This window comes from Haliotis cracherodii, unplaced genomic scaffold (assembly GCF_022045235.1).
Source record: "Haliotis cracherodii isolate W230 unplaced genomic scaffold, xgHalCrac1.p SCAF_11, whole genome shotgun sequence".
Lineage (NCBI taxonomy): Eukaryota > Metazoa > Mollusca > Gastropoda > Lepetellida > Haliotidae > Haliotis > Haliotis cracherodii.
In genome coordinates this window covers 16,044,396-16,116,484 of record NW_027266266.1, presented here as the reverse complement: position 1 = coordinate 16,116,484, position 72,089 = coordinate 16,044,396, and the positions used below count along the sequence as shown (strand labels likewise).

Below are 72,089 nucleotides of genomic sequence, written 5' to 3'. Positions count from 1 at the left end.
TTACAAAAGAGCCATCTACATGTCTGTCTGACACTTTTATGTCATGTTTCGCCACTGATCTCTTTAATATGCACCCATGACATCTTTTAGACCCCAAAATAACAGCACCGGTCTTTACATTATTGATAATTGTCAATAAAAACTTCCTGTAGTTTATCGGGTGAATCGGATCAAGGGACCAGATCATTACCGAACAGTAGTGGAGATATAATGTGTAAAATCTGTTCATCAGGTAATGATTATTTTGTTTCATTTTATAAATCTTTATAAATGTTTACAATGACAGGTTCAACAGCACATATATCATACCGGCTACAACTTACTTCCATCAATTTACTATTTCAGCTATTGTTCCTGATGTAGTCAGCCAGTAACCGTATAATCTTCACAAAATCGTTTCATCACGTTTCTGTTATTAATAGACAACATACACAAAACACCCTTTTCAAAAACAGCTTTGAGGAGCCCCGTGGGGTTATAATTGCTTTAAAGCTTTGCCGGGAGTAAGAGGCGACCAAATGGATCAGGTGGTCAGGTTTGGTTACTTAGTACCCCGATAACGCAGATCGTTGCATACACTATCAATTACTAGACTGTCTGGTCCAGACTCGATTATGTAAAGGCCACCTTCAAATAGGTCGAATATTGCGCAGCATTAAACAAAAATGTACAAAAAGCAAAACAAAACAAAAATAAATCTTTTAAGGATAAATGTAATTGTGACCCTACATTTTTCTTCAGTTACAGTCAGTTGAATTTCACAGCGGTCTAATTTGGATAAAAACATACTGTAGTTTCATATCTGTTACCTGTAGGTTTGCTAACAGGTAATTGAATTCGGAACCAAGTGCACAAGGTGAGGCTTAAATGTTAAATGAAGCTCCGTCAACAAAACGGGCAGCATAGCTCTGCACTGAAAATACAGTATGTTTGTCTCCTAATTCTACCATGACAAAATTAAACACTAATCTCTCGGTAACTTATAAAGCGTAGATTACTAAGTGTAACCAAACATAAAAAAAAATTATTCTTAATTCTACATCAAATCATAATTAACACATGCATGTTGAAGCAATAAAACAAGATGTCACACTTCACATATTGAGAATGTCTTTCCCCAAACCTTTGTAATACACTTTAAATTGTTTTATAGTGTTTCATGTACAAATATATATTGGTGTAACTTACAATGCTGTATCGTGATCATTCAAGATCTAAAAGATGGACACATAAGTTGCGTTTCATCTAAGACTGTACGGTGTAACTGTGGTTTTACTGCGTGTATCGATTGCACTATTGGACTTCAAGAAGGATGTGTATTAAGCGCAGTTCTATTTTCACCATTTTTTAATAGGTTGGCTGGTGATGATGTTGATACATATCGCAGGGATATAATTATTCCCTATGTTACATGAATTGTTCTAATAATGATTCCTGATGGTGTTGTATTTCTGATAGAGTAAGTAGGTTACAAGAGAAACAAAATATTCCAGATGATAATTGTTCGGCATGTAAGTCAAGTGTCAACCTATCAAATGCTAAAATAATTGTTTTGCGAAAAGGTAGAATTGTTGAAAATGTGAGAAATGATACCATCGTCTTGAAATTATGGAAGTTGTATCCCATTGTAATTACTTTGGACTATTGATGACCTAACCTCTTCATTTTACAAAGAGCAGTGTCATGTTAGTATTAAAGTTTTAATATTGGGTAGGATATAGTTTTGAAAAAATCCCACTTGGAACATATTTTATAATTTTTGATTCAATAACTGAAACCCATTCGTCTTTATGGGTGCGCCAGAAATATGGGGACGATACCCAACAGTTCATTAAAATGTATTAAATACTGACTAAGACTACTCCATATGCCAACTATTAGACTTGCCAAGAAGGCATACGAAATGTTATTTAATCATGATTCAGTAGGTAGACAGAATTGGCCAAGTAATGTTAGACATAATCTATATGTTTCACGTTTTCGTTATGCCTGGCTTTACCAAGATGTTGGGTGTAAAAAGAATCTATGCCAGGTTGAAATATATGAACAGCTTAGCAATTATGTAGTATACACCCTTTAAGATAGGCCCAGAAGCAGAGAGATATTTAACCAATTCGACATTGTGTACACTACTACCGATGTTGTACCGGGAGACACCACAAAATTCCAAAATTTGATATCGAAAATCTGATTCATTTAACCTTTATATCACCTTTAGAAAACATTCTAAAGCAATACATACCAAATAAATATGCAATTCAATGTTCAGTACAACAAGTGTCTCGCCTTATGGCAACAACAAACTTTTATGTCATATACACAAAGAAAAAGTTAAGCCCACCCCTATTTCTGAACCATGACAAATGGCAAAAATCATGGCATGGGGTGACTGACCACAGGAGCTGGGCGATGCCAATGTCATCGGATAGAACAAACATTTGACAACTAATAAAGAAGATATTGATGAGTTGTGATTGACATTTACTGACAAAAACATCATGGTAACACAGGTAATGTTTTTGACGTAAGACAATACCTCAAAAAAGTATGGAGCTGCAGGATTAAGTAAACGAGTTACGTTTGATGTTTCATGTGAAAATGTTCCGTAAAGTCTTGACATGACACGTGAAACAGATCAGTAGCGGGTATAACCGCCACGTGCCCGGATTACGCTTTCCACCCTACGTCTCATGTCTCCAGTCAGACGTTGGATCTGTTGATTGGTCAACAACAATCACTCCTGATGCAATGCTGCTTCCAATTGGCGTAAACTTTTTACAGGAGGATTTTGTGCCTGTATGCGCCGCCCCACAATATCCCAAACATGTTCAAGGGGTTCAAATCTGGGTTCATTGCTGCCCAGGGTAGAGTTATTGCATTGGCCCTCATGTAATCCACGACTGCATGCGAACGATGAGGCCTGGCATTGTCCTCCATGTACTGAGGTCGAGTAGCAAGAGGGTGGTTGTCAAAATGAGGAACGAAGACCGGCCTCAAAACGTCCCGGATGTACTGAGCCCCTGTTTAGTTGCCCCTTATGGTGACAAAATCCAACCTGCAATCATGAGAGATACACCCCCAAACCATTACCGAGACCCCGCCGTATGCAATAGTAGGTTTAATGTTCAGGGGGTGTAGGCCGTGTTCCGGTGCCTCCAAACTCTCGTTCTTCCATCTGTAACGTTGAGCAGAGAGAGACTTTCGTCTGACCAATGGATCCGTCTCCAAGTTCTCAGATACCAGTTTTGTCGCGCAATACACCATTCTAAACGAGCAGCTTTGTCCTGCTTAGCCCTCAGTTCTGCTGCTTTCAGCCGGTTTCCTGACGGTTCTGGTACTGAAACGACGATTGGGCAGCCACAGCTGTTTCAGACGAGTACTTGTTAAAAAGTGTTCTCGACGTATGAGACGAAGAAGGTCCCTGTCTTCGCGATGTGTCGTCACAGGAGGTCTTCCGGATCTTCCGGTCTTGTACATCACCGGTCTGAGCATGTTTCTCGACTAAACGGCTTACGACAGTGTGATGATACCCCATATTCCGACCAATGGCATTACAAGACATTCCTGCGTTATACATGCCGATTATTTGCCATCTTGTAGCGTTTGATAATCGCCTTCGTGCCATGGTCTCACAATGTCATGGAATAACTGTTTATGACCGTGCTTAAGAAAGCAATTTTAACGTTTGGATATACTGCTTTCAGAGATACTCGAGTAAACATAATTCCTTACGTAATTATATCTTTCATGACTGTTACAAATATTGGTGTGCTTAACTTTTTCTTTGTGTATATTTCAAATATGCCAGAAGAGCAGAAATGTACTTAAATAAAACATGTGAATCATTTTGTAAAATGATCCTGCATTGTGTATGATGTATCTGGGCAAATTGCCCTTCTTTTCAAAGAGCGTCATACAACAGTTATTCTTGCTCAGAAGTTGTTTGATCAAGGTTTAACCTCGGTAAAGTTTTCAAAAGTTTTATTGTAGACATGTGGAGGACATTTCCAAATTTCACGCTTCAGTGACAAAAATGATGTCCAATGCAATTCCCTATTATGACTTGTACCATGTGTTCCCGTGTTTTGTCAGGTGAACAATTGACTTGTCTTTGCATGTGTTGGTGATGGGTGCTACCAGGGCAGGATACGCTCAACTGTTCGCGAACACCTGGTATCATTACTATTTGATTCATAAACACCTGCTCTTGATACAGTCGGAATCGTAAAATCGACTCTTAAAGATTTCTTTTGGATATGGAAAGGTTTTGTTATTTTAATAAACATATGAATTTGAAGTCCGATCCACCGCCAGTTAGTAAATTCCAAGCATTTGAAATACTGTAACTCGTTGCCTGATTTCAGACAGCAGACGTACACCCGCCAGTACCTTGTTGATAGGAAAACGATAACAACCCATCCACCAGCAGTCCAAACCAAAGTTTAAGCCAAAGCGCCAAGAAAATATCCCTGGGCGCACTTGCACAAAACGACCCTGGCGCTGGGACTATCGTAGACCTTTTGCTGATAAGTCAACAATGGCAGTTCGACCCATCGTCAAGTAGTCGCAGTCGAGCTAAGAAAATGGTTTAAACAAAGCCCGGACGGATTAACATCGGCCCAACTGACTAACAGTTTGTTAAAAAGACGATAAGCAATATGTAGACTGTACAAGAAATAATGGTTCATTCCAAGACTCTGCCTTAACAAAGCCGCCGGGCAGAAGGAACCTCTTCTTGCTATCTGTTGTCCTGAATTACAAGAAAATGACACACCGCCTAAACAGAAGAGTAAATCATACGACGTAATAGATGAAATCACAAGATTCCAGAAAATCATAGAAATAAATAATTTGTTCTCAGGTTTTACAAAAACTAATTAAATAGTCCACTAGACACTTTGTATATTCTGAAATAATAACTGCTTGGCTCCTCGTTTCAGAGAAAAGACGTGTCTGAAAGATATTCGGTCTTCAATAATCATCAAGTATTAATTGCCATACATTTTAACTTATTATTTATTATCTTAATCATTTAACCACTGGGTTATCTGGTGAATGAATTCAAATAGTATATTAGTTTAGTTTTAAAGATTCATTTAGTCTTGGCTTTATTTCCGAAAGATAATATACTAGTTTGTGTTTTAAAATGACCGTTCTTTTAAGGTAAAACAATTTTGATATAATATGGGAAATGATTGAGAAATGAAAAGAACAATGTATTAATCGAGATTCCCTAAGTTAGACCAAGCTTACCATCACATCCCTTCCTAGATCTGTCTGTTGGGTGTCTGGCAAATGGGGTAGAACCGTATCGTCGGTACTTTGCCCGACGTCCCGGGTCCCTCAAATAAATCTAGAGGTATCCATACGTCAAAGAAGTTATGGGAACATATGTTAATCCAGTATCCTCACATTTCAGGAAAATACACAGTTCTTCAGTTCTTCACTGACATAGCATCACACTTTTAATTACATGTACACATGATTTCTCCAAATGTGGTAAGTACCTTTTTAGCTCTCAAACAGATTCTTTCTTATGCAGTGGTTGGGTTTGGCTGATCTCTCAATGTCGTTAGTCAATGGAAGCTTGTCATCAAGGTATTACTGTGGGACATACAATCGATTAGTTATTGTTTTCGTGATCGATATATACTGCTTATTCGTGCGTGGTGTATTCAACATAGTGCACACTATCCTACTGCTATTCAACGCAGCCTAGGTAACAAGGTAACAAAACCCTGCTAAGGCTGTGACGTTTACCTTATTTTCCTGCATATCTATTGATCATTTTATTTACACGGAAAATGCTTTGGTGGATTCTTTGTCATACAGTTAACAATTGTGGTTGTTTGTTTAAAATCGCATTAACAATCTATTTCTATCTACCGTGTATAGAGTAACTCCTCTGGGTTGTGACGGTACTCGTTTCATTGTCTGGCGCTCGGCATGAGTCAGGACCAGTGACAGCAGACACATACACACGCACACATGTACAAACGCTTCCCCTGTAAGTGCAATAATCGCCATGTTAAACCCCATTCACCTCACCTTCTATCTAAGTTATTATCGTATGATTCATATTGTAATATATCATTATCGTTATCAGTTTTTATGTATGTGAGTGAGTGAGTTGGGGTTAACGCCGCTTTTTAACAGTATTCCAGTTATATCGCGGCGTGTCAGCTTAATGTGGGAGGAAAGCCCGAAGTGATGCAGGTCTCAGACTTTTATGTATGTTTTGAAGACGGAAAACATTAGTAGATAAGAATGTGATAACAAAATATCCATCAGAGATAAACAATGTACTATGAATGTAAATGTATCACGAATAACTGGAAAACGTTTCCACAATTCAATTGGGTGAATTATATCTGTTTTCAAGCGAACGTCTTCCATTTATACTACCTATGAACATTATAAGAATGGTTCATTGAAAATCAGTGATGACACCAGTCTCGATTATGTGCTCCACAACAGATGATCATTCACCATATTCCATAAGGCATAAAAAGAAACACAGTGTTGAAAAATAGGAATGGATCACTGTAATTCAGGGATGACACCAGTCTCGATTATATGCTGTTTCCACAATAGTTTATAATGTAACGTATTCCATAAGGCATAAAAAAGCAAAATAGTGTTGAAAAATTGGAATGGATCTCTGTAATTCAGGGATGACACCAGTCTTGATAATATGCTGTTTCCACAACAGATGATCATTTAATAGATTCCATAAGGCATAAAAGGTAAAATTTAATGAATGTAACAGGCAATCCAGTGATTGATATCATACACGTCTTTGAGTACAAGGTGGTACGGGTGGCCCAGTCGTCTAAGGCGTCGCGATTCGCTGTGCAGAGTTGCGTCCCTTGGGCACGCCAGAAACCTACGATTGTGGGTTAGAATCCCGGTTCGCCCCGATTTTGTTTCTAGGTTTGTCAGCACCGTGCTCGTGGGTTTCACCGAAGTGGTAAACGTCTGAGACCTGCATCACTTCGGGCTTTCCTTCCACATTAAGCTGACACGCCGCGATATAACTGGAATACTGTTAAAAGCGGCGTTAAACCCAACTCACTCACTCACTTTGAGTACAACGATGCGCTGTCAACCGAATCTGAGCACCCGGTCCATTTAAAAAAGTGTTAGTCAGTGAGGCAACATGGGCGTCAATGGTTTCGAGGGATATAGTCGGGCTTTCTTACATTGTTTTGTGCTTAAGGAAATATATTCAAATATATAAGCTGCCTTATTAGCGCACGTTTTATAAGATCACTGGACTTTGGCCAGGCAAGATGTTTGTTTGTTTGTTTGTTTGTTTGTTTGTTGTTTAACGTCCCACTCAGCAACATTCCAGCTATATGACGGCGGTCTGTAAATAATCGATTCTGGTCCAGACAATCCAGTGACTGACATCATGAGCATGGATCCACGCAGTTGGGATAGGATGACATGCATCAACCAAGTCAGCGAGCCCGACCACCCGATCCCGTCTTACGACAAGCATAGTCGCCTTTTCCGGCAAGCATGGACTGCTGAAGACCTATTCTAGTCCGGATCTTCACGGATGTACAATGTAGTTTAAAATGTAAGATTGCTTTGTGAATCTGATCAAATGTTCGTGTTTGCATTGGACAATTTATTTGGTCATGAATGATCCGATGATACACTATAGTATGAGTGTCTCTCCTATCACTGATCGTTGGTAACCATTGGTGATTCATAAACACATACATATCCTATAGTTAAAAATAGTACAATCGACATTAAATAAAGTGCTTATGATTATTGAACAGGTTTTATCGCTTGTTTGATAGGCATTACTTAGAAGTGGACGGGTGACAAGGTAGACACAATTTTATGGATAACAACTACTTTAATACTTTAAAAAGCGACGTTTCGGTATAGATCCTTATACCGTTGTCAAGCAGGTTTTGTCGCTTTTAGTTACAAAAAGCACATACGTGGGTTCGCAACATATATGTACATTGATTAAATAATCAAACTAATTGTAGATAGTGATTATTTAATGTTTATTTCGAAGCACTGAATATTGGGATCAAGGGTTAGCATTAATCCCAAGCAACGTCAGCTGGGGGCCACTATCGCTCGTCAGGCTCGTCACATGGTTTACTTAGGGACATTGGTGACAATATCTACAACTTGTTTGTCTTATCTGTACTTGATTATTTACAGGCCGCAGTTTAAGAACTGGAGCATTGCTTATTTCTGCCCTTAAGCACCATTTTAAAAAACAAAGAAAAACAAGCAACAATGGATGCTCGTATTCCTTGCTATACATATTCATGTCTCAAATCCAATTCTTTAAAACTTTAATTAATGAATCAGGAAGATGCACATTTGGATGCAGGTAAGTTTGCCCATCCACGTGCAGACTTCTACGCGTGTGAGTATCTTGAATTGTCATCTTGCTGAGTGCAGCGTTAAACAACAAACAAAACAGTTTCTATAACCATACAACATACCACATGTACGGGAATGACAGTAGTGTTTACGTCATGATCATTCTCAAATGCGGGAAATTCCGAGTTCTTGTGGTAGGATCTAATATAATCACGGGTTAGTCTTCATGTTCCGGTGTTTAATCAGCTGATACAGCGTAAAACAACAAACCAACCAACTGCATTTACTAATACACGCATTCCAAGATGCAAATACTCGATAAAATCTCGGAAATAGGCACATATATAGTATTTATCGATATTGTAAACCTATTGTTTTAATTTAGAAAAAAACATGCGCACTCTTTAACACCTCGTACTTACTCGGTTGTGAGGCGTCAACATCGAACGTTCTGTTGTTGCTATGGTGATTGTGATTTTGGTATTTATTTCATTATAAGTTTTTTTAAATGAAAATTTAAAATCCCAATAATTCCCATGAATAGAGAAAATCAAAATATTTGTTATGAATGTTAATTCATGTTAATAAGAATGCAAAAAAAGCTGAGTAATTATGTATTCCTACTCAGTGATTTGGTCGCTTGCTTCAGGGAATGCAAATCATATTTTCACCCTTTGACATTTGGGCATGTGACCCAAATCAGCCAATCACAACACAGAACACACTTTCTATAGGTTTACAATATTGTAATACTGAACGCGACGTTAAACCCCATTTCACCTTACCTACCTCTGAACATTGTGAAGAGTGTCTTATGTAGAATTGTATTATTTTGTGTAAAAGTTAATGTGGGATGTTTTAGTGTTAGTAAATAAATTAAATTTGAAAAGTGTTGTAATAAATGATATACCAGTAGTGTTTCTTTGATATTTGTTTAGTTATCTGCTATAGGCTCCAGCTGGTACCCCTTTGTGTGACCTTCAACTACGGCTGACTGACCTTGTGTACCTCAGAACGATCACTGAGGGCACAGCTGGGTGACTACAGTGAAACATTGGCATTGTGTATTTGTGATAACATATTGTAATTAACTGATCTTAACAAGATATAATATATTCAAGGCTGTATTCTAGTTGTTACTTATTCTGTGGTTTAATCGTTTTGTGTGTATAAACAATGTCATTGATTTAATAGTATGCGATATTTGTATTAACATTTGAGTCTAGGAAGCATTCTGAGGCTGAGCTCTGCTTGTGTTACGTATGTTATTATGATGATAATGTACACCCTAACTGCAATGTGTAACAAAGTAATCAAAAACACTTTAAAAACACAAACCTAGACACCTTCCCTCTCCTATAATTTTGACGTGTTTAGGGTCTAAGTGAGTGAATATGGTTTTACGCCGCTTTAAGCAATATTCCAGCTATATCACGGCGGGGGACACCAGAAATGGGCTTCACACATCGTACCCATGTCGGGAATCCCATCCGGGTCTTCGGCGTGAGGAGCGAACGCTTTAACCACTAGGCTACCCGACCGCCCCCGTGTAGGGTACAAATGTGTTTAAGGTCTGTATGTAGGAAAAGCAAGTATTTCGCCGAAATACATTGTATGGAGTTTTAAAGAGGGGCGCTTTCTATATGTTCGGGTTTTTTTTGTTTCAGAGCTAGGGGGTAAGTTTAGGGTCTATCGTAGTAATCAGATATACTTTCGTTGTCAGCCTCTGTTTCCTGTATGAAAGATATACTATTAGTCATGCAGTAACAACTCATTTATGACTTCGTTGAGAGGAATTTAGAAGCTGAAGTACTAAGTAGGAATATGATATATGGATGAACAACTTCCTTGTTACAATTAGGAGAGACGACGTACAGAGTATGGATGAATAGCATAATTATATACAAGTATGAGGTTGTGTTTATACAAATCTTAGTAAGGCATTTAGAAGTGATACTTCTTTATTATGAGGAACATAACGTTTCGGAGTACATACTTACTCCTTCATCGGATGAATAAATGATATAAAGCTAAGAACATAAACATATGTATAAATGTATGTAGCTGTAAGAACAACAGAATTAATAAAACAACACACTTCTTCAATTCACTTTATTCTCCAGAGATCCACGCATGGTGGTATTAGAGTAAATCTTACATGTCAATCATTATATACAAGCAGTCAAAATGGCGGCGGACTAAAACAAAATATTGTAGGTAAACAGTTGTAGATATAATAATCATGTCTATTATCTAAGTTTTGATATCACAGAGAAGATAACATTTATAAACTTTGCTAAGGTTCTTTAAACAGTGAAATCTGATGATGTAAACAACCGTCTATAAGATGCCATATTTGAAAATTTGGTTAGTTTTGTTGAAATAAATCTTTTTCTATTTTCATCACAAGCAGGACAACGAAATATATAATGAAACTCGTCTGCAATTGTCGGAGAGTCACAATTTACAAGTTCTAAATTCCCTTGGAGTATTATACCAACGCCCTGTCTCAATAGGTAAACAATGATTGGATGTTCTAAATTTTAATATTGGGTAGTAAATATATTTGGGCAATAAGGGTCTTAATGTGTTTATAATATTGTCCCTTAGGACTTACTTCTATTGCATTCCTCCACACTTGGTAAAAGTGATCTTTTAGTGTAGTTTCTACTTTATTAAGCAGCCATGTTCTGTTAAAATTACCTGGGAACATATAAACATTACTTAGCCCACATGAGTTAAGGATATTTTCAACAAACTTAAAGGGCAAGTTCACACGAAAATAAACCTATTTTTCTTGTACTGTTTCATCATGAAAAGTTTTTACCTAGTAGTTTCGGAGGCAAAACAATTAAAATATCACACGTATCTAATTTATTTTATTCATAAAATCGGTTCATATTTTTCACATTTACAGAGAGTTCTATTTCCATAATAAACACACCATGGCTTAAGCCCATTGCAATATGACGTCATTTGTTACTATTATTAGTTACATGTGGTCCTGTGCTAAAACTGATCGGAAGCGGGTGGTATACGATCCTTATATGGAAACGGGCTGAAGGGACAGCACGTACTCTCATCAAGACCCTGACAGGGATGTTTTTGTAATCAAACGCCGTAAAGCTGAAGTAACTCGATCAGGTAAGTGTGCTGTTTTAGTTTATTCTAACCACAGTAGTATTTAAGAAATGTATTTTAGCAGGGGTAGGGTAATACTTGTACATAGTTTCACTTGATAATTATGAATATCCGCGATGTTGTCTCGTTCACATGTTCACTTCCTGCATGGTTATATCGATACTCCTGATCAGCTGATCGTTGGGCAACAATGCAGTTTACCGGGCGCAGCCCAGCCTCTACCAGTTTCAGTTGCAGTTTATTATTCTCCAAACCACCGTCGGTGGTACAAACGAGTACAAAAGAACAAGCATGTAAACAAAGTATTAATATGTGACAAGATGACAGTATGTCATGCATGAATATGTTATATCTTTTCTGTTTTGTGTTTTCTTACTGCTTTAAATATTTCATCAATAAATCTCGATAGGTTCTTAAGATACCTCGTGTTTTGATTGGATAATAACCTTTGAATGTATATAGATTAGACCAATTATTTTGGTAAGCAGTTGGTAAGTATACACATCTATGTTTTGACAGAGCCTGGCATCCAAACAGATAATGGAATTCGTCAGCAACTGAAGGAGAGTTGCACAGTTCACATACACGATCCTCTTTCTTTACATTATTCCAACGGCCGGTTTCAATAGGTAAATTATGGTTACATGTTCTGAATTTTAAGATTGGAATATACATATTTTTTGTCATTAGTAGGTATCTTTCAAATTTTGGTTTGTCTGTCAGATACTGATAACAGTAGCCTTTACTGCTCAATGCCATATTGCATCTCCATTCTTGTAGGAATTGATCCTGTAGTATCTGGCCTACCTTTGCAACCAGCCATGTGGTATTACAAGTTTAGGGTTATAGAATATGTGAGTTAGTCCACAGTTATTTAATATAGTTTTAATCCTTTCTAGCCAGGGATTGCTTACATCATGATTGCTTTCAACAATGTGATAAATCATTTGTGAAAGTTTCTTATCACATATAGGTGTTGCGATGTTATGCCATAATTTAATTACACGTTTTGAGATAGTTATGCGTAGAGGTCCCCTGCCTAATTCGCCATAAACCATAAAGTTTGGAGTTGATGCTCATTAGAGGCAATAGATTTGATTGCGCTTATCAACCTTCGATTTTATGGAATGTTATGCCAAGGTAAACATAGCTATCTACTATCTCGAGGTGTTTTCCACCAAACATGACCTGGAGTTTACTTCGTTTAGCAGGACCACTGCCAAATATAATATTTTTTGTTTTTGAAATGTTAACATCTAGTTTCCATTTAGTGCAGTATAATTTAAACGAGTCAAGGGTTTTCTGTAAATCGGCGGGGAATCGACTAAATAAGACTGCATCATCAGCAAACAGTAAATTTAAAAAATTTAATAATACCCCTTGGGGGTCCTTAAGGAAACTTACACGTCTTTAGGGTCAAACACCCCTTGTCGATCCTTAGGGTTAGGGTTTAAGGTTAGGGTTAGCCACCAATTCTTACCTTCAAGCGTTAATCCGTTTCATCTTTTAATCCGATTAGAGTAATCCCTTTAGACACGTTTCGTCCCACCAGGACTCATCAGTGCAGCTTGGTTTCCCGGAGGAAAACTGCAGACGTGTTTCGGTTGGGTGTCTGTTTGTTAGGGAACTGTCGCTTTGGGCCGAAACACGTCAAGACGTCACTTAGGCAGTGGCGCTTTCGGTTGGCGCAACTACGTTCTCGATGGAACGGGGAGCTTTCCGTTCCTCGATACGAGCTGCGAAAACGTGGGCGTGCAGACGCGCTTCACTGCATCCAGGAAGGCCAGGAACCTATCAGGGGCGCCGCTCAGGTACTTCTTGCGAAAAATGTACTCCACAAAGTATGAATCATAGAGTGATTTCTGAGTCCCGGAACTTGGAATGGCACAATTCTTCACTGCACGCCAGGTTGACTCTATGGTGTTCGTGGGTGCCCCGGTCTATGGGTCTTGAAAGTTTACAGAGTGGTTGACGGTCTGATGAGTGTAGCCAATCTTTCCCAGGGAACTGTAGACTTTCCAACAGTTGGTTATGATGGTAGTCCCTTTCAATACATGTTTCTCGATAGCCGGGATGAGGGTGGCCGCACTCCTGTCTGTCAAAGTCGTCAGGGAAACTTGACGACTCTCAGGCTCAATTCCGCCTAGCACCCAGACTCCTTCGACCCTTTTCCCACGGTGGTACTTGTGTTTCCCAAACTTTGACTCGTCAATCTCCACCGTGGTTCCAGGGCCGCCGATCTTTTCACTGTCCGCTTCAATTACGGTCATGCAAACTTCTCTGCAGAACATGTTCCAATCCACTAAAGTGTGATTGGAACCAACTCGAAGCTCCCGCTGTATGACATGACCGGGAGTCTTGTACACCCAGTAGTAATGGGTCTTCAAGAGCTGGGACGAACGGTCCCATGGTTGTCAGTTGTCAGTGAGGAACCAATAAACCTTGCAGGAATGACAAATAATCGATCATATTATTCCGTAACTGTAGAGTGAGTGAGTATGGTTTTACGCCGCTTTGAGCAATATTCCAGCAATATCACGGCGAGGGACACCAGAAATGGGCTTCACACATCGTACCCATGTCGGGAATCGAACCTGGGTCTTCGGCGTGACGTGCACACGCTTTAACCACTAGGCTACCCGATCGCCCCTATTCTGAAAGAAAGAAATAAAAAGTGTGTTACACCTCGTCAGCAATAAAATTGTTATAACATTGCAGACTGTGATTGATATCATGGGAAAGATTAACTGTGATGAACAGTTGTGGGTTTTTTAAATAATATTTCTGGTTGTGAGGCTCAAACGATCCAAGTAAAAAAAATTGCCAGAAGTCCAAAACATTAAAACATTCAACTTATCACTCAGTGAACACTGATGAACACAATTTGGTACAACATTGACTTAATAGATAGAAACAATTGTATTTTTCATATATTTTTGTGTGCCAAATTAAACAAATAGGGTGACTGACATTTCACATTTTCCAGTTACTATATGGACCAATCTGTTTAAAGATTACTGGTCAAGAATGTAACCGGGGTTGTGATGGCAATAAGAAGGTCCAACACAGGCTACGGGTGTGAGTCTTTATTGCCTTAGTAATATAATGACACCCTGTAATGTACAAAACAATATGATTATAAAAACAGTAGTACACAGGTTTGATACACACACATATTAATACAATACAAAAGCGACCTTTCATTTAATATAAGCATAGTCAACATTCATTACATGAATATGAACTTAATAATCAAGGATATATAAAATCATTATCTTACCCTGAAGTAAACAAACGATTTATCAAGGGCGATAACTCGATCCCGACATTACTGTTAAGATTACAATATATAGATGGTCCATGGTTCTAAAATACAATGAACATTACAATTACAATTACCACTTTGTTGAAACTACTATATTAATTCATTAACTGGTCATACATTTGGTATGATACACTATTTACACGTAAATTTTCCGTACCCTGTGGGTGACACTGGGGTGTTTGTCCTCACCAGGCAGCCGCCTTACGTTGTAGCTATATAGCTTTCAGCACACTCTTAATCATAGAATCAACTTTGATTAAATGTAACATAGAGAATACAATTGAGGAAATATAACTCACTACAAACTATCATACAATGAGTGACATTGCATACAAATTCAGTATTTACACAATGATAAAAATCGACGCATTCACTCAAACATTTACACACAGAAAGAAGAAGGAAGAAAAGCATATATAGTGTTTACTTAGCCTTATTTAATTATTAACTTAGCAATATGGTGACACAATCACCATACCAAAGATAAGCATGTTAATAATACTGAAATAACATTCCACATAACTTAGATAACATAAGTTATATTATTATACAAATACATACATGGATATTAGCTAGCAATTTTATAGATTACTAACCTTAATAATCAAATTATTTATCCCAGATCTGTCCAAGTCCAAATTGTTGACTGACTTCTGAATTGGTGTATTGTCAAGTGCAAGATGGATGAAAAGTGCACAGTTTGAACAAGCCAATGAAAACAAGGCTTGGGTTAGAACAAAGAGAAGAAACAATGACACAAACATGGACCAACCCAACCACCCTCTACATTATAAGTAAACTAATCCAGAAGCCCATAATAGATATTGAATTAAGAACCTACATTCCTAACAACTTAAAATAATATTACAAACCTAAAGGACCTCAAATAGATAAAACATATGTACAACAAAACTGTATGTTAACACTTGTGTCTGCCACAAGAATAATGTGTATTGGCTATTGTCCAATGAATCAGTGTATTTGCATGCTGAACCCTTATACAGTCGATGCAAAATCAAGACATGTTGATATTTCAACAAAGAATTAATTTCCTAAAGCAACAACTGCTAATCCATTGGTTATGTTTAATTTTCATTGGTGAGCATCTCTTGTATTTTCTTGGAAGATTTTGACCCATAAACTGAAAAACTATTATCATACATTGCTTTGTTATGATATTATATTCAATATCAATTCAGTATCATGGCTGATACCATAAATATTAATGACATTGTATGGCATATCCACACATTTTATTACCAGGTCATGATTACTCTGAAAATATTAAACATTCTTGGCAAATATTCCGAAAAGCCAGGCCTGAACAAATTACTGTGCCAGTGTGAATTAGAATATTTTCAACAGCATGCACTGTCACTAGTGTCAGTATCTAGAATCACACTGGACTTTATATGAGAGTCCCAGAATGTTCTGCAACACCATGTTGATGACAAGAAGGTCCTATTCCAGCAAGTGTCCAGTGTACAAGGTGTATTATGATGGTCACAGAAATCATTTACAGAACCAGTACTTCAGATAGCACTTTAATATGTTTACAACTGTATACACAACAAGAGTTGTTCTTTCATAGGCAATGTATTGCTTGACCACAAAATATTCAAAGAAATCTGAAGATCTGTTACAGTCCGAGTTGCTTTCTCCCCTCAAACGTGGAAAGCTGGTCTAACTGCTAAAGATAGATAACTCTTATGAGAACATATAACATATACTTCTAAAATACCAACAATTTCTTACAATGCCTTCATCACCGTTTGTCACCGGAAGTACTAAACAACGTAATGTCTCGGACAGTCCCGTGACCTACTTACACCCCCATAATCTAAACTCAAACCATCTTCCCGAGGCGAGAGTGCTAACTGACTATTGAAGTCCAGTTTCCACCCTTGCCGAACTTGGCTGGTATTATGGAGTTACGTTTTGGCTAGACTAACGAATCTATACACAGTCCAATCAAAATCGCGCACCGAAATCGAAATCCGGTTCGTAAACTGTCGTGCAGATTTCTGTTGGTTGCAGGATTTGCAAAACATGTGCACCGCCAACTCGTTGTCAGCAGATATTTTCCAAAACTTTTCCTGTTTTTAATCAAGGTATTCACGTGATTTGATGCATTTCGCGATGTGAGACGCGTTTTATCACAATATAGATCTTGATTATCGACCAGATCGTCCTTACTGGGTGCCACCATTTTGTGTGAAGCAAACGCAAGTGATACAAGAGGTGGAATCTGATTGGTCCATAAGAGAGGCTTAGAAGGGACATAACTGGTAATAGTCACTGGTGGCGCTACGATCGAGCCCAGTTATTCCAGCCTAGTTCGGCAAGGGTGGAAACTGGACTTTTAAAGTCAGTTAACTCTCTTGCCTCGGAAAGATGAATCCAATCCAACCAACAGCAACAGCCATCGGGGGCTCATTGTCATGTAGAATTATCTCCCCTTCCATGTATAGTTTCACAATTTTGTAAAGGTAAAGCATTCTGTAACATGCTTAAATTCTAAACAAGAAAATTTGCATTTTGTGGCAAACATGTATGAATAAATTTAAACACATTCCTAAATATATTTAGATCTATACATGTATTTATGAGCTTACATTCTAAATATTTTTTACAGTGTAATTTTCTTCTTTGTCTCCTTCTAAATAAATAAATTGGAGTATTTGGCTAAACCAGCTCTTGTTTGAACAACTTGAATTACAATTGCTGGGACTGGCAATTTACACAGCCTTTATAGTGACCGCCTCCGTGGTCTAGTGGTAGAACGTCCGCCAAGAAGGTCTGGCGTTCGATCCCCGGCCGCGTCATACCAAAAAGACGTTTAAAAAGGTGGTACTTATTGTTACCCTTCCTGCTAAAAGGACTGGTCGGCTCGGAGTCAGTATACTGTGTCTGAGTTTTAAACTGCGGCTTGGTATCTCAGTGGGCTAGCACATCGGCATCAGTCCGGACTAGTACAAGCAGACACACACACGTGCATGCACGTCGCTATATCAGTGCAATAATCTTGGACGCGAAGTAAGGCCCACGTCACCTCACCTCGCATCATGCTGTCAAGGAAGGAAAAAGGAAAAACAACATGGGTGAGTGAGTGAGTGAGTCGGGTTTTACGCCGCTTTTAGCAATATTCCAGCAATATCACGGCGGGGGACACCAGAAATGGGCTTCACACATTGTACCCATGTCGGGAATCGAACCCGGGTCATTCCGGGATTTAATTCATCGTCAGCAACCTATGCTGGTCGTATGAAGTGATTAAATGGATCGAGTAGTCGGGCTCACCTCATATCACCTCAGAAACAAATGTTTAACCCGTGTTGTTTTTTTGCCCACTTCCAGTTCATTTTTTTACTTTAAAAATGAGTTTTTGAAATTGATATTGGGGTTGATCTAGACATTTACTGCTCTGACTTGCTATGACTGCCAATTGATCATAGCCTATCCTCATTGAAAAGGCTGCTGCTGTTTATTTCGTCTTGAGCATGAAAACAAAACGAATTTAAAACAAGCCATTAGAATATATACGAGAGCATCCATCCATGGAAGTTCGGTTTACGGAGGATGACGATCTATGTCGAGAATAGCCGAATGTTGTCACGTGACAAACAATTGACATTTCATTGGTCAGCTCTTCAGCCACGCTCATTATCATAACTTCAGACTTGTGGCTGAGAAACACAACTGAACCTAACAATGGGAGACGCTCGTGAGTATTTTCTTAACATTTTGTATATAGTAAGTATGTATAGCAGTTTGATAATAACAGAGATGGATCAAGAGAATATCTTTGTATTAAGGCAAAAGTGCATGCTTCTCATTCTGAGCAAACCACGCTGTCGCCATTTTGGCAATGGCTTCCGCTAGCACACAACAAAAGCAAAATAGCATGACCAGTATATGCGAGCCATGAGATAGGATACAGTCATGTTATCTACTCCGATATTATGCTAGAATAACAATTCTTTGCACAACCACTAAATGCGTGGCGCTAAATGCAGAAATCCTAGCCCTAAAACGATTTCTTCACACGTAGTCAAATCATGGCTTCCTCGTGGCACAGAGCATGTGCAGTCGTCGGACTAGGCTAAAGCTATGTACATATTTACATTAAAAATGTAGAACGTACACATATCCATATCGGATCGCGATAGGTGTCCCAGATGTTTTTAAAGAATGTCCGCCCTGTTTAAGGAAGGCCTTCTCGAACTTGTTGTTTTTTTGCATTATGACGCATATTGAAACGTTACACATTCCAGTGGTAATTTAATGACTAGGCCTTCTTGGAAATTCCGTACTACGTATTTGGTACTAATTATTTTACCTGAAGACACAAACTTTGCTAATATTCCAAATTGTGGTATTTCTACTTATCTGATGTTTTATCAGTAGGAAACCAGGAATGATTCTGCATTAGCGAGGAAATCATAGTTCTTTTTTGTTCTGGTTAGATATCCAACATGAACTGGTCACTAATACGTAGTTACAATTCCATTTATGAGTAACTTTCTTATTGTCTGTTACAAGTCTTTTTAGGATGTTACTGCATTATCCGGAATTTAGTAAATTGGGATGTCTAATTGCCAACCAACATACCTCGACCTGAAGGTGATTTGTGTTGCAAATCCAATATACTGGCATTAACATTTTCATGAATTATGTAGCTCGAAGACAATGGTATAGTTAATCCATAACCTACCTCACAACTAACCCTAAGGATCGGTAAGAGGTGCTTGATCGGAAAGGGGTAACTAACCCTATTTATTGTTAACTGGTGCTTGATCGGAAACCCCAACACAACTAACCCTAAGGATCTTATCCATGATAAGAATACATTTTTAAAGTGAATCAGAAGATGACCCGTATAAACAATTAACATTCAGACATGCACTTTCGGTAAGCAATAATGCAAAAGTCAACATCACTTCAAAATGAAATAAATATGTTTACACATTATAGTTTTATACATCACTTTTCATCTCACACATTATAATTCTGTAGTGTATTTGCAAATTCTGCTCTAGTTAAGCACAAAATGTTATTTACTACAAGATACAATGTAGATACATTTCAGTTCTGCTCTGAGTGAACATTTCTGTGAAAATATTCTGTTCAATACAGCAGGGATTGAACTGTTGATGAAAGTATTGTTGGATGGTGCTGGAGAATGTGTGATGAGGCTTGCAGAGAAAACAGTGTTCAGAATAGTGCCACATGTTTTTCCTTATATGCTGGGAACAATCTTTCAAGTTATACAGTTATTTACATATTACTTTGGAAGATAAGTTGCTGTTTATCAATGACCAATAGACGTTGGATAGTAAAATGCAGAGAAGTACATCATGGTTCATCAGATGGTTTTACAGCTTATCCTGCACATGGCTTCATTTTATGTTGTCACTGGTTTGCCTTGTGCAAACAAAGCCATGTTCACTGATTTGTATTTTTTTACATTGACCCATGTCAAACCATGGTTCTCCTTCAGCAGTTTGTTAAATTTCACTGCTCACTGTTGAAATGTTTGTGTTCCAGCATACAGTTACGCTCCGCCTCAGGCTGCAGCACAAACAGGGTAAGTGATGTTTAACAAGTTACTGCTCAGCACATATATTCTGAATAAATGTAGCCAACATATTTTCAATATTGATCCCAGTAGGGGTAGAATTATTGATGTATCATATCATGCTGTGAAGTCGTTGATCAATATGGTAGAGTGCATTTTCCTTTCGTGTGTATATAAAGAAGAAATCATGATTCGGTATAAATGTCTTGATTCACTTAGGTGACGTGACTAGAGCATGTACATGTGTTTTTATTTGGCCTGTGCGGTTTACTTCCAATTGGAAGATGGCTAGTACTATACAAGCTTAACATAATCCATGTTGTCTTGATGTGACATGTCACCAGTTTACATGTCAATCACTGGATTTCTAGCCCGGACTCAATCATGTCAATTATTCAGACTGACGTCATGTAACTGGAATATTGCTGAGTGCATTCAGACATGCATTTCATCTGACATATATTAAAGTATTTCTAAAGGTTGGTATCTTATTAATGTGACTTTAATTTGCCAAGCTTACACTTCTATTACTTTGTAGATATGCAGCCTACGGCAGCTCAACAGAAACAAGCGCCTATGGGCAGCAGGTATGTATGCCTAATCCTACAAGACTTGTCACTTCCCAAGGTGGAAATCTGAAATATTCAAGTGTTCAACTTCAAGATTATTCTGTTGTACTTGATGGATGTTGAATCGTCTACACACAGTAGGTTAGAAATTCATCTAAAACCGAGTTTTCTGATGTGTGATTTGTTGTATTTATTACCAACCGCTAATCTTGAAAGTTACCTAATGCCATTGTCTGAAGCAAAACCACTTGCTACTTTTCTTACTTTATGGTTGGATTTCAGGCTAGCTATGGCCAGCAGAGTTACAGTGGGTATGACCAGTCATACTCCCAGTCAGCAGCACCTGCCCAGACCACCACCCCACAGACTGGATACGCACAGCAGACACAAGCCGGATATGGGCAGGCTGGATACGGACAGAGTGCATACGCACAACCAACAGGTATTTGTCAAACTCATAACAATGGATGTTATTGTGCTGCTGTTTGTTCCACATGCAATGGTTTGGTTTAATAGAAAATGTTATTGGAAAATGTTAGTACGCGTTTTCCGATACGTTATTGATGTTATCATGATTGTTTTTCGCAGCCCAGCCCACCAGTCCAAGTAGCGCTTATGGTCAGTACGGTCAGAGCAGCTATGGTCAGTCATCAGAAAGCAGTGGGTATGGCCAACAATCGTCTCAGGCACCATCATCCTATTCTCAGTCGGGTAAGAGTTACTTCTCAGTTGCCCTCTTAGATGTCTTAAGAGTTTCATTACTTCGATGTTACCCTTGAAGTTCGTGGTTGGACTAGGCCTTCAGCAATCCATGCTTGCCATAACAGGTGACTAATGGGGATATAGCATTGGATTGATATTTTAGTTGTTGCATGTCATCGTATCCCATTGCGTAGATCAATGCTCATGTCAATCTGGTTCAGACTTGATTATTTACAAACCGCCAAAATTGAAGTGGAATATCGATGAGTGTGACGTTAAACAAACAAAACAAAAACTTTGATGTCCCTACCAACTTCAGCTAATATGTTATGGTATTCCCGTTACACTGTTCAAAGCGATGTATGACCCAGCTCACTTGGGTTAGCCCTGTTGGTGCAGCCATGTAAAAGATTTTAACTAGCCCAACAGACACCTTTGACATTATCTAGTAACTATTGTTACTGTTGCTAAATCTTGATGCATATGGTTGTGTGACCCCAAACTTGTGGTACGAAGCGACTCTGGGAATCTTTCATTTAAAGCTCTGTATGTTCCATAACCAACATTTGTGCTTTCAGGCTATAGCCAGGGTGGTCAGTCTGCTTCATCAAGCTACCAGCCGTCCAGTGGTGGCTATGGTAGTGGACAGCAGAGCTATAGCACCCAATCATCAGGAGGGGGATACGGAAGCCAGTCATCCAGTAGTGGCGGCAGTGGCGGCTATGGAAGCCAATCTGGGGGATACGGCGACCAGTCATCTGGGGGATACGGAGGTCAGCCGTCATCCGGGGGCTACGGGGGTGGTCCTTCATCAGGGGGTTATGGGGGCCAACAATCGGGGGGTTACGGGGGCCAGTCAGCCGGGGGTTACGGGGGCCAACCTGGAGGTGGTTATGGCAACGAGTCTGGGTACCAGCAACAAGGAGGTTATGGATCCGGAAGAGGGGGCCGAGAGGGAGGTGGTTACCAAGGTAATTTAATAGTGGTGATAACTGTAGTAGACTTGTTTGTTGATGGGAAGGTCAGTTGTGGGAGGGGAGGGTGTAACATGGGACTACAACTGCTATAAATGTAGTGTGTAGTGTTCAACTACAGGACTGTCAGAAAATAACAAATGGTTGTGCATTAATCACTCTACTTTCTATTGATATTTGAATGATATTAAAACAACCATGCCATGGTTGTCTTTTTGCACCTTTCCGGTCATTTGAGATGATATGGATGTCATGTTGTGTTTATGTAAATATTATTTGAAGGCAAAGGTTTTAATATAAAGTGCACATTTGATAAAACCTAAGCCTTCCTTCATTTCAATGAAAAATGTTCAGTATTTTCCCCTTCAAAATTTGCTGGTTTTGTGTCATTTAACTTGTTTGTTTTGACATCTACCAGCCTGCTACGGTCTGGTGTTCGGACAGTCCTGTATGTGATAGTCATTTTGTGGGTCATGTTAACTGGACAGGGAGAATACATTTGTTTTGCATGCTGTTATCCATTGAGATTTTATTCACCATTCTGTTCTATTTTATAGTTGTTTGTTGAACTCTGAAAAGTTACTGTCATCCATTCAATTTTAAATTATCATGCTGTTTAATAAGACATTAAATCTAAGTTATGCGAACATATTTTTTTTATCACCAAATGACGATTCCAAATTGAACCATGACGACTGTTTTGAATAGTATACTATGGTAAATGACTAGTTAAGAGCTCATCTGAAATATACCTTGGCAGTTGAGAAATATGTTCTACAAGACAACACAACAAACTCATTGGATGTGCCTGTTCATAAGATGAATGGCAGCACCAGCCAGCTATAAAATGCTCGTCTGTTTGTGCTTCAGGTTCTGGTGGAAGAGACGGTGGCAGCAGAGGAGGGGGAGGATATGGGTAAGAATCTTTGTCCTCTTTGTAATATGATTCGTAGGATTTGCAGGATTGCTTAAACCCTTTTTAATCCTGGCGACAATGCTGCTATTTTGAACAAGTGAATTATCTTTAGGTAACTTTTAGCTGTGAACACTGATACATTTTAGTCCCTGGTTTCTATGGTGTATCGAAAAAATGTACAAACGTAAAAAAATTAACTAACCCTAGGATCACCATTAAGAATTATGGGACTACATAACTAGTAGCAGTGTCTAATTTCTGGAAAATATTTTTTTTGGTTCAATTTTTTAATTTTTTATGAAAGAAATACAAATAGTTTCAGATTGATTCTTATTATAGGACATTGACTAATGATTATACAACATGTCTCATATATTACAAGATAAGTTATTTGGAATATTCAAGAAATGTTGAAATCATGAAAGTCCTATATGATCAGATTCATGTCTCGACAAAATCACCATTTTATCTTGATGTTGGTTATTTCATCAGTTAATGGACATGTTTGATGGCATTAGTTGGTTAATGTCTGATCTTAGAATCAGTTACAGAAGTAATTAATATTCCAAGCAGTCCTGCAAGTCCTTGTTTTCTCCATTAATACACCATCACCATGTATGGAGATGGCATTGCTATGTATAGAAGTGTAAAGGGCAACTGCAATTGCAGAAAAGCAAGATTGTAACTACTGACAAAGATTGTATGTACCTATCAACAAGTATCAAGTTAAAGTAAAATTTTGAAAAGTGGTTTGTTGGCATGTATTTAATTGTAAAGGTTCACATCCAATGAAACGCATGACTTGAATGTTATCTGGTTATGACTTGATTCTGTGTTTCTCTTAATGTTTCTAGCAGGATTGTTAACATCAAAGTGTTAATCATTGGGTGAAAATCACTGGTGTACTTTTGATGGTGCTCACTGGACAGACAGTAATAAACACATAAAAACTAATACAAAAACTTTCACTGCCATGTGGCGGCTGAAGAGATAGTAAGGAATTAATAAAACAACAACTTAATGGTTCAACTAAAATATGCATGTGTGCTATTTGTGGAGACTGGTTGTTAAATCTGTGGGTTTCATGTTCTGAACACATGAGCAGCTGCCAAGGTGGTATGCCTAAAAGATCAAATGTTTTATTGAGCAGTATTCACAACAATGTGTGGTAATCATAGGTAACATAAACATGTTAAATTATGTTGCGTGACAATTCAGACATGAGTGGTTCAATTTTGTTCGTGAACAGTATTGATTCACATTAAATGAATTTGAGTCACAACAACCATGTTTTTCCAACATTTATATTTCGTTATTTTGATGCAGATATCCTGTTCTTCATAACCCCATTTGTCAGAAAGGGGAAACCAAAAGACTGGGTTCGATCCCTGTTCTGATGTTTCTAGGTTTGTCAGCACCATGCCCATGCACATGTTTGACCAACATGGTAAATGTTTTGGACCTGCTCCACTCTGCGATTTCCTCCCACATCTATCTGACAATCCTTGAAATACTGGTCAATGTTAAACCAAATTCAGTATTTGGCAGATGAATATACATGACTGCAAGTAACGTGGTCTGTTAGCTAGGGAGATCATAATAGAACTGCCAGAGGTTTGCAGAACCACTATGTGCTTAGCAGAAGTTCTGGTTCTAAAAATGCATGTGAATAATCTAAACATGAAATGAACCAGTTTGAAGTATGTATTGATGACCAACTGAAGTTGACTACCTGGAGTTTGAATGATGAAGATGCACAGATAAAACTTTTTATAAATTCGTTTTTATTGCTAATAAGGACTAAAATTATAAGCCAGGAGCCTGCTTCAACCAATACCTTAAGTATTTCAGTCCACAAATATATTTCTATAAAACAAAATGATATGTTTCACAAGATACAGGTCCCCCCATGAAGATCTGGTTAGTATTGTTTTTCCCCAGCCCATGCTTGTCGTAAAAGGGAACTAACAGAGAAAAGGCGATCAGGCTTGTCATTGTATCACAATCACTGGATTGTCTGGTCCATAGTCAATTCTTTAGTGACTGCCATCACAGCTTGAACATTGCTGAGGTCACTGTTACAGACAAAATAAAAGTTATAGGGTATTAAATCATTGCATGTATTGTTGGACACTTAGTCATTTGTCCGACAAAATCAAGCTGAATTTCTTCTGTAGTGTAAGAATAATACTAAAATCTCCTTTGCAAGTAGGGGCATTATTTTTTTCAGTTTTTCAGTTCATGGTCAAAGCAACATTTATGAAGTGTTGCAAATCTAGGGTGCAAATGAAATTCTGTCAATAACTAGTGGATAAAAGCCTGAGAATGAAGAAATTTGTATTGTCCAGATAAATGTCATGTTTGTTTACTATATACATAACAGGAAAAGGTTGAACAATTTAAATTAATGGTATATAAGAGTTGAACGGAGTGCATTGCACGTTTGTGGGAATTGTCACTGTTTGGTCTAGGTTCACGTAAGTGTGGTGAATTTTCAACATTTGGACCAAACAATGTAAACAATTGTAACCAGGTGACACTTGACAATCCTGAATAATGAATAATATATAGTGACATTGTCATAGGACAGTGTCATGCAGGTATACATTTAAACATATGGGGTAAATTGCTTTGGGCAGGTGCAAGGGATTTTTCCCTGAGTTGATACCAATTTGTCTATAGTGTATGGTCTATTTTCATGTTTAGAAATGAAGTGCTTTTAAGTATTTATAGGAATACTAAGAATGCTATTCCTAAAGCATTTATGAAAAAAGTGTTGATCCAAGTGATAACTGGTGTGTTGAAGAAAGATTGCAAAACATTTATGGAAATGATTTTCCAAAGGGAAAATTGGTGTGAACACGGTGTCAAAAATAAACCAATAAACCATAAACTAAAACTTTACCTGTCCAGTGAGTTATCTTTAAAAGTTCAAAGGGTTGAATATACCAACAAAAACTGAAATAAACAACTAAAAAAGCTGTTATACTGTGGCTCTGATTGTCTTGTACAGGTTGTGTTTAAGGGTTCTACTAGAGATCACCCAAGTGTTGTGTGATAGAAAGACATGTTCATATGGTGGTCATGACAAAGTTAATGCAAAGAGTTGACATGGTGTGATTTTTTCGAAGCAGCCGATGGAATTGTTCACAAAGGCAAATCCCAGTACCTCTCCTTGCCCTTAACATGACATGAATATTTTCTGCAACATTACAGATCCTTCAACTGATGTTTATGTATATGGAGTAGTTTTGATGGAACAGTTTGACATTAATCGTTCATAAATATAACATATTTGTTCCAAAATATTCTTTTCCTTCTTGCAAATACTTCAAATTGAGAAAAGGTAAAATTGAGCACACAAAAAACACAGGAAACATCTCAACTTTCGTAGTTTGTGGTTCCATGAGTTATTCCCCTTTTCTTCAGATTTAAGTCACATTCTTCAAGTTTGATACAACAAGGGAGTTCTCACTATATCATCTTACACACTGTCTCAAGACAATATGGGATGTTAGAATATGGAAGATGATGTCTTTCATATTGATATTTTCAAACCAGTTGAGCTCAGTCACTAAGGCATTTAAAGATATGAGAAGGCTTGCTGTAGGGATTATGTCCACCTACCTCATCGGTTGTTCAAGGTTTAAACTGAATGTTGTGGTCACAATGTGAGGCTGATCCTGAAAGACTGAATGTCATTGTTTGTAACAATCTCCTGATCTGTTAAGATACGGGGTAGAAAAGGTATTCAGCAACCTATGTTTGTCGTAAAAGGCGACTATGTTTGTAAGAGGTGACTAACAGGATCTGGTGGTCAGACTCGCCGACTTGGTTGAGGCATGTCATCAATCCCATTTGTGTGATCGATGCTCATGATATCAATCATTGTATTGTCTGGTCCAGACAGACTGCAGACTGGTGTCATATAGCTGGAATATTGCTGAGTGTGGCGTAAAACAACAAACCAAGCCAAATACAACAATCCTCTACTTTGTGAGTTTGAATAGGACCCCAACAACCTCAGCTTGTCATAAGAGGCGACTAACAGGCGGATTGGGTTTTGCTCAGTGACTTGGTTTATTGCATGTCATTGAAATAATGTCAATCACTGGTTTGTCTGGTCCAGATTTGATAATTCACATGCCTCAAGTAACTAGAAGACTGTAGCTGATTGATGTTACACAAAAAAACCGAAAGAACTGCAGTCAGGTTGACTAGATGTGTCCCCTGTACCATGGATGGCTAGATTGATGTTCACTCTGTTGTCCAGGCAGAGTCGTGATCAGCTACATATTAGCATAAAATATGCCAGCTGAATCACTCTTACCCAATTAATTTTTTAGTTACTTGCATACAAATATGCATAGGTATTCAATAACCCAATAGTATGTAAGGGTAAGATTTATGGAAGAACAACTTCTTTATTGCAATTAGGAGCAACGTTTCAGTGTAGATACTAAAACTGTTATCAATCAAGTGAAGAAGTTACCCAGTGGTATAGATAACTCTGTGCATAATTACCCAATGTTGCATTTTAAGCTTGCGTTCACATGTCTTCGCAGATTATTTCTTGTTGACTGAATGCAGACATTGTGTATACATGAACTCTACTGCTGTGGTTAATGCACAAGTGTACACCATCTCGTCTATTGAAACTTTGACAGCTTAGAAAAAGCCTACTCATCGGTTAATAAAACCAAATAGACTGGACTAATGAGTAAAAATATGTTGAATACCCAATGACAACTATATTGTTTGAATCGCTGATCCACGTTTGTCATCCATGCAGACTTTGTAAGACCCTATAATGGTCCATCTACACATTAGGTGTAGACATCATTAGTTCCAAAACCAGGTCACATTCTGTTATAGAATGGAGATTTGGGGAGAAATCAGCTACTGTTAACTGGTAACCATCTGTCATGGAACATGTTAAGTCGGTTTTAATTTTTTAATTTTTTTTAGATTAGGTAAAATTGGCTGCAAGTAGGTTTTAAGCAAATACAAGGGTACTAATACTTAATGACTCATTGATTTCAGAATACAAAGAATTATTGCAAAATCTTGTAATGTCATGGTGAGCACAGAACTATTCCAGCCTTTTGAGTTCTCGTGATTACATGAAATACTTCTAACAATGATGTAGAAAGTCTCCAAAATGATGGTATTCAATGGAGACAGGTTCTTGGTGTGTTCCAGCTGTTAATACAAATTTAGGTAGGAAATGGTTCAAAGAATATTTAATTAAGAAAAAAATAGGTTTCATGTTGCTCCACAATTGTGTGTGGTGGTTTGTACAGTGACATATCAGAGCCACAGCTAGGTAGGGGGTTAAACAATGCTTAAAAACTACAAACTGCTTTAGAGCAATGGTATTTGTGGCAATTGTCCACTGGGTGTTACAAAAATGCGAAAAAAAATCTGAAGGTTATACCCTACTTTGATGGTTGCTTACTGTCGATGCTGCATCGATACGCTGCCGAAGGTGCCGTCTAACAATGTCTGACCTATGAATGTTCACAGCGGCGGCAGTCGAGGAGGGTTCAACAAAGGTGGTTATAGTAGTGGTAAGTCAAGGACCGGGCTGTCTCAGCTTTGGGCACACAACTTTCTATTGTCTAGTAATCTGTAGTGGGAAGAGACACCTTGCGTTACACTCAACCACCTTGCCTTTGTATGTTTTTGTGTTTCTTGTTTCGTGTATTCTGAGTGATCAAATTTGAGAAGTGTGTACTGCTATGATCTAACCTAAACCTGTTCAAACATGGAGGGAAATATTCTGAATGTTGACGCGAAATATGGAAGAGGAGTGGAGGAACAAAAGGCCAAGGTCATAGGAGGAGAATGCAGTTGCAGGAAGTGTGGGATGAACAGACTGAGTGGAACTGACTTGGATGAATTGGGTGTTGCTGAAAAGATGTGTAAACACCATGTGTTCATTTAGGTTTGTCCACAATTTGGACACAGGGTTTTATGTAGCAGATTTCTTAACTTGACTTCATCTTGGAAGAAGACTAGTTGCCATGTGGGATATGTTCACAAAACCCATGGGTCTAAACAATAGACTCGATGCAGATTGTACAGCCAGGAACTTCAGCATCCATGTGGACACCTTGGCTCTATTCCTGTTGTAATAGAGACCACATGATCATTAGAGAAGTCTGCTGTGTGATGTATGGCCATCTTTCCAAGACAACTATTGTAGATTGGATTATGACAAGAACCAATGAATGGTCTGGAATATGCATGAGATAAATCTGTAACGCATTTGGAATTGGTGGTGTATGTGACAGAACAAGATTTGGGGATAAACTACTGGTCCTACGTGATGTACACTGTGATTTAAGACCCCATCAACCCTGATCATGGGTGAATACAATGTTTTATGTTTTTAGTAGGTCTCCTGGTGTCTAGAATATAATGCTGGAACCATGATATAGGAAAACCCGCATAGTGTCCAGAGCAACCATGGTTTTACAGACATACCTGTTTCCATCTCCAACATCACCTTGATCAACTGAAGAAGTTAATGACCTGTAGCATTCAAATATTTGTGTACTCCTGTTAAACATAGGGATACATGTACCCACTGTAGTTAGACTGACAGCTTATGACAAATGTTAACCAAAAACCGGTCAACCAAATATTTTGAGTGGTTGCAATGTAAGAGTGCTTAAACTGAGACAATCTGATTTGAAAGAGTCCTTGAAACTGAAGAGACTTAATTGAATTGTGTAGACTGCTCAAGTTGTTCAATGTAAAGAGCTGGTAATAATGACCTGAGGTTGTACACAGGTAAAGTAATATCGCTGTAGACCTGAAATGTGAACAATGTGTTGGTCTACTACAACTGTCATCATTCATCATGTCCAGTGGTGTAACCATCTTACGAAGAAATTGTGTGCAACAGTGCAACTTTATGACAACTGTCACGCAGGAGTCGGTACATGTTAACCTGAACACATGGGATTAAGTAAACCGAAGTGGTTGATTGAACTGCCAACTACACTATATTGAAGGTTGTCCCAGTGATGCAGAAAGCTGCACACAGGTTGACAGTTTAATACCACTTGCAGGGGATTCATATTTACAAGCTGGTGTGGACATTCAGGTAAAGGAATACAAAGGGTGCTCTAGGGTGAACGCTCACTCTAACTCTGGGACTCATTCCACAAAGCGATCTTAGCGATAAGATGATCGTAACTGCTGCACTATGCAAGACTTATGACAATCCTTGCCTTAAGATCAGTTTGTGGACTGGAGCCCTGGTTAACTACCACACTTGTTACTGTTTTTGTCCCTACATTGTGCATTGCCTTAGTTTTGCCTCAGCTTGTACCACTTTCCCGTGGGCTGTGTGAACATTAATATGCAAATAATGCCCAACTAGAGTAGGCTTGTATATGCTGGCCTGATTGGTGTTTCTTTACAAGGTTGTGACCTAAGGTAGAGGTAAACATGGGAAGTTGAACTGAAGATATTTTGGGTCTTGGGTTTTCATGGTTACAGTAGCTGAAAGGAAAGCTACACGTGTTTCATGTTTGGATACATGCGTGGTTGAACAATGAGGTTTTGGATATGGTGGATTTAGCATCCAGAGGGGTCAGCTTGTCTTCCACTGCTTGTGTGTCTGGTTTTGTTAGTTGCTGCAATGTACTGATCTCTACAGAGCCTTCATCCGAGTTTCTTCCTTTTCTCTGCAGGTGGAGGGGGAGGAGGAGGTGGTGGCAGATATGGATCTGGTGAGTCTTCAAATTTTGATTTTAACTGTTTCTTCTAGACCGAATCCGGGGTAGAATAGATCTTCTGCAACCCATGCTTGCTGCGAAAGGTGACTATGCTTGTCGTAAGAGGCGACTAACGGGATCTGTAGGTCAGGCTCACTGACTTGGTTGATGCATGTCATTGATCCCAAATGCATGAGCGATGCACATGTCATGAGACTGGATTGTCTGGTCCAGACTCAATTATTTACAGACTGCCGTCATACAGCTTGTATATATTGCTGAGTGCTGTGTTAAACAACAAACAAACCAAATCTTATAAACCTATAGTGGCGTCATCCTCTTGTTTTTACAGGGCCTTCATTTTGTTAATAAACTACCGTATATGACCGCGTATAAGCCAAATTTTGAGGACCAGAAAAAAGATTATGTAGAAAGGGGTCGGCTTACCCACGGGATACCCTTTCACGATAGTATTTTTCAGATCGTGATCCGACAGAAACATCGCATGAATGACTGTCCGATAGGTTACAACCCAAAAGTTTGGAATCAAGTTAAAATTATCAATAAAGTAATTATTATACACCAATGTTGTCATTATTAAAAAAATGTTACGCATATTACCACTTAAGATAATAAGTTTTCAATTGTTTATCGTTCTTCATAAACTCCACAATCTTTACATTTAACAATATATAATTCCCAGATGAACTCGCCATAGCTACTACAGGTATGTACGTTTTGCAAAAATAAAAAATTGATAGTGAACAAGTATCTACCTTTATTGAAAGGGGCAAATAAACAACTGTAGCGGCGAGTTGTTCCGTTCGCCATTTCCAAAAACATGTGATCAGCTGTTTCCTATGACGTCACAGACGGTGACCACTGTGATTGCTTCCTGTTGTTTAAAAAGCAACACGGTACACAAGGAAATGAGCACTGATGATAACGGGCCGATTGGTATTGTTATGTTGTTTACACAAACACTTTCAAGTTGTGTGTGCTTACCGATCGTGTTGGGAGTAGGGGCTTAATTCTTTTGTTTTCAAGAGATTAGTTTAATAAACTGGAAAAGCCTGTGAGTAAGTGATGGTCATTTAATTTGTTCATAGTTTATTTAATTCAATTGGATTAAACTACGATAGTGGTGGCAATGTTTGAAGTGGAATTGAAGTAAATTGGTGAGTTACTGCATAGGTGTATAAAAGTTGGAATATTTTTATTGACTATCCCTCAAAATCCCAGAAATAAGCTTAAACTTACCCATCTCAAAATCAGAAATTAAAAGTGTAAACAAGCAAAAAATCACAAAAAAATGGCATAGCCTATGTCTCAACTCAAATAGCAAAATCAAAAAAAGTGCTCAGCAAACCACTAACCAAACCAAAAATTCTCCATCCATCAAAAAAAATCGATAGAGTAATGACTAAACTCCAAACAGGACACACCAACCTAAATAACCACCTAAAAAAATTTAAAAAAACACACTACAGGTAACTGCCCACACTGCAAACAACTATAAACCCCAGAACACGCACTCATCCACTGCACACACTACCTAACACATCGAACCGCATTACAAACCACCCTCAATCTAAACAAGGCTCTCACTCTAGAAGCAATACTAAACCCACAAAATAAACTAGAAAACATCAAGGCCTTAGGCGTATTCTTAATCAAAACGGAACTAATAAAACGCATCTAAAAACACAATAACCTACCAAATCAAAACCACATAAACAAACATCCACCATACCCAGCTCCCTTAGTTCTCCTCCCCAACCCCATCGGCATCTATTCCAAATCTTAAAATTCCCAAATTCTATGTAAGCAACCCCTAAAGCCCCCTCTTGGGTTGCAAAGGCCACTTTCGCCCCTTTCGGAAACACATTAAATGGCCTGGCCGGGCCCGTGTGCGAAATACGCATCAGTCGGAAAGCGCACGTTAAATCTCGTTAGTATTGACTGGTATTCTCATCATGAGTTCAAAACGATAATGCCACGCTTACGATGCTGCATTCAAACTGCGAGTCGTCTCTGTTGCTGAGTCGACAAACAACAGTGCGGCTGCACGACAGTTAGAAATTAACAAGAGGCAAGTTAGAAATTGGAGGAAAGAAAAGACGGCACTTACAGAAATGCCGAAAACCAAGAAAGCTAGACGGTTTGCCATATCAACATACAGTAAACTAGAGGATGTCCTGTATGAGTGGATAACAGAACAAAGACCAGAAATGTTTCGCTAACGGGCATTGACGGTTTACAAGGCGAAGAAACAGGAATTCGACCTCCCAACCATGATTAAGGCATCATTAATTACGTTTTTCATCTTATATTATTGAATATCTGCGACTACCGCCACATGTCTTCGACATAGACGCAGACCGACTTGGCAGTGTTTTTTGCCTTGCACTTCCTGGTTCGGCTTATCTGCGGGTCATATCATTTTCTTTCGTATTTCGATGGTCAAGTTAACACCTCGGCTTATCTACTGGGTCGGCTTATCCGCGGTCATATACGGTACAAAGGTAGTCGAGATTTCTGTTGTTCTGATGTTTATCAGCATTTTGAACCACGCACGCACACACGCACACGCACACGCACACACACACAGGATTTTAATCTTACATGTCAATGACTTCAGGCTTCTGGTACTTATTACCCTGCCTGACGCTTGGCATTAAGGGGATAAAACAAGGAGTGGTCGTCTCAGTCAGTATACTGTGTCTCTGTGAAATGTCAATGTATTTGTCGTAGGCAATGGTGTGTGAATTCTGTGAAAATGTTGATTTCTTTCAGATCGTGAGATGGAGACACAACATGATACGATCTTCGTGTCTGGCATGGGAGAAGATGTGGTAGAAGAAGCATTGGTTCAACATTTCGGCAGCATCGGTGTCATTAAGGTATGCGGCACTGTTCATCTGTAAACTGAAACGCCCTTCAATATCATGTTCAAATCTGTTGGGTATGAAATAACAAATCATAACTGACCTCCTGGGCTCTGTTCTCCAAAGTGATGAAACTGCTACAATCAGACGATGTTGTGAGGCTATGTATTTAGGCTATGTATTGGAGTTGCAATCATGTTACCACTAAGACTGCTTTGTAGAAGGGCCCAGCTGATTTGCTCTGATAGTAACAGCAGCAAATCTGGCATATTTACATCAATGCTTGAACATACTCTCTGATCTGATGCTGAAACATTGTCTGTAGGTAGACAATTTCTTGCGACAACTTATTTACTTGAATTATTATATGTTCATAACTGTTCTTCTCAGACTGACAAGAGAACAGGAAAGCCCAAAGTGTGGATCTACAAAGATAAGGTGTCTGGCAAGCCTAAAGGAGAAGCTACTGTGACGTTTGATGATCCTTCTACAGCCAAGGCCGCGATTGACTGGTTTGACAGTAAGCACTGACGAATATCGAACACTGCATGTAATATAACCCTAGTTGGGCCTTGCACCATAATTATGTGCTGGCAGATTGTGTGCTGATCAATAACATGGACAGTTGCACATGCTATCAACATCTAGTTTCCTAGCAACAGAATCACTTCTCTACAGGATGCATTGTCATGATTACGGTTTTTAAGAAAACAAGAACTGGTTCTCAGGCAATGGCATTGGAAAATATGGTGCAGGGGGTGGGGTTGTTTTGTTTTTGTTTGAACTGGTATGTAACAAAATAAGCAGTTGTGTACAATCAAATCAACCTGGGAAAGGACCTTGCTTCATAATTGTATTCTTTGATGTGTAATATACTGGAAAAGGAGAATACAATGTATTGTTGAAAAGGCCATGTTACAGATGTCAAGCAGTTCGTGTTGTACTATTTATAACTGAAAGGACACATAGTTTCACAAATTCTAAATCTTGTGAAAATCAACTTACCTGGGTTTTATTTGCATAATTTTCAATTTACATCCTTATGATGTAGTTGATTGATTAATGAACAGCAGTTGTTGTTGTTGTTTTCATTTTTTGCCAAGTGAAATTATTACAAAATCTGAAAATGAATCATGCTAAAGTTTCTACAAAATCTATTTCAGAGAAAGATTTCAACGGGAAGACCATCAGTGTTGAATTAGCCCAGAGACCAGTTGGAAACTTTGGTGGTCGTGGTGGCAGCCGAGGAGGTATTACATCTTTCTTTGTATATGTGCATTAGAACACAGTTGAAAGTAAAGTGTCACTAGTGTGTGTTCTCTGCCTTGATGGCATGAACTATTCATACCTATACTTTCAAATAACTTTCATATTTTTGTATATACAAACACTGAAGTTATGTCAGGGATTCTGAGTTATTTTTCCAGCAACCTATACCGGTCATAAGAGGTCATAATGGATCATTTGGACTCTCAGTACTTTGTTGATTGTGTTGGTCATACCTCCAAGGTGTGGATCATTGTTCACAACATCGATCACTGGATTGTCTGGTCAAGTGTCCTCTTATTTACAGGTTGCCGTCATAAAGCTTTAATATTGCTGAGTGTTAAATAAACAGAAAAAACTGTTCATCAAGTCCTTTTAATATTCATATTGTAAATTGAACATGTAAGTGAAATGTTCCTTGACTTCACCATGTACACCATGTTCACCTTGTTGCCAATGTGCTTGCAGGTGGTGGCCGTGGGGGCGGCGGCGGTGGTGGCGGTCGTGGAGGACCCCGGGGTAAGCCTCACTTCATGTTCAGAAGGAATTAATTCAGGAAATAGCCAAAGCAATATGCTGCAGTTTGATGAGTAACTTTCAAATACCAAATAGTTATCCTTTGTGGGAATTAATCGGCAGTGTTCGACAGGCATCATCCCAATGAGAAAGACCTGCATTACACATATTGTATCACGGGGAAGAAATTATCATTGTTAGCTTTGTTGCAGTATCTGACACCTGTCATGTATAAACAATCATATGATTTGCTTATGCAAACATGAACACAGTTTTGTGTCCGCATTTAGCAAAATAGAAAATTATAGTCGTAGGGTTTTTTACTGAAGAAAAATTGAAAAAAAAAAGTCAAATCTTTGAGACGCCCATTCATGAATTTGGTATGGAGCAAATTTCAACCTTGCTGTTAAGATGGTTGGGCAATGACTTTGTGTTGCTTTTTGACTGAAATAGGAACTTAATGTCTTTTGAATGTGCATTAAGCACAAATCAAATTCACTCGCAGGATAATTTGTAAATATTTCCGAACAAACACCATGCTGAGAGTAAAGATCACCAAGTAGTTTGTAGTTCTTGTTTTAAGAAATGACCCCACTTTTGTCAACTTGAATGTTCCATCAGAAGAGGTAACTTTTCAGTTATTGAATTTTGTTAACCATAATATTGTTGATCTTTTTGCAGGAGGCGGCATGGGAGGTGGCGGCGGTGGTGGTGGCAGACAGGGAGACTGGGACTGCCCCAACAGGTACTTGTTTGTATACACAATACTTCTGTCAGAGCGTGGTCTCAGCTTTACTTTAGCAGTATATCGTTTTATCATTAAAGTACTCATGGAAATGAAAAAAACCTGTTTTGCTGGATTTAATAATCGACACAAAGCATTACGTAGATGTAAATAAGAAATAACAAAACAACTGGAAAAGTACTAGTCTGGTTTTGCTAGTTTTATCTCAGTGCACAATACAAAATGTACTTTACAGGAGGTAATTTGTAGGCACTTTCAACATCCAAATTGACATGACAGAAACAGGCTACAGGCATTATGCAAATTAGCCTGGAAAAAAGTTATCAAAACAATAAAAATAACAGCTATGGTTATGTACATAATAATAATGACATGTAAGTTGTTGTTTGAGAAGGGAATGTTACTTTTACGTTCTGATATTTTGACGATGATTCACTGTCCCACAATGCCACTCACAAATCACTTACCACTCACAGGGGGCACAGGTGGCCCAGTCGTCTAAGGCAGAGTTGCGTCCCTTGGGCGCGCCAGAAACCTGTGATTGTGGGTTCGAATACCGGCTGCCCCCATTATGTTTCTAGGTTTGTCAGCACCATACCTGTGCTCGTGGGTTTCACTGAAGTGGTAAACGTCTGAGACCTGCATCACTTCGGGCTTTCCTCCCACATTAAGCTGACACGCCGTGATATAACTTGAATACTGTTAAAAGCGGCGTTAAACCCAACGCACTCACTCACTCACTAACCACTCACAAATCACGTGCACATGGGTTTCAAGCACCTGTTTTCACCTGTTTTCACCTGTCGTCAAGATGTCATAGGTCATGGACATTCACCTTGATCTACTAACACCTGGTTATGCTCAGTTTCACAATAGTCTGTTTTGTTCATATTTTTAGACACTTTTACATGTAAAAAGACATAAAAACCTTTGATACGCTGTATTTGTGCCAAGGCCCAATTAGTACTAATTGAGCTATTGAATATTTGAATATTTATATGTTTTGTATATTAACTGCATTTATTTAAAATCTGAGATCGAAAAAAGATTTTTTTTCATTTCCGTGAGTACTTTAAGCCAAATGTTCTTCATGCGTTGTTAGACATTAATTACTTTTATATCCATGAGAATGAGTATGATGCTGACATATTATGGATATAAACGGGAATGATCTTGGGAGATGTGGTGCCTTGGAAAGCATGGCGTCTCGTTTCAACACAAATGCTTCAGCGGTGACGGTTGAGATTGTTCTATGGTATGACACCGTTTGAATAAATGACACGTGGACGTCTTATCTGTTTCAGTGACTGTGGTAACAACAACTTTGGCTGGAGACACAACTGCAACTTGTGCAACACTCCCAAACCTGAAGGCATGGGAGATGACGATGATGATAGAGGTAAGGGCTATAGAAGAGATCACCACTTTACATTTTATTTTGCTCTTGGTAGTGAAGGGGTAAAGTTCACAGTAGCATCCATGGTCTAGTGGAGAGAGCATCTGCCTGCAGAGAATAAGGTCGGGGGTTCAATCCCCAGACACATCATACTATAAGTTGGTACTCCTTACAACCCATGATGATTCCGGGGTAGAATAGGTCTTCAGCAACCCATACTTGGCGTAAAAGGCGACTATGCTTGGCGTAAAAGGCGACTATGCTTGGCGTAAAAGGCGACTATGCTTGGCGTAAAAGGCGACTAATGGGATCGGGTGGTCAGACTCGCTGACTTGGTTAATACATGTCATCGATCCCAATTGCGTGGATAGATGCTCACGATGTCAATCACTGGATTGTCTGGTCCAGACTCAATTATTTTAGAGACCGCCTTCATATCGATGGAATATTGCTGAGTGCAGCGTGAAACAAGCAAAGAAATGGTATTTCTTACCCTGACTGGCGTTCGGCATTGAGGGGGTAAAATAAGGACTGGCCAGAATACTGCATCTCTCAGTGGGGTATCCATGTTGAGAGAGAGAAAGAGAGAGAGAGAGAGACACACAGACACACACACACAGAGAGAGAGACACACACAGAGACACACACACACACACACAGACAGAGTGTTAAACCCCTTTTTGGGATCAAGCCAAAACTAATCATAATCTTGTCCATCTGTTGCTACTATTTTCTATTGTCATACATGTCACTATTCCTCTTTTCAAATGACACAATTCTAAGAAAATAGACATACTATCAATTTATGACTCCATGAAGATACTGCTCAGAATTGTACTTCAGCAACCCATGTTAGGATCAAGAGCACGGTATCATGTGGTCAGGCTTGCTGATTTGATTGATTGATGTCATCGCATCCCAATTGCCTGGAACCATGTTCATTTCAATCACTGCATTGTCCTGTCCAGAGTTGATTATTTACAGACCTGTCATATTGCTGAGTGCGGCCTTACAGATTTGATGTTGTAATACAGTCTGTTACTTTAGCTACAAGTCTGAATCCAGTCTCGTAACATTCAGATCAGTCTAGAAAGCTCAGCTAATACGTGTTATAGACCATATGATAACACTGAAAAATTATCAAAAAATTATGCCAAGCGCCAAGTTAAAATCAGAACTTTTTGTCCCAGACTAGTAATAGGAAAGAATTGGGTGGTCCTTTACATTGAATAGTATGTGATGAGGACTAATTCTCTGGTAGATGATGCAGTCACTTCCTTATGTAATATGTGGTTGGGATCGCATCCAGGTTATATCACAACAGAATAATCAAGAATGAAACCCTGAGTACATTTCTTGCTGTTGCTGAACTGAGATGGTCTGTCTATGCATCTGTGTTGGGTACCCAGCAAGATGTTTTTTATGATAGAAAGTTTTGTAGAAGAGTTTTGTAAGTTCATTGTTTTATCCCCCACAAGATCCCGTTTGAATGTATTAAAACAAACCTGACATGTGTACAGTAAACTATTGCATTGTCAGTATGCTCTCGTTATTGCTGGAATGCATTGATCATTCAACTGCACTGGTGTATTTTTTTAAGATTTTTTCATAATTTCATAACTTTTCAGGCCGTGGACGTGGTCGTGGTGGTTTTGGCCGTGGAGGACCAGGTGGACGTGGTGGTCCCCGGGGTGGGCCCAGAGGAGGCGGGTTCGGAGGAGGACGTGGAGGTGGACCAGACAGAGGACGCGGCGGATTCAGGGGTGGTATGCGGGGCGGACCAGACCGGGGCAGAGGAGGTCGGGATGGACGGTTAGTGAGACTAAGATGGGAATCATAAGAGAATTCCTGATTTGTCACCACCTTGAGACAATGGATCAATCATGAGTCAATGTTGTGTAATGCTGCGGTCAACAGTGGTCCAGTTGTGGCCTGTAAATACTTGTTGAGTCCAGTCGGTCCAGCCAAACTAAATTTAAGGAAGAGGTGCAGTACAAAGTTGGATTTTGATATGTGGATGTGTTGAACTTAGAATGTTTTGTTAAACTTTTCTCTGACCTATAACTTAAGAACTGCTACATGGATTCTTTCTTATAAGTGAGGTGAAGTGCAAAGTTTGAATTTGATATCTGAATATATTTTCTGAAAAGAATTAAAAAAAATATTTTGAACTTCAAGAGATGTTCTATTTTTGGACATTAGATTTTCGTTATAATATCAATTGTATTTTGTTATAGAATGGTTGTTTCAAATTGTGATCTTCAGACAGTATTTAGCAATAATTTACTAGTTTTGACTGATTGAATGACTGGCGCAGTGGAGAAATTATATTGCATTTTTAAATTTGTGTCGGCTATTGAGGTTTTCTGCATCAACGCAGACCTTGTTGGGATTCATAATCTTGCTGTTTTGACAGAACATTTTGTAACTAACAATGCAACAAACTCTAAAAGCCGTTTGCCCTTAATTGACACCTTATCTCGGCATTCCCTGCATTAATGTCATGATGTACAGTATATAATATGGCGTACTTGTGCATTAGGCTTTCGGTTTTTGAAGTTACCTTGGATATTGAAGTTGACAGGTATTTACGTCTAACCAACATATATTCTGCTTGATAGGTCTTCCTCTTTAATAATATGCTTGTCGTAAAAAGCGACTAAGAGGATCGGGTGGTCAGACTCGCTGACTTGGTTGATACATGTCATCGATCCCAATTGCGTGGATCGATGATCATGATATTAATCACTGGAATGTCTGGTCCAGACTCGATTATTTACAGACCGCCGTCATATAACTAGAATATTGCTGAGTGCGGAATAACAACAAACCAACCAATCCTCTTGAATACCTATTATTTTCCCTGTCCCAGTGGAACAAACGAGCAGCCACTAATTATACATTTCATTTTCAGAATGGACCGAGGAGACAGAGGCGACCGGCGACCCAAACCATACTAGAAGTTACTCATCTGCCGGCTAGAAAAGTCGTCTTCAGAGAAGAGCATTTTAGCCATCATCTCATTTTAAGTGTTCATCATCCATCCTTTTACTCTTGACAATTTGTTTACCTTGCTTGATCATGAATAACATGTCCATCTCCATTGACTTTGTTGTAACATGTAATGTCATTAAATTTGTACAGTAAAACTATTGTCATTGTGTTTGTTCTGTGTACCATGAGTGAGTGAGTTGGTTTCACGCTGCTTTTAACAGTATTCTAGTTATATCACGGCATGTCAACTTAATGTGGGAGGAAAGCCCGAAGTGATGCAGGTCTCAGACATTTACCACTTTTGTGAAACCCACGAGCATGGGTACAGTGCTGACAATCCTAGAAACATAATCGGGGCGAAACCGGGATTCGAACCCACAATCATAGGTTTCTGGCGTGCCCAAGGGACGCAACTCTGTACAGCGAATTGTGGCGCCTTAGACGACTGGGTCACCTGTGGCCCGTCAGCAAAGTACCGCTGTGTACAGCTGTACCTCAGTCCTCCTAAGATCTGCTCCTGGGGTCAAATCCCAGAACTCAGAACTGATCAATAGCCTTGATTTGACTGCATCAGTGTCATGCACTTGTGTTGATTCAAAGTGGTGAATGTGTAGGACATGTGCCACTGTGAAATGACTGAAGTACTGTTTCAAGTGGTAAAATAAAGAGCAGAGTATTCTGTGAAGTATGGGAGCAGTTGAAATATGCAATATCAGATTAAGAAAATGTTATACCTGAGTTTGAGATGCCCACAGACCCCTTCATACACTTGTGGAAATGTTGACATCCGCAAATAATTTCAGTACGAAGATGCATGAATGTAATCATATCCTATTGTAAGAAATTGAGGATGGAAAACATGTAGACCTGTTGAAACCCAAAAATGTAGAGAATTAAATTCTGACTCTCTATTTTGGCACAATGTGTGGCTTGGTGTAATGTAATTGTGACTTTCCTGATGGCAAAATATCAAGGAAGCCGTCTGATATCTTTACTGTTCATCTGCAAAACCATTTGCCACTGCTTTTAAATGAATTGCTTGTTTAACACCGCACTCAAATATTCCAGCTATATGACGGCGGTCTGTAAATAAATCGAGTCAGACTAGACAATCCTGTGATTGACACCATTAGCATCAATCCACGCATTTGGGATGCAATGACATGCATCAACCAAGTCAGCATTGCTGAAGACTTATTTTACCCTGGATCTTCACAGGTCGTTTTTAAGTGAAGAAAATGAAAAGGGATACAATTGATTGATAATGGGTTATGAAATCGTATCGGTTCAGTAACCAGTTTGTCAACAAGACTGAAGAGCAATACCTATCGGAGAGTACCGTACAGCACCAGATGTTTACGACGTCAACCCACTTTAGGGCAGTATTAACACTTGTTTCATATACATGTACAACAATACAACAAAACAACATTCCGTAAATTGTATTTTCTGTAACAGAAAAGTGTTGGAAATAAGGATGTTTAGTTGTGATATTTCATAAGACGTAATTAAAAGGTTATAGCAAACTTGGTGACTGGCGGCATATTTCACATGTTGGGCGCCAAATGTTAGCACAAGGGAGATAACTCTTCATTTTGACGGAGTTGTATTTTGGATGAAATGTATCGCAATTATCTCTTGGACAACATATTCTATACCACCAAAATTGCGGCTGAGGCCGACTGTCGGAAAAGAATATATTCCTCGCCACTTGAAATAGAATTACGAAATATATCGTGATGCTTAATTAACTAACGAAGATGGCTGCATTTAACTGACTGTAAAATTCCAATTTCCACAGGACGTTTATAGTCGGTTAACTCCCTTGCCTCGGGAAAATGGGAAATGAATGACGGTGGCATGTAATGATTTCTGGGGCATTCTTGAAAGCGCCGCCGACAGCTTTTGTTTTTGAAGTACCTTCAAATACTTTTCAGTTAATACCTGAATTGAACAAAAGCTCTACCTGAATTGAACAAAGTTCTACTACATTTGCCTCCGTGGTCAAGTGGACATGGCATTTGCCCGGAAGTGGGGGTTCGATCCGCCGCGGCGTCAAACCAAAAGACGAAGAAGGCGACTAACGGGATCGGGTGGTCAGGCTCGCTGACTTGGTTGATGCATGTCATCGATCCCAATTGCCTGTATCAATGCTCATGATATCAATCACTGGATTGTCTGGACCAGACTTGATTATTTACAGACCGCCGTCATATCGAGGGAATATTGCTGAGTGCGGCGTTAAACTACAAACCAACCAATCAATCAACGACACACATCGAATGCGATTAAAACCCTAACCCTGTTGTGTTCATCTCATGCCTATATACACATAACAACTTTGATTTTTGTGGCCATTTTGCCAAATATTTTAAAAATTGAATATGCGTTCTCTCAAAGTGTGCCAGTATACTAACAAATATGATAGATTGAACTGTATATTCCAGAGTCTGGATCAATGAAAATTGTAAAAAAAACACTTTATTCATTGTGTTTATTGCACAACATAACATTTACAAGAACACACATAATATTCCCCACTCATTATTGTGGCGAATGATGGAAAAGCACACTGAAACTCTATGCTTGTCGTATGAGGCGACTAACGGGATCAGGTGGTCAGGCTCAATGACTTGGTTGATGCCTGTCATCGTTTCCCAATTGCATAGATCGATGTTCATGTCAATCACTGGATTGTCTGGTCCAGACTCGATCATTTTATAGACCGCCGCCAAAAAGCTGGAATATTGCTGAGTGTGGCGTTAACAACAAACGAACAAAATAGAAGCGACAAAATCCTTTCCATTGTACGAATCTGACTATATCATGAGCATGTATTTATGAATTACTATCAAATACTGATGACACCAAGTATTTGCGGAAAGGTGGCCTCCGCCACTGAAGATTCAAATTTGGAAATGTTCTACCATAAAAGTTTTTCGAAAACTTTCGAAACCCCTATCAACCCTCATGTGGATATTTTTTGTCACTCTGAATGACAAAACTACACTTGCAAATCTTTTATTAATAGATTTTTATGTATATTTTATACACCATATTTAACGTTAACTTAAAAGACACAAATACACTTATAACTTGACAATGCATGCATTTCACATCCATTTACCCATAAATGTCTATGGAAAGCAGTTTACCTGGCTATAGTATGTTATCCAAAAGACAGCCCTTCTACAGATCCCCGTTGACAGAAGTTAACCTGGCTATAAGTATGTTATCCAACAGACAACCCTTCTTCAGTGCCCCGTCGACAGCAGTTAACCTGGCTATAAGTATGTTATCCAATAGACAACCCTTCTACAGTGCCCTGTGGACAACAGTAAACCTGGCTATATGTATGTTATCCAATAGACAACCCTTCCACAGTGCCCTGTGGACGGGCAGCTTTTCTGTCCATAATCATGTTATCAAATGCATAGCTCTACCTGGCAATAAGCATGTTATCAAACGCACAACCCTTCTACAGTGCCCTGTGGACAGCAGTTTACCTGGCTAAAAGTATGTTATCCAATAGACAACCCTTCTACAGTGCCCTGTGGACAACAGTTAACCTGGTTATAAGTATGTTATCCAATAGACAACCTTTCTACAGTGCCCTGTGGACAGCAGTTTACCTGGCTAAAAGTATGTTATCCAATAGACAACCCTTCTACAGTGCCCTGTTGACAGCAGTGTACCTGGCTATAAGTATGTTATCCAATAGACAACCCTTCTACAGTGCTCTGTGGACAGCAGTTAACCTGGCTATAAGTATGTTATCCAATAGAGAACCCTTCAAAAGTGCTCTGTGGACATCAGTTAACCTGGCTATAAGTATGTTATCCAATAGACAATCCTTCTACAGCGCTCCTTGGACAGCAGCTTTTCTGTCCATAAGCATGTTATCAAATGCACAATAGACAACCCTTCTACAGTGCCCTGTGGACAGTAGTTAACCTGGCTATAAGTATGTCATCCAATAGACAACCCTTCTACAGCGCCCTGTGGAAAGCAGTTTACCTGGCTATAAGTATGTTATCCAATAGACAACCCTTCTACAGTGCCCTGTGGACAGCAGTTTACCTGGCTATAAGTATCTTATCCAGTAGACAACCCTTCTACAGTGCCCAGTGGACAGCAGTTTACCTGGCTATAGGTATGTTATCCAATAGACAACCCTTCTACAGTGCCCTGTGGACAGCAGTTTACCTGGCTATAAGTATGTTATCCAATAGACAACCCTTCTACAGTGCCCTGTGGACAACAGTTAACCTGGCTGTAAGTATGTTATCCAATAGACAACCCTTCTACAGTGCCCTGTGGACAGCAGTTTACCTGGCTGTATGTATCTTATCCAGTAGACAACCCTTCTACAGTGCCCTATGGACGGGCAGCTTTTCTGTCCATAAGCATGTTTTCAAATGCACAGCCCTTTTTAGTGCCCTGTGGACAGCAGTTTATCTGGCTATAAATATGTTATCCAATAGACAACCCTTCTACAGTGCCCTGTGGACAACAGTTAACCTGGCTATAAGTATGTTATCCAATAGACAACCCTTCTACAGTGCTCCTTGGACAACAGCTTTTCTGTCCATAAGCATGTTATCAAATGCATAGCTCTACCTGGCAATAAGCATGTTATCAAACGCACAACCCTTCTACAGTGCCCTGTGGACAGCAGTTTACCTGGCTAAAAGTATGTTATCCAATAGACAACCCTTCTACAGTGCCCTGTGGACAACAGTTAACCTGGCTATAAGTATGTTATCCAATAGACAACCCTTCTACAGTGCTCCTTGGACAACAGCTTTTCTGCCCATAAGCATGTTATCAAATGCATAGCTCTACCTGGCAATAAGCATGTTATCAAACGCACAACCCTTCTACGGTGCCCTGTGGACAGCAGTTTACCTGGCTAAAAGTATGTTATCCAATAGACAACCCTTCTACAGTGCCCTGTGGACAACAGTTAACCTTGCTATAAGTATGTTATCCAATAGACAACCCTTCTACAGTGCCTGGGGTGGTGTGTTTTTACTGGAATATTGATAAAAAGCGGCGTGAAACCATACTCAATCATTCACTCTACAGCGCCCAGGGGACATCCCTTTACATGGCTATTAGCATGTTATCAAATGCTCAACCCTTCTGCAGAGACCAGTGGACATCCGTTTGCCTGGATATAAGCGCGTTATCATTTTACAGTGCCCTGTGGGCGGCAGTTGACCTGGCTACAACCATGTTATCAAACGAACAACCCTTCTACAATTCTTCATTCTAATTTCGTCTTAGAGGCCACTTGATATATACTGAACCGCAAAAGAAACGTCACGCCAAGTAACATTGCATGAAAAGTTGTCATTTAAATATCTGGGTACTTTTTGTCAAAGTTTCTGAAAGTTAACATTACCTTGTCCGGAAATATGAAATTTGATAAAATAAACCAAAGCAGATGACAAAAAAACCGGTCGCCCAAACGCATCACGGCAACACCCATTGTAACCCGATGCACGTGAGTTCCGTGCAAATTGAAATGCACATTCGTTCCCCCATTTCTTGCCCCATAAAAATCCAACCAGATCGGATAACATTCATTCGTTATTGAATTGCTACCACATGCCAAGATTGCCAAGAAGTCAGCGACACCAAGCCCTTTGACGTTTGCAAGCTGGACAAACCGCCCGGCAAGTAGCCAATGCATTTCAAATCCATGTAAGGACCATGTACAGGCTCCAGCAACGGTACCATCCCACCAACACTACAGATGACCGACCACATAGTGGAAGACCAAGGGTCACCACACGACGTCACGATCGTCAGATTGTGCGACAGCATGTTGTTACTGCTGCGAAAACTGCTCGACAGAACGTGGGGACACACCAGCGACACATTAGTGCGGACACAGTGCTTCGACGATTGACGAGCAGACACCTCCACTGTCACAGGCCACACCGAGGACCCATTCTGACACCACGTCATCGCCGGGACCGTTGTCAGTGGGCAACACAGCACCAGCATTGGCGCCACCAGTAGTGGAGAAAAGTCCTCTTCTCAGACGAGAGCCGTTACTGTATCTCAACAGCAGATGGCAGAGAGAGTCTGGCGACGCCGTGGGGAACGTTATTCGGATGCTTGTGTTGTTGAGAGAGACTCGTAGGGTGGTCCGAGCATCATGGTGTGGGGTGGAATTGGTCTTGCAGAGGGTCGGCCCTGTGGTCTTCCAGAACATCGGTCCAGGGAGAGGCAATGGTGTCACAGCAGCTCGGTACATTGATCAAGTCTTGAGACCACACACCATACCTCATTTCAGCATGATAACGCCCGTGCCCACACTGCGAGAGCACCAAGAGACTTCCTCCAGCAGAATGGCATCAGAACCATACAGTGGCCTGCCTTCAGTCCCGATTTAAATCCCATTGAGCACCCGTGGGACGAGATTTAAAGACGGCTGAATGACGTCCGACCAAAGCCGACAACTGCAGCTGAACTGCATCAGTGCCTATTGCCTTCATCAACCACCTCATCCATTCCATGTATCGACGTTGCACGGCAGTCATCAATGCACATGGCGGACACACGAGATGTGATGTCATTTTCTCAGAGACTAGTGTTGTGTTTCACTTTAAGAACATTTGACACTTTAATTTCAACCTTGATGATCAGTTTTTCCAAGTTCCATCTCTCAAAGTATGTTCACAGTGTTTGGACAAATAAGGTTTCTCATGTATCTATCCATTGTGACGTTTCTTTTGCGGTTCAGTATATTTTTCGAAACAGGATGAAACTGTTAACATCCTATACAACATTGAAGTACTGTCTTTTTGAAAATGGAAACGTTTAGGCTACCCGACTGCTTCATCAAAACTGTCTGTATCAATTTTGATTTACTGTCCCGACGAACGTTTCAACCTTCAAAAGTAGTCGGCAAGTTTGGGTGGTCGACCCTTTTGGATTGCTTTACTATCCTGACGAACGTCCTCCGATTTACCTTTGATTTTTTTCGACGATGGAGCCTCTGCTTCATCAAAATGCACTTTTGGAGGCTGATTGTACAAGCGTGTCGGCGATACCGCGCCCGAAGTTGACCCATTATTCTGAGGACCGTATTCCTGCTGCTGTATTTCACGACGCCAGTGGGGATTCTGCATTGGTGCACAGACCGACCCTGATCTTCGTTTCTTTACCTGGACCTGAACTGAATCGGTAATCGGGCAAGTAAACATTCCTTGGGAACGGATTTCATTTGCAGGCAACTGCTCCAAAAATGTTCCTGGAAAAAAATCCCTTAGTGGCAGTTCAGCATGACGAGTTTCACCCGGAGATGTTTCGGGGATGCTCAGTCCAGAGTGGGTCTTGGGCGAGATATACCCAAAAACCGTGTCAAGCGATGAATGTTGTCGACTCAATGTTGCTTCCGAGGAGGTGTAGTGTTGACTGTCGGTCCTACCTATGTGCCCGATTGTACCTTGCCGAGTGAAGTATAAGTTCGGACTGTTGTTCTCAGTGTAAACGTCGCGAGGCAGCTTATAATGACGTACTGGTGATCTATTCAACATACAAGAACACTTGTGAGGGTGACAGGAATATCGGGTAGTGCATCTCTTACTTTCGCAGTCACTAAAATAACATTGCATATCTTCCCCAGATTCGGATATATTTAACTGCGTCAAATCTATTTGTCTCCTCTGATAAATATGACTATTGTTGATGAGTGGCTTTCGGTTCTTCTGGTAGCAGCAAGTATTTACAACGTCATCACGACAATCTGTCGGAATAGAAAAGTGAGGTCTACATGGTGAGAAGGGTGGTGTGTGTCTTGGGCTCGCGGTGCCCTTGTATTCCTTTTGTGCCAGCCCGTAAGGCGACCACCTCATCTTAGATGATATGCTTATTCTTTGACGTGTTTGATCGCTATTGGTGCACACACAACTCTCTTCCTCCGCGTCCGTGGAGAAGCAAACCTTTCTCTTCCTCGGCTTGGCCTCCACATTCGGAACAGATGTATCTTTCTGATTAGAAAAGCGAGCCACAGTTTGCCCTTCGACACCAATATGCGAATCTTGTCTCTTCCACAACCATTCTCTCGAACAGTTAGCGCCGTGTGGGGACTGTACCGACTGAATGATTTCTTGGTCGTTGCCTAAGAAAAAAATTGGAGTGTGTCTTTCGTTAACGTGCATCATGTCTAGGTTGGTTGGTTGTCTCGATTTATAAACAATTTGTTCATCGATTAATTCATTATTGGGAAACCCCACAACACTCCTGGGATAAGGCTCCACCCGAAATCTTGCCTGTATCGCAGCATAGGCCGACTTGAAGATGTCCGAAACGTTCTCCCGTTTCTGACTGAGAAGCAACCCTTCTCCCACAGGAGACAGCAGATACAGGAAGACAATGCAGTAAAGGGTCATCGCGTGATGCATGCCTTGGTTCATTGGAGTTTCCAACCACGACATGAGCCGTAACGCTACATACGGTGTCCAGGCAATTAGGATGGTGAAGGTCAAAAGGAAAAGGGACAAGCCTATGGATCGCCCACTTTTGCGATGGAGCACAATTGTCATGCGTCTTTGCTGTGTGCCACATAGTGTCCGCCGCCGTTGGATGTTGTTCTCAGATTCGCGGTACGTCTTTTGAATGACACCGTACAGGACAAACGTCAGGATGACTGGAAGGATGTCAAACGTTATAATGGTAAAGAGATGGAACCAGGACTGAAGGTTCTGACCAGGTGTCCGTGTCGTGTTGATGCAATAGTGGACGAGGCAGGAGCTGCCAGAGTCGGCGATGTTGAAGGAGATGAAGGCGTTGAGGATGACGCTGATGCTCAACGGTAGCAAGCACAGTCCAAGGGTAAGAAAGGCAGACATCTTTGTAATGAGCACGTCAGCATTGCCTTTGCATAAACACACCCGGAGTCGAGTCACTGCCAGGGCTAAAAGACCAAGGGGGTAGAAATCCACAAGGAAGTGTTGAAGTAGAACTGAAATTAAAAGAACCACCTGAGTGAGTTAGTTTGGCCTGACGCATATTTAACAGAGTAGCAGTTACACATTATATAGTGTGTAGAGTGTGTGGGGGTGGGGGTGAGGGGTCTTGATTATTCCGATGTGTTGTTTGTTTATTTGCGTGTTTGTTGTTTCACACCGAACTCGGCAATATTTCAGCTGTATGGCGGCGGTCTGGACTAGACAACCCAGTGATTGACATCATGAACGTGGATCTATGGGATGCTATGACGTGCCTCAACCAAGTCAACGAGCGTGATCGCCAAACGTTATGAACCATGGAAATCAGGGCAGGGTGACCAAAAGTATGACAGGCCCTTTGGGAGGGTCATAATAAATAATACACATATTCGGGAAAGGTCATGAAGAATGACACGTTATATTTTTTTAAAAATGCATTTGTATATTATCATTTCGGGGAGGGTCGTGAAAGCATTATATCACGGTGTTCAATGAACGAGGAATGCCCGAAATTAATGGAGGTCTTCGACTTTACCTCTTTAGAGAAACCAACAAGCATAGGCATGGGTGAGTGAGTTAGTATGGTTTTAAGCCGCTTTTAGCAATACTACAGTAATATCACGGCAGGGGACACCAGAAAATGTATCACCCATTTTCCTTTGTACTGAGGTAGATACATATTCTTCAAAAAAAAGAGGAGAGGAACAGACTCCCTCAAATCGCCACCGGGCGACTCACACGTTAGGAATTTCAAGATACTAAGTTGAAATTTCAAGTTACATTCTATATTGAAATTTCAAGATGCTAAGTTGAAATTTCAAGATACATAAGTTGAAAATTTCTAGATACTAACTTGAAATTTCATGATTATTCATGCACTGCTGGTCAAACAAAGACGTTTAAAGATGGCACTTCTTGTTACATCTGCCTGACGCTCGGTGTCAGTATACTGTGTCTGAGTGGGGTATTCATATAAAACCGTGACATGATATCTCAGTGGACTAGCACTACACAATTGGCAATTGTCCGGACTAGTACAAGCAGCCACACACACATCCATGCATGTGGCTGTATAAGTGCAGTATTTAACGCGACGTTAAACCCCACATCATCTCACCTATATATAGGTAAAGTCCATTTATAGTTGTTAGAATGTGTAATCATTTGACCTCGGTGCCCTTAATGACTGCAACACAGCTCCCCTGCAACACTGTTTGTTGTTTAACGCCACACTCAGCAATATTCCAGCTATATGGCGGCGGTCTGTAAAAATAATCGAGTGTGGACTAGACAATCCAGTGATTGACATCATGAGCATCGATCCATGCAATTGGGATCGATTACATGTATCAACCAAGTCAGCGAGCCTGACCACCCGATCCCGTTAGTCGCCTTTTCGACAAGCATAATCGCCTTTTACGGCAAGTATGGGTTGCTGAAGACCTATTCTACCCCGGAATCGTCACGGGTCCCCACGTTATTATATACATACCAGTTAGTCGTTCATACGGATTTTCTTCAATCGGGACGATTCCCTTGTAAACGATGCTATTCTGATTAATAGGATTTCATTGTACCGCAGTCTCAACAATTAACGGCGAAAGCGTGCAACGAAATGAAAGAAATTCTCTACCTGCTGCAACTTCTTCAAATGCTGGCCATTGTTCGACCTGAGAGAACACCGTGGAATGTAACGGAACCACAATCAGCAACGCCAGCACCGCCACCGTCGTCTTCGCCCACTGCAGTACATCAGATGCATTGGCTGCCTTCTTTTGTGGTTTCACCGCTATCATGTGGACAATGTTGACGAAGACTGCAACTACATTCACGAAGAACAAAACGCCCTTCACCGGGGAAAGCAAGGTACACCCCGACATCGTTTCGCCCGGTGCTGTTGAATTACCCATGGGTGATAGTGAAATGTATTCCATCACTTGGGGTACAAGTCGCCAACAAAAAGGCTGTCGTCACTTAGTAAACTACGATGGCCATTGCAGACACCTTGTACAAGTAAAAGAAATTGTCTCAGCACCTGAATATATATTGTTGTTCCTTTGCTGTGTTACAAAATGCACATATGACGTTTGTTCGTGCCTGGCAACAGACCTGTGAAAAACTGCTAAAAATATTTTACACAATTAGCTAGTAGTACAAATATCAGCGCGAGCTTGTTACCATAGAGATGATTGGGATAACAGCTGTATTTGTAACACTTGTTTTACATGACGTACGTTAGTTTGAAACGATTCTGTCCACTGATTTAGTCACCTCCTAAGAGGTAATAAATGTAGAGAATCTCACCCAAGTGTCTTTTGATATCAAATATATCAACACGAGTTGATAAAAGTGGAAAAACTCCGAGGCTTGCCGAGAAGCTTTTCCACTTTTATCAACGAGTGTTGATATATTTGATATCAAAAGACACGAGGGTGAGATTTTATTTATCATTCAACATCATTCTTCCAACTTTTTCAGTTTGTAGACAGTAATAAGCAGTCTTAAGTGTAAAAAGTACTGCTAACAACTTCAGTAGCAGCGCCATTAGTGATAGCCAATGACGTCACAATGGTCTGCAAAGCACCCAAGCGATATCTCCTGTGGGAGCCAGTTTTGGATGATAAATGTTTATTATCTCCGAGGGCAAACATGAGACGTGGTCGGAATGACGTCACTCTAGAAACGACGTCATTGCTGAAGGTTGTTGACGTCATTCGACAAATTGTGGCTCTGCTGCTGTTGCGACTTGCTGTCCTGATAGGTAAACACTAAAATGTCTCTGTATGCAGACATCTTCTTCGGTATTAAATAGAACATTATATATTCGTGTTCATGTCATACTATGTTTACGAAGCTAGTGCCTAAATTCCTGAATTAAGACACTCGTGTCGTAAACATGGTATTACATGATCGTTCATATCATTTCCTCTATTTATAAATACAAATGTTTCATCCAATTCGACCCCATGAATAAATGATACAGTCAATCAGCTGACGGCTGATCTAACGGACATGGCCGAAATCGAATATCTGTGCCCCCAAAGGCAAAGAAAGATTCGATGACCCGGTACCTTGGGTGAATCTGATAACTCGATGTCCCGGTATATGCTGTGGTTGGATGAATTTGATAATTTGATGTCCCGATATCTGCTGTGGGTGTCTGATAAGTGGATGTCCCGATATCTGCTGTGGTTGGGTGAATCTGAAAAGTCGATGTTCCGGTATATGCTGTGGTTGGGTGAATCTAATTTGATGTCCCAATATCTGCTGTGGTAGGTGAATCTGATAATTTGATGTCCCGATATCTGCTGTGGTTGGGTGAATCTGATAATTTGATGTTGGGTGAATCTGGCGGGATATAGTAAAAACAAGACTAAACTGCTTCAGTACGGACACCGTCTTGTTGCTGGTTGTTTGTCGGTTTGTTCTTTTACGACACTCACAAATATTCCAGCGGTCTGTAAATAATCGAGTCTGGACAAGACAATCCAAGTAATGACCTGCATCAACCAAGTCAGCGAGCCTGACCACCCGATCCCTTTGTCGCCTCTTACGACAAACATGGGTTGCTGAAGACCTATCCTAACCCAGATCTTCACGCGTCCCGTTTTATTGCAGGCACTATATATGAAGTACGTGAATTAAATTCAGTGTCACTTTTATTTCAGTTTTGTTTATTTTAGTTTAGTATTTTCAATTTTATTTTGTTTAATTACATACATATATACATAACTATTACATAAAAATATACATGTAAAAATACATCATGGTATCGGCCAAAATACCAGTTGAAATGATACACTTACCATGACGAAGTTATCAATTTTCTGTTAATCTAAACTAGCGGGAAAAGAAACGCCACCAAATAAATAACGGTCTTCAGTTTTCAACAAATTTGCCAAACAGCACGAAAACAGTAGCTGGAATGCAACTTACCTATTCCTTGTAAACGTGCATGTGCTTCCCGTGATTTGCGAGAAAAGTGAATTTAATCACTTATAAATTGCAAAATGTGCACAAGTTGTCCGTATGAAATTTTGGTATAAAACATGAGTAGGATTGTTCTCTATCGTCATATACAACCGTTTAAAACAACGAACATGCCGCGACTAACCACAGAGCAAAAGGGAGAGAGTCATCGTTAGTTTGCAAAAGGGGGCGACGTAGGAGCACGTTGCAGGGATCATGGGCTCCTTCAAGTGCGGGGCGGTCGGGTAGCCAAGTGGTTAAAGCGTTCGCTCGTCACGCCGAAGATCCGGGTTCGAATCCTGACATGGGTACAATGTGTGAAGCCCATTTCTGGTGTCCCCCGCCGTGATATTGCTGGAATATTGCTAAAAGCGGCGTAAAACCATACTCACTCACTCCTTCAAGTGCCCCACCGAGCTCAACATGACTTGTCTATATGAAAGTAGGCAATCCATAAATCAGATTCCTTACATATCATCTCACTCTAAAACTTTTCCAATCGACCATTTTGCTTCATATAGTTGATCAAACTGAATTATTTTTATAACATTTGTGAGCGGTGACTGCAAGAGAAAACAGGAAAAAAACTAAGATGTTAAAGAGTTACCATCATTCCCCTGTACATGTTAACAATGACATGTATAAAGTAAAAGAATTGTTCACCTCTGGGAGCAACTTGGACACATGATTCGGAAACGTCAACATCCGCCATTGACGAGGGATGCCTTTGCAATTGCCCTGCAGGAAGAATGGCGTAGGATCCCTAATCAGGATGTCAGGAGACTCGTGTACTCAGTTCGACGTCGTGTTAGGGCCTGCATCGACACATCCGATATTGAGTCATGTGTGTAACACGGGACGTTAAAAGAGATCGACGTCGACTCTGCGGGTGTGATCGAATACCGGACAGTGCACCCAGCATGATAAACATGTCTGCAGAACTTTTAAGTACATGGGTTTTTATCTTGTCATTTACAAATGAATAATTTATTTTTTTTGTAATAAAACAACTGTTACTAAATTTTGCGTCTGTTTTGTTTTTTTAGACTAGAAAATTGCTTCGTTGCGTTTCTTTCGTCCGTTAGTTTATTATAAAACTTATTATGATTTATTATGATTGTACATAAAGGTGACATATAAGTGCATGAATGTGTATTATCGATCTCTGTTAACCTGAACATGCTATGAAATAAAGTTCAGTTCAGTCCAGTGGGGACACCGGTGGCTCAGTCGTGGTACGCGCCGCAATTCGCTGTGCAGAGTTGCGTCCCTTGCCCACACCAGCATGACTGTAACAGTCCAGTTTCAACCCTTGCTGAACTGGGCTGGAATTTCCGGATTCGATCGTAGCACCTCCAGTGGCTATTGCGAGTTATGTCCCTCCTATTGACCAATCAGATTCCACCTCTCATATCACTTGCGTTTGCTTCAAACAAAATGGTGGCGCCCAGTGAAGATTATCATCATCTTAATTGATACTGTAATGAAACGGGTCTTACTTCGCAAAGTGCATTAACTTCGCAAACAGCTTCATTAAGACATGACGATTTGGAAAAAAATATCTTTTGGAGTTGACAGCACACATGCTTTGCAAATCTTGCAATTGACCGAAATCTGCACGCCAGTTTACAAACCGGATGTCGATTTAGTTACGCGATTTTAAGTGGACTATGAATTTAATCGTTAATCCAGCCAAAATATAACTCCATAAATCCAGCTTAGTTCGGCAAGGGTTTAAACTGAACTTTTATAGTCAGTTAACTCCCTTGCCTCGGGAAGATGATCACTGTTGTAAAGCCCATGAAAACGGGTGTGGGGCTGGCAAACCAAGAAAAATAATCATGGCAAATATGACAATACAAGAACTGAGTTTGGTTAATGCCGCTTTGGGTAGCAATTCCTTTACCCTCTGGTTTATGGAGAAAGACCTAGGTACATAATTTGGACGCATCTTGGATTCAAACCCAGAATCAGCAAACCGATGCACAGTCATGGGATGTATGAAGTTTTGTTTTCACGACCAAGATGTCAGTAACAGTTCACAAATTATACTGATTCCTCATTATTGGTGAAAATTGTTTCAGTAATTCTTACTTAATATAAACATTGTATTTCTTTGTCTATGTTGTCCAGTTCACACTATCAGTTTTATTGTTTACAAAGCGACGCAATGTTTGTGTGTCGTCTGTTTGTTGTTTATCACCGCACTCAGCAGTATTCCATGCATATGACGACGGTCTGTAAATAATCGAGTCTGAACAACACAATCCAGTGACTGACATCATGACCAATGATCTATGCAATTTTCGATATGATGACATGAAGCAACCAAGTCAGTGACGCTGACACCTGGTCCCGTTAGTGGCCTCTTACAAGAAGCATAGTCACCTTTACGACAAGCATGGGCTGCTGAAGACCTGTTCTAACCCAGCTCTTCATGGGTCTGTTGCAATGTCACATCAACACACTGTCTATATTATTGGGAGGACACATTAAACTGCCTGTGGCAGGAACAATAGACGATTTTTTTTTCAAGTATTTGCGACATATAAACACACATGCAAGTACTTGAAGATAACGTCTATTGTTCAAAAGGTCAGTCAATCTATTGTGTCATTTCAATAATATTTTGTCTGAGCTGGTGTCTTCATTTGTGATTGGAAAACCTATTTTTCTCCACTTGTCAGAGATTCAATGGTTCACATTGCAAGTAAAAGGCTCAATTAAGCTACACAAAACATGCACCAGTGCAACCTATTTTTGAAAAATGCAACCTAATATTTCTTTCTACGTGGAGCAGGTTTAATCAAGTTTCACAAATCAAGACCTTCATGTTCAAACCTACTTTCAGTTACTTAGGCTAATTTAGAATTATGTACACAAGGTTTATTTCACTGACATTATCAAGCTCCTTGCAGCAACATCCCAATCCAGAGCTCTCCATTCTATCGCTGCCACCAGTGAAAGCTCCCCGCTGTGATAGGTGGCTACAACCATGCTTGGAGTTGAACTCGCAACCAACCGTTATGTTTACAAACAAGTGATGACTGCTGTGACACTGAATACTCTTCCCCCTGGAAAATTATTTTCTTTGTTTGTCAATTTGAATTTCTGTTTCAGTACAACTATCATGTAATTGGTATAGAATGTAAGGGAGAAGTTGGTTGATTTTCTGTTCACCAGCAATCTAGAACCAAGCCGATTAAACAAACAATAAGGTTAATTCATCTGGGAAATATGGTCAGTCTTAAACATTTTCAAAATTCACCATGATGGCATTCCAAAAACTATAAACGTTACTACATTTGGGGCTAGAGGGCAAATTTCAAGATGGCTGCGCCCACACTGGTGGCAGCGATATTACCAAGAGTGTAACGAAGGTGTCCCACGCTGGGAATGAGCTTGGGACATTATATGTACATATACATAATTTCAAGTTTTCAGCCTCCTGGCCTTCATCAGAAATATTTGTTGGGTTTGCCTGAAGGGCTGGAGACCGAAAGGATATTTACATATATTTTTTTAATTCCCCTATGGGAAATAACTTGCTCAGGCTTGTTTCTAAGACCCAAATATCAGCTCAAAACATCAAGACATTCTGGCCAGAAGGCCAGTGACTAGTGATGGAGCGTAAGTCTTGTCTGTCACCGAGACAAGTGCTGTAGTCTTCCTTCAGTCCTTACTTCAGCTCTGCAGGAGAGGATGGAGCTGAAAAAGAAAGTTCACATGCATGGATTGTCACATTGAAGGAATCAACTTCAATGCCAACACAGCAATGCTAAAGCTGTCAGGGCAGGCTGTAAGTAATCATGTCTTGGGGGACCAGTGCTTGATAATGATAGCTTGATAATGATAGCTTGATCAAGGATAGCTTGATCAAGGATAGAGTGAGAGGATGAGTTGGGTTATGCAAGATTCATGTAGAATGAATGACTTTATTTTGTAAGGAGGCCACCGGCCCATTATACATTAATCATTAATCGGTATCCATAGTAACCATGGAGCGCCAGATGATAACAGAGTATATAAAACTAACAATGGTAAAACAAAAGAGCAGATCATACTAAAAGGATCATTTCTTGTCCACAGGGGTTTGTCCCGCCCGATTACTTTATATGAAATTGTTTACAATGCATAGATAAACAATGAAGCTTTGGAAAGTATCAGTACTTATTTACAAAAGAGTTTGTCACAGTAGATAAGTACATAAATTCTGTTTACAGTGTATATATGAGCAATAAAGTTTGAAAAGTAGAGCAGAAAAGTAAATCCTACAAGAAGATTCATGTAGATTTGGAACATTAAAATTCAACGCCTTCTCAAGGCCTCAACTGTCATTTTCAAGGGTTTTGTTTAGTTGGGTTTTCTAAAAGCCAGTATACTATACATTAGTCGTAAAACCTAAAAAGCAGAATGAACATCACAAAATTTCAAGCACTATTGATTTTCACGTCCAACAAGTAAAATAAATTTGGACTGTAAGTACAGGAATAGATAGGCCTAAGCAGCGTTAGAAAGTGGCACTGGTTCTAAAGTCAATGTCAAACTGCCCAATAGTTAAGGTATCATAAGAACCAGTAGAAATTTGTCCTTTTTAAGGGTTTTGCTTTATGTTATCATTTATAAGGACTAGTGGACTGAAACTGTTAGTTTCTAAGGCTGCCTTTGAGAACATGTTGACCTCCCACCTGTGATGCTCCCCCAGCGTAAAGCTTGCACGTCTCCATCTCCTCCTCGATGTCCCTGCATTTTCTGTCAACAGTTCAACGTACAATACTGAGACCACACTTTTCTAAACTTTGCTTTACAGACTTGACTGCCCGGAGATTAAATACATAAAGTCAATGAAATATACTGCTCAAAACAAGTTACAGAACACCCACAATTCGAAGGCTGTGTGTTGCAATAGTGAGTGAGTGAGTTGGGTTTAACACCGCTTTTAAAAGTATTCTAGTTATATCACCGCGTGTCAGCTAAATGTGAGAGGAAAGCCCGAAGCGATGCAGGTCTCAGACTTTTACCACTTTGGTGAAACCCACGAGCAAGGGTATGGTGCTGACAAATCTAGAAACATAATCGGGGTGTACCGGGATTCGAACCCACTATCATAGGTTTCTGGCGGGCACAAGGGACGCAACTCTTCACAGCGAATTGCGGCTCCTTAGACGACTGGGCCACCCATGCCCCCTTGTGTTGCAATACCCTCCATGAGGGTGACAGAATAACTATAGTCATATGAAAAATTTGGGTGTGCTTTCACTTGTCTTGAGTAGTATATTTCATTGGCTTTATGTGTATTCTCTGGTTAGTGCAAAAGAGTTATCATGCTGTTTGTTAGTTGTTTAATGCCGTACTCACAATTTTCCAGCTATATAAAATCGGTCTTTAAATAATAGAATCTGGAGCCTCCCTTTTCTGTTTCAATACAGGTGCTTAATAGTTAAAAAACAAATGATTTCATTATTAAAATCAGATTCCTGTGGTGATGCTGAATAATGATAAGGGCACTACTGAGTCTTTCCTACCTCTCTTCCTCCTCTATCTGCCCCTGCAGCGTCTCCTCCATCTTCACATCTGCCTCTTCTTGGGAGTTCTAAAATTGTACAAATAAAAACTGTTAACACATGGCCAGTTATTGGCTCAAATGAATGAGTCAAATTCATCAAATTCTCCAAATAGACTGTCAGAAGGTTCAGACAGTCGGGTCCACATTCACATGATCCGATCTATGATGACATGGTAGGATCTAAGGTCAAATGGTTAGATCTAAGTTCACACGGTGGGACCTACATTCACAGTCAGAATATAATTATGCATTTTGCGAGAAATTAAGAACATGGCAAAAAAAATAACATTGCAAAAAGAAATAGAAGCATCCCACAACAAACTAACAAATATCAAATTCCATATCATATATTACATTTCATATATATTTTTATATGACAGCCATATTTGAAAATTGGCATCTATCACTTCACCAAATTCAAGTTTTATCATTGGTTTGGACAAAGTGTTTGAAGTTTCAGCTTCATTGGTCCTGATGATTTTTTATTTCTGAGGAGAGGATGCGTGCATGCGTGCATGGCTAGTTCATTTAGATACCATGCTGCTGTTTAACATGAATACCCCACTCAGACAGAGTATACTGACTCCGAGCCGACCAGTCCTTGTTTTAACCCCTTAATGCCGAGTGCCAGACAGGGTAACAACAAGTACCATCTTTCGTCTTTTGGTATCGCACGGCCGGGGATCGAACCCCAGATATCCGCTCTACCACTAGACCATGGAGGCGGCCGCTTAGAGTTTGAGGAAATGTATCTTAAGAGAGTTTGGTAGTATGGTCAAAATACAAAGGCCACAGTTTACAATATCAAGAAAAAAAGGTGTTGAGTCTCAGTACTAACTACCAAGTGTACCAAATTTCATTATAATTTTAACAGAGGTGGTGAGTAAAATGTGGTTTCACGTCACATCCAGGATTATTGCACTTATATAGCGACATGCATGTACGTATGTGTGGCTGCTTGTACTAGCCTGGACTGATGCCGATTTATAGTGCTAGCTCACTGAGATACCATGCCCCAGTTTAACATGAATTCCCCACTCAGACACGGATTACTGACTCCAAGCCGACCAGTCCTTGTTTGAGCCCCTTAATGCCGACCGCCAGACAGGGTAACAACAAGTACCATCTTTAAACGTCTTTTGTTACCACGCAGCCAGGGGATCAAACTCCAGACCTTCTGCTCTACGGGCGGACGCTCTACCACTAGACCATGGAGGCGGTCGCTTAGAGTTCAAAGAAATGTATCTTAAGAGAATTTGGGAGTATGGCCAAAATACAAAGGCAACACTTTACAATATCAAGAAAAAAAGTCTTGAGTCTCAGTACTACACATGTACAAAATTTCATTATAATTTTAACAGAAATAACCAAATCATGGCCATAATTGAAAATTTTATTAAAAAATTGTATATTTATACAGGTACTTTCATTTTATTCATTTTCAAATTTTTAAACTTATCCAATCTCACACAATGCATTTATCCCATGGTTGGACGGTGGGGCACAGATATACCATAGCCTGCAACCATGCAACAGACACGAGGAAGCTCGTGCTAAATAATCTCCACAAATGAGTCACTTTACCCTCCACTGGGCACTCCATCTCAGAACCCGAATAACAATGACAATAAACAAAGGAGGGATATCCAATATTTATTCAGTATGTACTGGATACAGAGTACTGTGCTGCAGGAGCAGGTACATGGTATGATCTATTTGTGCTGGTGGGCAGTTGTCAACTGTTGCACCAGAGCCAAGGGACCAAATTGGAGTGAATGAGTGAGTTAAAGAGTTGGGTTTAACACCGCTTGTAACAGTATTCTAGTTATATCTCGGCATATCAGCTTAATGTGTGAGGAAAGTCTAAAGTGATGCAGGTCTCAGATGTTTACCACTTCGGTGAAACCCACGAGCACGGGTATGGTGCTGACAAACCTAGAAACATAATTGGGGGCGAACCGGGATTCGAACCCACAATCATAGGTTTTTGGCGTGCCCAAGGGATGCAATTCTGCACAGTGAATCGTGCTGCCTTAGATGACTGGGCCACCCGTGCCCCCGGACCAAATTGGAGCAGGACCTGAACGTCGGTGACTGAGATGTCACGTAGATAGTGGGAAGAGAAAGACAGCGTTGGACTTCCTAAAACAACCCTCCATGTTGGCGGACAGGGTGCAGAAGCTGTGCAAGGCCATGGTAGAGGCAATGGCTCTTGTCCAATGTGGAGTGGATGTCAGAGGAGGAGGGAATCCACCTAAAGCGTAGGCATGAAGGATAGTTGAGTGGACCCAGAAGGAGGCTGCAGTGAGGAGGACTTCCATGGTGGCCGCTGGGAAAGTGGGATCGAGAGTCTCTTTCGGGAGGGTATGAGCAGTGTCACAGCCTTGAGGTAGATGCGGAGGGTCCTTACTGGAAATAAGGAGATGTCTTTATGGTCGTCTGGGTTCAAGATAATTCAGTGATGGGATGTAGACAGCTGGTCTGGTTGACTCAGAAGTTGATTCTTCATAATGAAATCACATCAAAGCTCCACAGAGACCTTCCCATTATGTAGTCTCTAAAACTCTCAAGAGCACTGATTTCACTCACTCTAGCAGCAGTTGCAAGGGCTCGGAGAAAAAACGTCTTTATGGTGACTAACTCAAAATCCTTCTTTGCTAGCAGTTCATAATCTGCAGAAGTTGGAGGATGACATTAAGATCCAAAGTAGGAGGACAGAATCAAGATGACTGATCAGCCAACAAGATATGACCGAATGAGGGACTGTAGTGCAGCAACCATAGAGATCTTCGCTCCGGATGTAGTGGCAATGACATAGTTGAGCTCAGAGAGATATGTAGCCAGAGCGGAGCCGTTAAGTTTCTGAGTCAATCTCAGATGCTGTAGATACTTGGGGACCTGTTGAGGAGCAGCAGAGATCGATGTGGTGATGTCACAGCAAGTTCCAAATGGTCATATAAGGGCTTGGTGGAGTTGCTGTGAGCCTCAGTGATGGTCTTGGCTACTCTGTTCAAATACCCTTTGGCGACAAGTGACTTCTGGAGATGAGCCATACGCAGAGATTCAGTGTTTAGGGCGAAGCATGCAGTAGGTGAGAGTGAGGCTTGAGTAGAAAATCGTCCGTCAGTGCCCTGCGATGTTCACTAGCACTGTGAACCAACTTCGAGCAAGGCAATAGGGCACGACCAACAGCAGTGAAAGGTGGTTGGTGGTCACCACCTTTCGAGTGAGTGAGTATGGTTTTATGCCACCTTTAGCAATATTCCAGCAATATCACAGCAGGGGACACCAGAAATGGGCTTCACACATTGTACCCATGTCAGGAATCGAACCCGGGTCTTCGGCATGACATGCAAACACTTTAACCATCAGGCTACCCGACCGCCCCACCACCTTTTGAAGAACCTGAAATCATCAGATGGAGACTCCATTCTGTCGGCGATGGTTGGTCTGGTCGGAATAGGGAGTCGGCTATGACATTGTGGATCCCGGGAATGTGCATTGCTTGAATGCTCAGGGAGTAGACCAGATGGAAGAATTCCAGAGCCAAACACAAGAGGGACACAGACTTGGTGGAGCCCATTTTGTGGATGTCAAAGATGACTGATAGAATGTCCAACTTGATCATGAGTTGCACTGCACGGAGGATCTAATGGAATACAGCCAGGATGCGCGATTTTCGGTTCAACCTGTTCATAGGTGAAGGAGAGGTCAAATGTGAATTATCGATCCCTAGTGAAGCCTGAACTGCAGGCATTAACTTGGAAGCAACTGTGGTCTGTGACAGCGCAGTCTGTTTCCATGGAGGAGCGGGGCATGAAAGGTGACACATGGCTGATGGTCAGGGAGCGCTGGGAGGGTTGACAGTAGGGATAGTCATAAGTGCTGTCGGTACCATTCTTCATCAAATAGTCTGAATTAACCAAACTTCCAGATTTAATGACACAATGAGTACACAGTGCTATCTTCTTAGATGCTGCAACAAAAAATTTCCAGAAAGAAAGAAGGTATCCAAACAAACGTTCAGGACGAATGAGATTTAATTGTAAAGTAAATCAAGGTTATTGTATTGATTTGCTTACAAGGAGTTTATGAAGATTATTGTAGTTTGTGATGTTGTTCACTGGACCGGTCGACTTCTCCAGCTTGTCCGCAAACCTGTCACAAACATAGAAATGATAACTTAAACATCAGATTCATCAACCAGCCGACAGACATGATAGATTGGTTTGTTGGTTGTTTAACGCCGCACTCAGCAATATTCCACCCACATGACGGTGGTCTGTAAATAATCAAGTCGGGACCAGACAGTCCAGTGATTGATATCATGAGCATCAATCCATCATTGGGATATGGTGACATGCATCAACCAAGTCAGCAAGCCTGACCACACAATCCTATCAGTAGCCTCTTACAACAAGCATAGACGCCTTTTAACGGCAAGCATGGGTTGCTGAAGACGTATTCTATCCCAGATCTTCCTGGGTTTTAACTTCAAGGGATGGTTTTGCCAGTTCATGATGCAGAGGGATATCGAGTAAAATATCTGAGTGAATTAATTTCACTACTGAGTCTTACTTTCTGCGGCCATGAGACAGATGTCTTTGCACATCTCCTAAAACATTGTCGCTTGTTCTTGATAGCAACATTCTGAAAAACAAAATTAATAAAGGTATTTGTACGCAACATTGTATTCTGATAGAGCGAGTGAGTATGGTTTTACGCCGCTTTTAGCAATATTCCAGCAATATCACAGCGGGGGACACCAGAAATGGGCTTCACACATTGTACTCATGTCGGGATTCAAACCCGGGTCTTTGACGTGACGAGCGAACACTTTAACCACTAGGCTTCCCGACCACCCATACTCTGATAGATATATTATATGTGAAACAGATTTAGAGTATGAAAGACTAAAGAGTGAGTGAGTGAGACAATACGGCTTAACGCTGCTTTAACAGTATTCCAGTTATATCACGTTGTGTCAGCTTAAGGTGGGAGGATGACGTTTACCACTTTGGTGAAACCTAGAAACACAATTGGGGCGAACCAGGATTCAAACCCACAACCATAGGTTTCTGGCTTGCCCAAGGGACGCAACTCTGAACAGCGAATTGTGGCGCATTAGATGACTGGGCCACCCGTACCCCCGGGTCTGATGAAAGGGTCTTCAATCTTACATGTCACCGACTCATGTCTGCATGTTGCAATGGTCTTTCTCTCCTCCGCTGTCATTGAATTTGTTTCATCCTATGACAAAAGTATTATTTCACCATAACATGTGTATAACGGTATCCCAATGTTTTCTTTTCTTTCTGGTATTCCTGTCATTTAGACAGCTCATTAGTTAGTCTCAGCACTCCTAAGTTTTGGTTGAAAATGTAAACCTCGAGCAAGGGAAAAGCCTGTGGTGTTACATTTTCAAGCAAAACCACAGAGTCTTGTTTCAACTATAACCCATTGTATATTCTTGTATAATGTGGAAGTGACTTACTCAACAACAGTGTCGTACAGTTGCAGGGCATATTTCTTCGTGGAAGTCCTCAGGGGCTTCCAGGCCTTCAGTGATTTCGGTGCCACTCTCAGCCTCACTGGCACTGAACGGCTCTCTGAGAAGTAAGACAGTGAGTTCAGTTAAATGGTTTTAAAATAAAACAACTTTCTTCCTATCAGATTCATCCTCACACTCCTGGCTTAATTGTGCAATAATAACATCAACAAACTGCACCATCTTAGCCAGAAAGACACTGATGTTGTTCACCGAAACCATGGACACTTATTTTAATACTAGGGCTGGGATGAGTCCAAATTTACTACCTGGGTACCCAACCCCCTATTACCCGAACCTACCCGGGTACCCACTGTAGGTCTCAAGAGATAGGTACAAACTGTCAGATTGAGAAAAGTTTGACTGTAGCCCTGGCAAAAATTATTTTCATTCGGGTATAAGACAATCAGGTTATGCATACACTGAAGTTTACTGAAGTTTAATCTTTATGTAAACATACAAAATTCAGAAGGAATGGGTCAGAAAGAAATGCGAACATAACCACATAGAGTTCTAGATAATTTTTGTCTTTAACAATATATCAAGTGACTAACCACGGGTCCGGGTAGTCCTGTGGGTATCCAGGTCCTACTCGGTACCCACCCGACCCGTGTACCTGAGTTACACATCCAAGCCCTACTTAATACTATATTTAGAGTTGTTGTTTCACACCGCACTCAGAAATATTATAACTTATAGGATAGCAGTCTGTACATATCCAGTGACTGATACTATGAGCAATGCAACCTTCCACATTTATTGCACACTTTACTAGTATTATTTGACACTCTACATAAACGATCACACATGAGACAACATAAACACGTCATTTTAAGACAAACGTGAGGCTGTAAATATGCATCTCATAATTCTCAAACCTCTTTCATTAGTATCCGTGCTTGTGGCAGTCATTTCGCCCAAACCTTTCTGTAACCTTTGTCGGCGGCCGGCGAGTGGAAGTGTCGACTGTCGCCGTCCTTGGATGCTTTTTCTGGAAGGTCCGCTTTGAGCTTCGCTTTCAGAACTCGTTTTCTTAGTAACGACATGTTTTTTCTTACGTGGGGTCACTTTTAACCTAGCCATTATTGTTTTGGTTCAATATTTCAGACCGATTTGGATCGACCGCCCCTTAGCTCCCCACAGTGATAGCCGTTCGAGGAGCTCTGAACAATGATACCTAAACTGGTTCGAGTGTTGGTTCGCGACACAAGCTGAGCGCTTTTATTTGGTATCAGAGTTACCCGCCCTTGATTACCGCTAAAAAAGAAGTTTGAACATGAACGAGGGTAGTGCGTGAATGGGGTGGAATTCTCTCAAAACCATCTTGTCCTCTTGTTACAATATTCCGGCTAGTAAAGCGATCAATATGCATCACAGAAATCTTAAGGAGCAAATTATTTATAAGATCATAAATATATTATGGACATTTATTATTAAATGTTCTATTAGCATAAAATGTTGTTGCACATTCAATACCACATCATTTGACGTAGATTAAAATTTAATCTTTGAAAACAAGTCTTTAAAATATTTTTTTTCAAAAGAACCTTTCCTCCTATGCTATTTTCATATGTGGAATCAAGGAAACTAGATTAATTGTGTATAGTTTGATCTAGACTTGCCTAGGCTTTACGAAATATATATATATATGTATACACTTGAAATTAACGCGAGTGTGAATTAAATGCGAAAAAATGCGTGTCGTGTTTGCTCGCATGAGCTAAACATCAGTATATAAGTTCCACAGTCATGGCACAGGACTACATTTGATGTAGCTAGAGACTTCACAGCACTATAGATCTAATTCAGTACAGAACCGTACACGACTGGGGCCCTTGTAGTGTAACAATTATTGGGAAACGTGTGAGTTTAAAAGAGTCTTTATAACAGTTCTGGATCGTGGCTGAGCATGAAAATGGGCGGTGGGTGCATCGCCATGTAGATGATTAAGCTTTCTTTCGGAATGCTCTGAGTGAAAGAGTGAGTTGACTTATTGTAGTTAAATCACAGGAATACGTAGCTCTGTAGAAAAAAATATATTGATCCATTTATCTCCATTGACATCTGCTTTCAGCAAAAAACGTTATACCATATCAATACAATATAATAAAAAGTAGCCGAGATACTGTTTTTCCTGAAACCGCAGTGATCTAGACTTGTCAACTATTATGGATTTGCACGGGCTTTATTGGAAATATTTGTTTCAGGGTCTGTGTGACAGACAACCATATATCCAACGAATATGTTTAGCTGGGTTTTTTTTTGTAGAGCTACGTATTCCAATGGTTAAATCTGTGAGTGAGTGGGTATGGTTTTGCGCATCTTCCCGAGGCAAGCGTGTCCACCAGCTTACATCAAAGCCTATGGCTTTGATATAGGCTAGAGGACACACTGGCCTCGGTTTTACGCCGCCTTTAGTAATAATCCTGAATTATTACGATGGGGAACACCAGAAATGGGTTTACACATTGTACACGTGCGGGGAATCGAACCGACCCTAGGTGTGACGAGCCAATGCTTTAACCACTAAGCCTTTCTCCACTACTCGGAACATTCGGACCAGCAAAATGCATCCCTATATTTTACTGACCACATTCTTCACAGGGAAAGTCCAGCATAGCATGGCTTTCTTAGAATGGAGCCCACGTGACCACGGACAGTTGCAATGTGTCACCCATGTCCAGGCACCTTGGTCGTCTAGGTAATACCTACAATATGTTTACATTCAGTAAAAGTCACTGTGACTATAGAAATTATTTGGAGTTTAAGAAGCGCCGAGTTTAAACCATAATATTGAAAAAAATGATTAAGTCTGGGAAAATAATCTGCTTCGTCTATGTGATGCGACTCAACTGGATATGAATCATAAAACAAATCAGCTCATAACAGTAGGAAGTGATGCGTCACAACTGGAGCTACATCACTATAGAGACCAACTCATTTTTTTCATATGTAAAGGTGAGTCACAACTGGAGCTGAAAAATTAGAGACCAACTTATAAGAAGTGGTGCTCACACCTGGACCTGAAACATAAGAGACCAACTTATATGAAGTGGTGCTCACAACTGGACCTGAAACATAAGAGACCAACTAATATGAAGAGGTGCTCACAACTGGACCTGAAACATAAGAGACCAACTAATATGAAGAGGTGCTCACAACTGGACCTGAAACATTGGAGACCATCTAATATGAAGAGGTACTCACAACAGGACCTGAAACATTGGAGACCATCTAATATGAAGAGGTGCTCACAACTGGACCTGAAACATAAGAGACCATCTAATATGAAGAGGTGCTCACAACTGAACCTGAAACATAAGAGACCAACTAATATGAAGAGGTGCTCACAGCTGGACCTGAAACGTGAGATACCAACTAATATGAAGAGGTGCTCACAGCTGGACCTGAAACATAAGAGACCATCTTATATGAAGAGGTGCTCACAGCTGGACCTGAAACATAAGAGACCATCTAATATGAAGAGGTGCTCACAACAGGACCTGAAACATAAGAGACCAACTAATATGAAGAGGTGCTCACAGCTGGACCTGAAACGTAAGAGACCAACTAATATGAAGAGGTGCTCACAACTGGACCTGAAACGTAAGAGACCAACTAATATGAAGAGGTGCCCACAGCTGGACCTGAAACATAAGAGACCAACTAATATGAAGTGGTGCTCACCACTGGACCTGAAACATTGGAGACCATCTAATATGAAGTGGTGTATCACATCTGGACCTGAAACGTAAGAGACCAACTAATATGAAGAGGTGCTCACAGCTGGACCTGAAACATAAGAGATCAACTAATATGAAGTGGTGCTCACCACTGGACCTGAAACATTGGAGACCATCTAATATGAAGTGGTGTATCACATCTGGACCCGAAACATTGGCAACCAAATAATATGAAGTGGCGTGTCACAGCTGGAGATGAAACAATCGAGACTCATGAAGTGTCACATCACAATCGGAGCTGAAACATTAGAGACCAACTCTTTTTATGAAGTTTTGCGTCACAACTGGACCTGAAACATTAGAGACCTACTTATCATATGAAGTTGCTCGTCACAACTGGAGCTGAAACGTTAGAGATCACATCATCATTTGAAGTGGCGTGTCACAACTGGAGCTGAAAGGTGAGAGACCAACTCATTATATGAAGTAGCACATCACAACTGGAGCTGAAAGATGAGAGACCAACTCACAGGAAGTGATGCTCACAACCGGACCTGAAACATTAGAGACCAACTCACTAAATGAAGTGATGCTGACAACTGGGCCTGGAACATAGGAGACCAACTAATATGAAGTGGCGCATCACAACCGGACCTGAAACATTAGAGACCAACTCATTGTACCAGGAAGTGGAGCTTCTCAAATTGATCTGAATCATTCAAAGACCAACTCATTAAAATAGGATTTTGCACGTCTGAACTGGATCTAAAACATGAAAAGACTAAATTAGCGTTACTGGAGGTGGTACATTTCAATATAGAATATAGAGTCTTGATTTTGTTTTCACAATGATCCTTAGGTGGTGATATGCAAATCAAATCGTTATATACCTCTACAAAAATCACTTGCCGGAACGGGTTCACACCACAGAGGTCCATAACTCCAAATCTTTGCACTACTGTGCTAAATTAATGGTCAAAAGGAGACAGCGTGTCTCTTCATTTTAACCTGAAGCTAGAGCTTTTTAATATCTAACAGTATATGTGCTCAAGAGATCAGACTTCCAGACGACCTCAGCTGACACTACAACTGCCTTTCTACGGTAACTGGGGTATCATTGGGTGTGGACAGCACCCGCAACTCATTCTTACACTTCACCATGAATGCGGAAGGTTATACTTTCCCTACTACTCGGAACATTCGGACCAGCAAAATACACCCCTATATCTACTGACCACATTCTTCACAGAGAAAGTCCAGCATAGCATGGCTTTCTCAGAATGGAGCCCACGTGACCACGGGCAGTTGCAATGTGTAACCCATGTCCAGGCACCTTGGTCGTCTAGGTATAACCTACAATTGTAGAAGGACATTCTTACGTTCACTCAAAGTCACCGTGACTATAGAAATTATATGGAGTTAAAGTAGCACCGAGTTTACACCATGTTATTGAAAAAATGATTCTGTCTATAAAAGTATCCTACTACGTCTCAGTGATGCGTCTCAACTGCAGCTGAAACATTTGAGACCAACTTATTACATGAAGTGGCACGTCACAACTGGAATTGAAACATTAGAGACCAAGTTATCATATGAAGTGGCACGTCACAACTGGAGCTGAAACATTAGAGACCAACTAATACGAAGTGGTGCTCACAACCGGACCTGAAACATTAGAGACCAACTCACTATATGAAGTGATGCTGACAACTGGGCCTGGAACATTGGAGACCAACTAATATGAAGTGGCGCATCACAACCGGACCTGAAACATTAGAGACCAACTCATTGTACCAGGAAGTGGAGCTTCTCAAATTGATCTGAATCATTCAAAGACCAACTCATTAAAATAGGATTTTGCACGTCTGAACTGGATCTAAAACATGAAAAGACTAAATTAGCGTTACTGGAGGTGGTACATTTCAATATAGAATATAGAGTCTTGATTTTGTTTTCACAATGATCCTTAGGTGGTGATATGCAAATCAAATCGTTATATACCTCTACAAAAATCACTTGCCGGAACGGGTTCACACCACAGAGGTCCATAACTCCAAATCTTTGCACTATTGTGCTAAATTAATGGTCAAAAGGAGACAGCGTGTCTCTTCATTTTAACCTGAAGCTAGAGCTTTTTAATATCTAACAGTATATGTGCTCAAGAGATCAGACTTCCAGACGACCTCAGCTGACACTACAACTGCCTTTCTACGGTAACTGGGGTATCATTGGGTGTGGACAGCACCCGCAACTCATTCTTACACTTCACCATGAATGCGGAAGGTTATACTTTCCCTACTACTCGGAACATTCGGACCAGCAAAATACACCCCTATATCTACTGACCACATTCTTCACAGAGAAAGTCCAGCATAGCATGGCTTTCTCAGAATGGAGCCCACGTGACCACGGGCAGTTGCAATGTGTAACCCATGTCCAGGCACCTTGGTCGTCTAGGTATAACCTACAATTGTAGAAGGACATTCTTACGTTCACTCAAAGTCACCGTGACTATAGAAATTATATGGAGTTAAAGTAGCACCGAGTTTACACCATGTTATTGAAAAAATGATTCTGTCTATAAAAGTATCCTACTACGTCTCAGTGATGCGTCTCAACTGCAGCTGAAACATTTGAGACCAACTTATTACATGAAGTGGCACGTCACAACTGGAATTGAAACATTAGAGACCAACTTATCATATGAAGTGGCACGTCACAACTGGAGCTGAAACATTAGAGACCAACTAATACGAAGTGGTGCTCACAACCGGACCTGAAACATTAGAGACCAACTCACTAAATGAAGTGATGCTGACAACTGGGCCTGGAACATTGGAGACCAACTAATATGAAGTGGCGCATCACAACCGGACCTGAAACATTAGAGACCAACTCATTGTACCAGGAAGTGGAGCTTCTCAAATTGATCTGAATCATTCAAAGACCAACTCATTAAAATAGGATTTTGCACGTCTGAACTGGATCTAAAACATGAAAAGACTAAATTAGCGTTACTGGAGGTGGTACATTTCAATATAGAATATAGAGTCTTGATTTTGTTTTCACAATGATCCTTTGGTGGTGATATGCAAATCAAATCGTTATATACCTCTACAAAAATCACTTGCCGGAACGGGTTCACACCACAGAGGTCCATAACTCCAAATCTTTGCACTATTGTGCTAAATTAATGGTCAAAAGGAGACAGCGTGTCTCTTCATTTTAACCTGAAGCTAGAGCTTTTTAATATCTA

At 40.2% G+C, this 72,089-nt stretch overlaps 3 protein-coding genes and 1 pseudogene across 4 annotated transcripts; 1 reads left to right on the top strand and 3 right to left on the bottom strand.

Moving 5' to 3' along the window:
* Positions 1–13,193: 13,193 nt before the first annotated feature.
* On the bottom strand, positions 13,194–17,253 carry LOC139454881 (uncharacterized; annotated as a pseudogene).
* Positions 17,254–18,474: 1,221 nt separating this feature from the next.
* Positions 18,475–41,260, top strand: LOC139456265 (RNA-binding protein FUS-like). Of its 2 annotated transcripts, XM_071237885.1 has the most exons (17): positions 18,475–18,551; positions 20,375–20,414; positions 20,944–20,992; positions 21,257–21,416; positions 21,563–21,685; positions 22,255–22,449; positions 23,521–23,566; positions 29,093–29,136; positions 31,273–31,311; positions 34,093–34,199; positions 34,575–34,704; positions 35,348–35,434; positions 35,919–35,969; positions 36,648–36,711; positions 38,016–38,110; positions 39,736–39,919; positions 41,022–41,260. In XM_071237885.1, the coding sequence occupies exons 1-17, from the start codon at positions 18,539–18,541 to the stop codon at positions 41,065–41,067; spliced, it is 1,473 nt and encodes a 490-aa protein (XP_071093986.1). In that variant the 5' UTR covers positions 18,475–18,538; the 3' UTR covers positions 41,068–41,260. The 2 variants fall into 2 exon arrangements, with proteins under 2 accessions (XP_071093986.1, XP_071093987.1); XM_071237886.1 differs by lacking the exon at positions 29,093–29,136 and having other exon boundaries at positions 18,483–18,551.
* A 6,749-nt stretch (positions 41,261–48,009) lies between these two features.
* LOC139454880 (uncharacterized) lies at positions 48,010–51,947 on the bottom strand. The gene is made up of 4 exons (XM_071236496.1): positions 51,701–51,947; positions 49,390–50,081; positions 49,026–49,107; positions 48,010–48,293 (listed from the first exon to the last, which is right to left on the bottom strand). The coding sequence occupies exons 1-4, from the start codon at positions 51,945–51,947 to the stop codon at positions 48,010–48,012; spliced, it is 1,305 nt and encodes a 434-aa protein (XP_071092597.1).
* Positions 51,948–56,653: 4,706 nt separating this feature from the next.
* Positions 56,654–66,336, bottom strand: LOC139455456 (centromere protein Q-like). Its single transcript, XM_071237007.1, has 7 exons — positions 66,029–66,336; positions 65,097–65,211; positions 64,181–64,252; positions 63,685–63,760; positions 59,562–59,629; positions 58,725–58,788; positions 56,654–57,744 (listed from the first exon to the last, which is right to left on the bottom strand). The coding sequence occupies exons 1-7, from the start codon at positions 66,231–66,233 to the stop codon at positions 57,721–57,723; spliced, it is 624 nt and encodes a 207-aa protein (XP_071093108.1). The 5' UTR covers positions 66,234–66,336; the 3' UTR covers positions 56,654–57,720.
* Positions 66,337–72,089: the final 5,753 nt, after the last annotated feature.

Bases quoted from the DNA above. Each gene is read 5' to 3' on its own strand.
- LOC139455456 (XM_071237007.1), bottom strand. From the start codon at position 66,233: ATGGCTAGGTTAAAAGTGACCCCACGTAAGAAAAAACATGTCGTTACT. The intron at 64,253-65,096 runs GTAAGTCACTTC...TTTGTTTTTCAG, and splicing joins CTGTACGACACTGTTGTTGA to AATGTTGCTATCAAGAACAA. The intron at 57,745-58,724 runs GTGGGAGGTCAA...TTTCTTTTTCAG, and splicing joins ACGCTGGGGGAGCATCACAG to CTCCATCCTCTCCTGCAGAG.
- LOC139456265 (XM_071237885.1), top strand. The intron at 35,435-35,918 runs GTATTACATCTT...ATGTGCTTGCAG, and splicing joins TCGTGGTGGCAGCCGAGGAG to GTGGTGGCCGTGGGGGCGGC. The intron at 39,920-41,021 runs GTTAGTGAGACT...TTTCATTTTCAG, and splicing joins AGAGGAGGTCGGGATGGACG to AATGGACCGAGGAGACAGAG.
- LOC139454880 (XM_071236496.1), bottom strand. From the start codon at position 51,947: ATGTCGGGGTGTACCTTGCTTTCCCCGGTGAAGGGCGTTTTGTTCTTC. The intron at 49,108-49,389 runs GCAAGATTTCGG...TTTTCTAATCAG, and splicing joins CGGCCTATGCTGCGATACAG to AAAGATACATCTGTTCCGAA. The intron at 48,294-49,025 runs GTGTGTGCACCA...TTACCGATTCAG, and splicing joins GGACGCGGAGGAAGAGAGTT to TTCAGGTCCAGGTAAAGAAA.